The sequence below is a fragment of the Tenebrio molitor genome, chromosome 1 (assembly GCF_963966145.1).
Source record: "Tenebrio molitor chromosome 1, icTenMoli1.1, whole genome shotgun sequence".
Taxonomy (NCBI): Eukaryota; Metazoa; Arthropoda; class Insecta; order Coleoptera; family Tenebrionidae; genus Tenebrio; species Tenebrio molitor.
In genome coordinates, this window is record NC_091046.1 from 17,685,723 (window position 1) to 17,756,916 (window position 71,194).

General features: G+C 33.0%; 6 protein-coding genes and 2 long non-coding RNA genes across 14 annotated transcripts; 5 read left to right on the plus strand and 3 right to left on the minus strand.

Annotated features, from left to right (window-relative positions):
* The first annotated feature begins 2,783 nt into the window (after positions 1 to 2,783).
* Positions 2,784 to 3,924, plus strand: LOC138122430 (mitochondrial inner membrane protease ATP23 homolog). Its single transcript, XM_069036691.1, has one exon. The coding sequence runs from the start codon at positions 2,896 to 2,898 to the stop codon at positions 3,679 to 3,681; it is 786 nt and encodes a 261-aa protein (XP_068892792.1). The 5' UTR covers positions 2,784 to 2,895; the 3' UTR covers positions 3,682 to 3,924.
* On the minus strand, positions 3,730 to 11,093 carry iPLA2-VIA (calcium-independent phospholipase A2 VIA). 3 transcript variants are annotated; one of them, XM_069036688.1, is made up of 8 exons: positions 10,011 to 10,151; positions 9,821 to 9,958; positions 9,543 to 9,747; positions 9,403 to 9,493; positions 9,050 to 9,352; positions 5,068 to 6,344; positions 4,707 to 4,974; positions 3,730 to 4,654 (listed from the first exon to the last, which is right to left on the minus strand). In XM_069036688.1, the coding sequence occupies exons 2-8, from the start codon at positions 9,840 to 9,842 to the stop codon at positions 4,436 to 4,438; spliced, it is 2,385 nt and encodes a 794-aa protein (XP_068892789.1). In that variant the 5' UTR covers positions 9,843 to 9,958; positions 10,011 to 10,151; the 3' UTR covers positions 3,730 to 4,435. The 3 variants fall into 3 exon arrangements, with proteins under 3 accessions (XP_068892789.1, XP_068892787.1, XP_068892788.1); XM_069036686.1 differs by lacking the exons at positions 9,821 to 9,958; positions 10,011 to 10,151 and adding an exon at positions 10,792 to 11,093; XM_069036687.1 differs by lacking the exons at positions 9,821 to 9,958; positions 10,011 to 10,151 and adding an exon at positions 10,408 to 10,507.
* On the plus strand, positions 10,139 to 14,351 carry eIF3l (eukaryotic translation initiation factor 3 subunit l). The gene is made up of 4 exons (XM_069036689.1): positions 10,139 to 10,276; positions 10,507 to 10,770; positions 12,863 to 14,077; positions 14,163 to 14,351. Exons 1-4 carry the CDS (start codon positions 10,238 to 10,240, stop codon positions 14,295 to 14,297), a joined length of 1,653 nt encoding a protein of 550 aa, XP_068892790.1. The 5' UTR covers positions 10,139 to 10,237; the 3' UTR covers positions 14,298 to 14,351.
* A 3,630-nt stretch (positions 14,352 to 17,981) lies between these two features.
* LOC138122431 (uncharacterized) lies at positions 17,982 to 19,581 on the plus strand. Of its 2 annotated transcripts, XR_011156498.1 has the most exons (3): positions 18,097 to 18,708; positions 18,761 to 18,973; positions 19,030 to 19,581. It is a non-coding gene; the product is annotated as an uncharacterized lncRNA (long non-coding RNA). The 2 variants fall into 2 exon arrangements; XR_011156497.1 differs by having other exon boundaries at positions 17,982 to 18,973.
* Positions 19,582 to 19,657: 76 nt separating this feature from the next.
* LOC138137323 (matrix metalloproteinase-24-like) lies at positions 19,658 to 22,660 on the minus strand. The gene is made up of 4 exons (XM_069056665.1): positions 22,525 to 22,660; positions 21,939 to 22,160; positions 20,187 to 20,684; positions 19,658 to 20,139 (listed from the first exon to the last, which is right to left on the minus strand). The coding sequence occupies exons 1-4, from the start codon at positions 22,658 to 22,660 to the stop codon at positions 19,658 to 19,660; spliced, it is 1,338 nt and encodes a 445-aa protein (XP_068912766.1).
* Positions 22,661 to 47,219: 24,559 nt separating this feature from the next.
* On the plus strand, positions 47,220 to 62,235 carry LOC138123676 (gamma-glutamyl hydrolase-like). 4 transcript variants are annotated; one of them, XM_069038488.1, is made up of 6 exons: positions 54,591 to 54,655; positions 54,714 to 54,802; positions 60,349 to 60,499; positions 60,550 to 60,600; positions 60,649 to 60,875; positions 61,509 to 62,235. In XM_069038488.1, exons 2-6 carry the CDS (start codon positions 54,799 to 54,801, stop codon positions 61,991 to 61,993), a joined length of 918 nt encoding a protein of 305 aa, XP_068894589.1. In that variant the 5' UTR covers positions 54,591 to 54,655; positions 54,714 to 54,798; the 3' UTR covers positions 61,994 to 62,235. The 4 variants fall into 4 exon arrangements, with proteins under 4 accessions (XP_068894580.1, XP_068894589.1, XP_068894565.1 ...); XM_069038479.1 differs by lacking the exons at positions 54,591 to 54,655; positions 54,714 to 54,802 and adding an exon at positions 47,220 to 47,401; XM_069038464.1 differs by lacking the exons at positions 54,591 to 54,655; positions 54,714 to 54,802 and adding an exon at positions 56,094 to 56,185.
* Positions 47,838 to 53,946, minus strand: LOC138123669 (pentatricopeptide repeat-containing protein 1, mitochondrial). Its single transcript, XM_069038451.1, has 4 exons — positions 52,371 to 53,946; positions 52,191 to 52,321; positions 51,963 to 52,137; positions 47,838 to 48,152 (listed from the first exon to the last, which is right to left on the minus strand). Exons 1-4 carry the CDS (start codon positions 53,835 to 53,837, stop codon positions 47,919 to 47,921), a joined length of 2,007 nt encoding a protein of 668 aa, XP_068894552.1. The 5' UTR covers positions 53,838 to 53,946; the 3' UTR covers positions 47,838 to 47,918.
* On the plus strand, positions 48,152 to 49,694 carry LOC138123704 (uncharacterized). Its single transcript, XR_011156885.1, has 2 exons — positions 48,152 to 49,122; positions 49,175 to 49,694. It is a non-coding gene; the product is annotated as an uncharacterized lncRNA (long non-coding RNA).
* Positions 62,236 to 71,194: the final 8,959 nt, after the last annotated feature.

Below are 71,194 nucleotides of genomic sequence, written 5' to 3' on the forward strand. Positions count from 1 at the left end.
GCTGACGTGAAACCTCCGTCGCGGTTCTAGAAATCTTAGGTTTTTGTCGGTAAACGGTTGGTTGGGGAAGGTGGAGCAAGCTCTGCTCGAAGCGGCTTGGGAAGCTCATCGTACAACCCCGAGGCGCTCTGTCACTATTTCTTGGTCGGTGAAATAGCCCGACGTTCATTACTAACCTGAGTATCTAGAAACGTCGCTTGCTTTCAGGATGATTCAGATTATTCTTCTGAGTCCCCTCGCGGCCGAGAGTTTGTTACCTCCAGCTCTAAGCTCCCGTTGGCGTACCTTGACCGCGTAGTTTCAAATAACCATTGTTTTTGTCATTAATCTAATTGTGAAATATGAGTAATACCTGGGATACGGTTTTTGAAGAGGGTTTTTCATCCGTCCCTGTCTGTAATAACTGCCTTATAATTTGTTTACTTGGTTTGCAAGCTTTAAACTGTCATTTTGTCTGTCATGTGCTCGTTTTTCTGTTATTTTAAATATGGTTGCATTCATCTTGTCGTTTATCTTTGTGATGTACTCAACTAGTTAATTTCTTGTACTTCGTTAAACTTAATTTCTGTCCTTTGTATTCGTTCCAATTTCTTTTTCATCAAAGTTATTACAGACATTTTTAATAAAAGGTATTTTGCGTCCCTCACATGTGTGTTTTATTTGCGGCACTCTTCCAACTGGAACCCTCACCGTTTGCATTCCGAACCTTTCCGCCAAAAGAAAATCACAACGTAGGGCTCCTCCGATTCGATGACGATCACGACCACATTTGTTACCGTTTTGCGCAGGTTCAAATATTTGGCGGAAAAAGTAATGTATTCAAATCATTACAAATCAAAATTTAGATTCTCATGGTTACAAAAAATAGAATAGTTAGGCCCGTATTCACCAACGCCAGTTAAAGTTAACTGAAGGTTAAAATATACGAAAACATTGTTATAACAATAGGTAACTAAAGTAACGAAGTATTTTAACCTACAGTTAACGTTAACTGGCGTTGGTGAATACGGCCGTTAATCAGACAAAACGACTCGTTTGGTAAAAATTGTGGGGCAAAAAATCTTGGAATGCTTTTACGAATTTTACAAAATGTTATAGAGAAAAGTTTCATAAATTGGCGAGTTATTTCACTGGTTAAACACACGTATTTCAGAAACACCCTGTATTTGCTTGAATTTGAACTTTTTGTTAATTTAAAACGCTTTAAAACGTTCAACACAACTGTGTATGTGTTTTTAGTTTCTTTTAAAATACTTACTTCAACATTCGTTTAGAATTTAAAAAAGTAGGTATAATAAGTATTTTATGAAAGTAAAAATATGTTGTATGCCATGTTAAGAAGACACAAAAACCAATTCTTCCTAATTGATAAATCGCCTAATGTTTATTAAAGTTTTAGATGTTTCATTGTCATAATTTACTTATTTATTGTCATAATCGATTTCTTCATTGTCAGCAGCTACGTAAATGAAATTAGACAACCCAACATAACCTCATCTCATCAGTCAAACAGTGGTCATATCATATAATCTTCAACATTATAAGCGGGAAATTTAAATTTTAAAAATGACTGGTCAAATACGTCAAGTCATTGACAATTATTGACCGGTCAAATGGGTCATTGACTAAGTCAATTACCGGACCTCACAACACTAAACATGGTGTAAAACAGGGTTAAACGAAGTCATTCTCGGAACCCGAATCAGACTACATTTTTTATCGGAAATGATAAATAATAATTTGAATTTGTCAATTTGCCGCGTCAAGGTAAATTGTCAAATTAGGAAATTCAAAATTACTAAACTGAAACAGCAAGTGGTGCCAACACACTGTCATAAGTGTCATACTGACAGCACGGATGTCATTGAAAACGACTATACAGGCTGTTTGAAAATTGCTAGTACAAAAAAAAACTGGTAATTGGTGATGGTGAGTTGAAGTCATCGGCAAAAGAAAATTCTAATAAAAATCCTCTAGTTTTCGAGATAAAAATTACTAAAAATTTGGTTAAAATTGTTAGTGCACCACTGAGTTAAGGTATTTTAAAAAGACACTTCACGTTGTTAAGCAATAACGAAATAAAAAATTTGATGTTCTTAAACTGTCAATCTGTGGTTGCCAAGATCTTGCAAAAAAATATAAATTTTTCATATTGTTGTATAGTCCTTCATTATCACTACGATCATCACGCTTGGTTACCAAGGTTTAAAAAATATTGCCCCGCCTGAGGCGTAGAATATGCAGGAATAGGGTTACTTTATCCCTTTTGTTTTAAAAAATTAAAAATTGGTTTCTTGGATTTTTTAGGGCTTCCAGATGCCACAGTTTTTTTTTGTACTAGCAATTTTCAAACATCCTGTATATACCCTATAACCAAGGAGGTTAAAGTAAAAGGAGGGAAAGCGCCCTATATGCTACATAGTAATGCATTGAAAGTGATGCCAATCGTTCCTTCTCTAGCAACCTTTTATGACCGTGAACGTCCTTGAACGGCCCATCGAGTATCGCCTCGCATTGGCGCCAGTGGCGTGCCTTTAACCCCAGCAAGAAGGTGTTGGTGAGTTGGTGTTAAGCGTTTAACATATACTTATAGTTTTTTCTGGATTATAAATTTACTTCTTTTATTTTTGTTAAATTTTTTCATGTACTTTATGTTACAAATTACAATAAACGCATCTGTGCGCCCCGTTTTTTACAGTGGACGATACGCCACTGGTAACATCCCCACCAACCACCCTTGTTTAAGTAGCAACCTTTTATGCCTCTTCACGATTTGGCGGGTGGCATCACTTTTTCAAACTGGCTTTTCCTCCTCTTACTTTAACCTCCTTGCCTTGCCTATAACCTATAATTTTGACATAACCTAACAAATTTTTAAAGTTATTTTGAGTGAAAATGACTTTCATTGATATTAGTACTTCAGAAGAACCACTAAATAAAAAAGATGAAAAAAGTAAATCAACAACAAATTCAACCCCGCAAGGGAGTTCTCAGTGGGGCTATGATTTATATCCCGAACGTCGCAAAAAGAACGTGACTACCGGAATAACAGCGTTACTTGAGGGTAAGGGACGTGAGAACATTGATAAAGTGAAATGTGAACGCACTGTCTATCAATGCATCAAACAAAGCCCAATTGTAAAACTGATGATGGGGGCGTTGAAAAGTTCAGGATGTCTAGTTGATATTCGAAGGCATATATCTTGTGAAGAATGTGCTCCTACAGTAAGTGGTGGCTTTGATCCTATTCTTAACCAAGTGGTTGTCTGTCAAAATGCTGTGACAAAACCAGGACATGTACAGGCTGTACTTTTACATGAAATGATTCACATGTTTGATTATTGTCGACATGATTTAGATTTTAAAAACCTTGACCATTTAGCATGTACAGAGATAAGGGCGGCGAACCTAGCACACTGCAGTTTCATGTCAGCATGGATTCAGGGAGATGTTTCCATATTTAATATTAAAGAATCACATCAGGATTGTGTTAAAAGTAAAGCATTAAGTTCAATTTTAGCTGCACGAAATGTTACTACTGCAGAAGCAATTGAGGCAGTGCAAAGAGTTTTTCCAAAATGTTACAATGATTTGGAACCTGTTGGCCGACGAATTAGAAGAAATTCAGATGATATGTTTAAGGCTTATGCAGAAGGGTATTATTATGGTTATGATTTGTGACAATATTTCATTTTCTACATAAATAATTTTATAATGTAAATGTACTAGTAAGGACTAATAAATTTCAATATTTATTTAATGGACATAATGGATATAAGTGTATATAGTTTAGAATGTACAAAATTATAATAAATAGGTAGTAATACATAAACGTAATTATAAATGTAATATATACGTATTTCAAATGAGCGTAGAATAAACGTTTTACTTTTGTTGCCTAATGAAATAGATTAATTACACTAACTTTTTGCCTATTACTAATAAACAAAAATAATTAACAATTCAAGAGTAATTTTAATATACATCACAAATTCTAATGCAAGTGCTATTTATTTTTAACAAGCTTGAATCATCAACGTACCTACGTTAAACATTAATTATTATTAAATTAGGTACTTTTGGGATATACAGTAAATAAATCGAGAATGGTTACGAATGTTTGGTGCACACAGAAATTCATTTGTTGTCAAGTCCAATTTTGAAACGATTATTTTTAGTGATATATTTTACTGCTGTGTTTACACAAATGGACCAAGAAATGTGAAAAATATAGGTGATCAAAGAAAATTACCTGAGCCTAGTTGCCATATGGTTGCGATAGTAGACCGTAACCGCGAAGGTTTCGCTTATTAGATTTATATAAATATTGTACTTGTCTAAAATAAATAATTTAACATTTAATTACAATAATTTACTTTAAATTCTGACAATCATCACATGATTAAAATTTATACTAAAAACACCGTACAGATAGTTAGTTCCTGTTGAGTATATCGGCCATTTGTTTAATTGTTTGATGATTTTTATACATATACGCTTTAGTTTCCCAAAGCATTTTACACAATTTTTCGTCTGACGTTTCATTCATCGCAATTTCTTCTGACATTTGTGGGGAAAATCGAAAATATGGCACACCAATTGTAGAGCACCACGCTCTAGCTCTATCTACAACTCGACCATCACTCGCCGTTGCCTAAATGAAACTCGTTTTTTCAAAATGACACTTCACAAACAAATTGTCATACCTGATCAACTAGAAGGGTCCCCAATGTTGATATACCAGTGTAGAGTTTCACGCTATCTAAAATACTTCCCGGGAGGAACACATCTATTTCTCTCACTGGGGTTACAGGAATCACTCCAGTTCCTAAACTGACTACTACGGAAACCGGTGCTGCTTCGTCTTCTCTACCAACAGCTTTTAGGGCTAAGTGATGTTCGTGAATCTCAGACAAAGCATCCAGCGTAGGGTTATTTGCAATAAGACCTCCATCGAGGAAATGACCAAATGCCCTAAATCCGTAAAAGTAGGTAATTAATTTAAAAGTTGGAGGAAAAAGCCTTCGCATGTTTGTTTGCACTTAAAAAATGAAATTTACGCATTACCTGAAATATGTTGGTGCTGCGCCTGTAGCACGGCCAACTTGCCACACATGTTGTTCTTCAGGTGGGAGAGGTAGTTCATATGGAGAATTATGTTCCACTCCTAAAATATCGTTCGGACTTTGATAACTTCTAAATAAATGCAACTCCACTGGTTTCCTATCGGCAAGAACCCCTGTCACCATCACTTTGGGATGTGTAATGTCTGCCATTACAGTTTCTGCACCAAAAGTTTCCTTCAAAACATTTTCTAAAGGTTCACTAGCGTATGGTCTCATTCCCACGAACGTGTGTTCTTTTATGCGAAAGTACAAACAAAGACATTCTTTCATAGATTTCCCAGTTGCTATTCCTAGGGCCAGGATTCCTCCAGTGCTTGTTCCTGCCAACCAGTCAAAGCAGTGATTGATTGGCGTTTGTAATATGCTTTCTAATTCTAGAAGCATCTCTACGAGAACTAATCCTCTTATTCCGCCACCGTCCATGCACAGTAACCGTCCATTTTTTGGTAACGTCCCATCTTTACATTTCTGTGAAGCGATTTCCATTGCTGCAGAATCTAACATTTGGTCAAGTACTTCACGGTTAGTCGGTCCTATGACGGGCGGAGGAGGAATCCCGTCGAAAGTACCGCCATGTATACAACCGTCTGTACAATAGGGGGTACTAGGAGGGCATCGCTGTGCTCCCACTGCGTGAAGATAATATAAAATTTTTGGTTCTTGCTCTTTGGTAATTAAATGTCTCGCTGAATGTCCGGCATTGTTAAGAACATTTAAATCTACTCCAAAAATGATCAGACACTGTATTATGGACACGTTGCCTTGTTTTACAGCTAGATGGATGGGTCGGTTGCCATCCGCGTCTCCAATGTTTGCTTCTGCTTGTCGACTCAGAAGAGCTACAACGCATTCCAAGCGGTTGCGCATTACCATAATGTGCAAAGCTGTTTTCTTATCAAAATTTAACGAATCTATGTGGCAATTCATATCAACTAAAGCTTCGATTACTTGTCTTGAACAAGCCCAATGTAAGGGCGTCCCTCCCATTTTCATATCTTCTTTGAAGAGACTGTTCGGATGGCTCTGCAGATAATCGCCGACGTAACCTGGTTGCAGATTCTCGTCTACCAACCCTGAAGTTTTGTTGACGTCTGCACCAGCCAAAAGCAGGGCTCTGACACAGTCTGGTTTGTCGGCTTGACAAGCAAGATGTAACGGTGTATATCCGTTTTTATTGCGAGCGTTTAGGCAATTCGGAGGAGTTCCTTGTGTTAATGCCTGAACAATTAATTTAAAATAAAAAATACACCCACATTATATTCATATTAATACTAATTATTATGTTTCTTTGCGTTTAAGGGTTTTTACATTATATATAAGTTAGCTGAGTGAGAACATGTATTCATTATTATTATGTGAACTAATGTTAAAAATGTTAGTGTCAGTATAGGTATCGTTTCACAACTTTTACATCTATTATTATTAAACTACTTTCTGTCAACTATTTGATATATGTCAATTTTGTACGGTTCATACCACGTATTCCTAACTCGAACAGCTTCATCGTAACCTGATAGAAAAACTATTTAGTTTACTGACATTGTGAAAAATATAAAATAAGAATTTTTTATTAGGATAAAGAGATTAAATTTGTTCTGAAGTAAATAAATACATATGTATTTATATATCAGTAAATGGCAAATACCATTAGTATCATATAATTTAAAATACAATGTCATTAATAAAAAGAACTCAAGTTATTTAAAACTTTTTTCATAATATTCTATGGATTTATGTATTTTAATTTTTGGAATGTGTTCAACTAAATGAAAACAAACTTATGATTTTCAATTCGTAACCCTTCCTGATTTTTTCAAATAGCACTTGTTCATAAAATAGATTCCAAGTTGAAATCCTTTGAATAAAAATTAAATTCTGCAAGTTTGCCAACAAAACGCCATTTTGATAATTGAAATGTTTTGAATATAGTATTTATAAGAAATATAAAAATACCACAAATACGGAAAATTAGTAGGTATGTACAGTCTTAATCAATTTTGGTAATTCAGGCTTTTAAAATGAAAGTTTCTCTGGTAACCAGATACCCATACCTGTGGCACAACATAACAGTGGCGGATGATGTCAATTTGAAAAATAATTTTTTATGTTATCTCCTAGGACTAGGAGTTTAAACTCGGTACAGGTTGCAAAGACACACTTGTCATTTGCAACAGCGCTTTTATGGCATTAGTCATTTGAAATTACTTTAAAACTGTACTTATATGGAAAATATTCAACCCAAACTATGATTTTCTGGTCCCTTTGTGCTTTTATTTGGTCCAAAAATATGAAAAAAATGCTGTTGCAAAGACACACTTGTCATTTGCAACAGCGCTTTTATGGCATTAGTCATTTGAAATTACTTTAAAACTGTACATATATGGAAAATATTCAACCCAAACTATGATTTTCTGGTCCCTTTGTGCCTTTATTTGGTTCAGAAATATGAAAAAAAATGCTGTTGCAAATGACAAGTGTGTCTTTGCAACCTGTACCGAGTTTATCCGGTTGCAGTGTTGCAAATAACCGAATAAGAAAATGTTCTTAATTGTATTGCCAACTTAAACAGTCCTTCTTGATCACCCGGTACATATGTAATCATAAAGTCATCACTCATCAGTGTTGAAAAAAAATCACGATTTAAAAATCGATTACCTACATAAAATGCATTCCCGTTGTTTTGGCATATTGGAAATTGGCATGGAAATTTTGCATTTAATTTGGTATAGTTTGTCCAGCGAGAGATTGGTTGGCATATAAATCACGAAATTCTACATGGAGAAAGTAGTACCCAGCGCGCGTAAAATTTGAAATATATGTGTTGGGTTACAAGCCTACAATTTCCCAATTTCTCGCTGGAAGAAGTAAGTAAAGCTGTCTGTTGAATTAGGTTATATTTTTCTAAGTTTGAGGTTATAAATAGCGTCAATGTCTAGTGCATTGTTGTCAGTTTTACTAGTTTGCAATAGAAGAATACTCAGACATCGCCGAAAATTCAGCAACGTGTTGTTCATTTTGATAGGTCCGCATGTCAGGCACTTGAGTGACGGAAATCAGACAGTGTATCCAACGTTAAAAAAATAAATCCTGGTCTCCCATTATGCCAAAACAACGTGAACCTTGCCTACCTACCGGAATGTCAAAAATTATCTTGGTCAAAGGTGGTCATGGATTGGAAAACGTCCGTCTCAACTTATTTCGTGTGTTTTGCAGGGTCTTGTTGACGTTGACAAACGTCATTAACAACTTCTTCGGTACAAACGATTGGCCTACCAGCACCTTTTTTACGAGTCACAGAGCTAGTTTCCCGAAACATACTGACACAATTTGCATGCATAAAAATCCAGATTTTGACATTCAATTACATATTTGAAAATCCATGACCACCTTTGACCAACATAATTTTTGATATCCCGATATATTGTTTAAAACATGTTTTTTTTTATTAAAACAGCTTGATTTTATCCGATTTTTACTTATCTTTTAGCGGGTACCATATTCTAATAAAAAAATCTACTGTTTCTATTTTCTTTTCATATTTAAAGAAAAAAGAGGGTAAATTAAATTTTTATCTCCTGTAATAAATATAATATTAAGCTGAATTAATACTGAATTAATGTAGCAAGTATGGTTTATATTTTTTATTTTTAGAACAAAATTGACAACCAGTTTGTTAAAAAAATGTTCAACTTCATTTTATAGTGGGTATCATGATGTATACTTACTGCTATAAATTTTGATCAAATAAGTTAAAAAATGGCAACTGATCAAAATATTGTTAGAAATTTCAAATGTGATTGTTCAAATCCTATTGGAAAAATTTAAGTTGTCAATTCACTTTAAGAAAATCAGCATTTTCTATTTAAATCTACATTATTTACATTCTGTTTACATGTAAACCTATTTATGCACAGGATAATTACCGAAATGATGTCCTTCGTTGTACTGGCTGCATAATGGAAAACAGAATCTTGATTGTAATCAAGATGTTCCAATGAACAGTTAGCAGCAACTAAAACTTGAACAGTCTTCAAATTCTTTGTAGTAATGGCCACTTGAAGTGGAGAAATTCCTGTTTCATCATCTGTACTATTTAGATAATTATTAATTTTTGGGTCCTTAAAAGAATCATAAAGACTAAAATATGCTGCTAGATGAGCCAAATTCCACGAAGGATGATCTGCAAGAATATCACATATCTTTTGCAACCCGTGCACATTATGCATCTAAAAATAAAATAGTTAATTATAATTTGTTGTAATTATAACAGACTAACTTCTTTAGAAATTTCAATAAATACAGGTAATTTATCCTTCAAAACACAAAATTTCACTTCTGCTTCTTCAAGGTTTGGGGTGCGATATAAACTACAATTATTATCGTACAAGTTATATAAAAACAAAGTGAAAAAAAAACCTGTAAGTTTGATGTAATGATTCTGTATAAGGACGATGAAGAACAATTTCATACAATGCTCCTTTTCGGTTGCTCAGATTATTTGCAGGTAGATACAATACCAGTCCATCTTCACGTAGATGTATTGCACGATCAGTAAAAGTATCTGATCTTGCTTCAACAACTTTAGTTGGGGGTGGCTCTGAGCTAAGTAAGCTTCGCAATACTAAAAAAATACAAAAATAAGAAAACATGTAACTAGCTTGACCTATGGTCAAGAATTATTAAAAATTAATTACCACTAAATCCTTGAGCAAACATTATACCCTTATTTTAACATTAATTCTCACTTATTAATACATACAGTGATAACTGTTAATTACTAACGAAACAACTAAGAAAAATTGATTTCATAGTTCAAGGTTTGGGTCTGAAATCTAGAGTAAAAAGGTTAGATTCAAATGATATCATCAGAAAATAATTTCTCACATTAAGTTATATTATAATTTGTTTTAACTTTTTCACGTTAAATCAATATCCTTTTTATTTGTTATTTCATTCTGTTATTTAGTAAATTTAAAATTGTCTAAAAATCGAATTCTCATGTAGAATTCTGTAATTTAGTTGACATTTATTGGTGTTGTCAGCTAACAGCTATTAGGTTATGTTGAATGTTCATTTAATCCCTTAATCAGCTTTTCAAACGCAGGTTTATAATGAGTAAAGCAAAAATGTTTACCGATGATTACGATCAAGTAAGTTCTTGAGCCTTTAAAGTATATATTATTGTGAAAGTATTGTTGGGGTAAGGATAATCTGCATGATTGATTCGAGTTCAACCATGTGCTGTTAAGTGTAGTTAAACAGTATGGGTTTTTATACCGACCTACGTGTTTTGCATGCACCATTCCCATAATAGATAAAAATAAGTTTCATTAAAAATTGACAATAAATTGAGTAAACATTGATTTTCTTTTATTTTTAGAATTATGATTTCAACAGCTATGATGAATATGGGGCTCACACTGGAGATCCAAATTTGGATAATGAATACAATAAGCAGCACTTAAAGATGCCAGAAATAGTGAAAAACTTTTTGGTCTACTTTCGCAATTGTGTTAATGAAGGTTTAATTTTTGAATTGCAAACATTATATGAGACTTCATGGCCTAAGTTGACAGAAGATTATTTTGAAAAACGCCCTTGGCCTGAAGAATCAGAAGTAGCTGCTTTGGTGGACAGTGATCCTGTAAGTAAATGTGATTTTTACCTTCATTTCCAATATCTTGTACATCCTTAATTTTTTCCTTTACATGGTCACTCTTGTCTTTAAATTCTTCAGTTAGTTTTTCAGTAAGTTTTCCCTTAAGTTCTTCACCTTTACTGAAAAGTTGCCTCTTATAATGTTCCATTGCAAGTCTTCAAAGAATTGTGGATTAGGAAGTTATATTACTTCTTCAAAAGATACGACACGTCAGTATTGACCTAATTCCCTAGCTATAATCATTAAATATAAATATTTAATAACTTATGGATTTTGTAGTTGTGCTTAAAGTTTTTTTTCTTATTCTAATATGTACATCAATACTCAGATAAATAACTTTAAAAAATAGCAGTAATGTCTGTATGGAGTTATGTTAATTAAAAATATATTAATATTGGGGGCAAATGTAACCACAGGACAGTATCTTGTAACTAAACTCTATTTATTGTGGGTTGATTACAGGAAATCAACCAAAAACTTTAGAAATCGTTATAATTTAAGAAAAAAATTTGACACAAAGTGTTAAAGACAAATAAAGATTGTTGATTATGATGCAAAATTATAATTAGCAGCAAGATTTAAAAAAAGTACTTTCAGTGCATCTGCTGACCGTCTTGTGTTATTGAATTGCTTAGAAATTTTTTGATTCTTCCTAATGTAGAAAGGCTTCTTTTGAATTTTGCAGTGCCTATGGAAAGATTAATTGAAATATGCATACAGTTTTTTGTAACAAATTATAAATAAGTGTATTTAGTTGAAGTGAACACTGTTTTTAACAAGTGAAATTAATTAAAATGCGTGGTTCATTTCCAATCTAGGGCAAGAGTGCATGTTTTTCCCATTCTTTCTCTCTGTTGAGTGGAGTTTCTGTTCCTGACGCCATTCGCTCCGTGTCATACCTAGCCGTTCACCTTTTCAAGAAAACTAACGGTTGTTAAATCATTCTCTGGAAAGTCAATAGAGTAATCCGAATATTCTCCCGAAAAATAATGCGTGTACTATGTTTTGGAATTTCTCTTTTGTAACATTGATTATTACATCGCATATCTATTTCTAAACCAGTAGCGCGATTATTTTCATGTTCTGCTTCAGTTCTCCAACGCTTGAGAATTTAATTATTTACCATAAACTTTTCAGCTTCCATTTTAATTTCGATAAGATTTGTTTTTCGCTTTTACGTTTTATTGTCGAGTGGTAAATTACACGCATTACACAACTTTACCATTATCCAAAATGCGACGATCGGTGATACAATGATTTACGTTTATAATTTTTTTCTCTTCTTCGATTCACACGGACTGTTTTTGATTACTTTTTGTTTCCATAATAATTTTAACATCCAATTATGAGTTGTGCCGTAATGGAACCGAATAAAAATAAGTATTTTATTATAGGTACTGATAGATTTTATTTTTGTAACATACAAATTTAGACGCATTTTGATCACCACAGTGCTAAGAGAATTGTTTCTGTGTTGAAACACTGAAAAAACTGTGTCGACATTGGAACCCTAAGAAAATAGATTAATGTTTTTGTAAATCGAACCACATACACCAATAGTAATATATCGGTGGCTTGGAGCTAAAAGGGCCAATGTCAATGTTTTGCTGTTTTGAGTTAATCATTGCATTCGATTTCTTTTCCTGCTCTTCTTCATATGAACTACATCTACATCAGCTAAAGCTAAAAGAGCCAACGTCATTTTGGTCGATTTAGCGATTGCAATTTTCTCAAAAGGTGACAATTTTTCTATTGGCCCTTTTAGATTCAAGCCACAGATATTATTTAATAGTTTCGTATGATGTAGAAATCTTTATCTCAAACATACGCTGTCCATTTGGTGGAAATTATACGGAATTCTGACTGAATATGTAAAAATAAAAGTTGAAATAATTTTCATTATTAGTACAGTAAGTAAATATTATTATATGAAAGTACTTTTGCTCGAATTAAATTAATATATTTAATAGGTCGTGTATTTCTGTTTAAAAAAATAAATTAAAACAATTCAATGAAAGACAGCAATACATAATTGAACTACGTAGAAACATGTTTAGTAATTATATGATTTTTGTAGGTTTTTATGATACTGTACAAGGAGTTGTATTTCCGTCATATTTATGCCCGCATCCAAGGAGGACCGACTTTGGAACAACGTTTCAATTCATTTTATAACTACTGCGATTTATTTAATTACATCCTAAGTGCTGATGTCCCGGTACCGTTGGAACTTCCCGATTTATGGTTATGGGAACTGATTGACGAATTCGTATATCAATTCCAGTCTTTCGCACAGTATAGAGCACGACTTCAAAAGAAAACATCCCAAGAATTGGAGACCTTAAATTCCAACAATAAAGTGTGGAATGTGCTTTGCGTCTTAAATGTTTTACATTCCTTGGTGGACAAAAGCAACATTAAACAGCAACTAGAAGTCTGTGCTAGCGGTGGAGACCCCGATTCTGTTGCTGGAGAATTTGGCAGCCATTCTCTTTATAAGATGTTGGGATACTTTTCACTCATTGGACTTCTCAGACTTCATTCTTTGCTTGGAGATTATTATCAGTCAATTAAAGTTTTGGAGAATATCGAGATTCACAAAAAATCTCAGTATGCCCATATTCCAGCTTGTCTTATTTCCACATCTTATTACGTTGGTTTTGGATACATGATGATGAGACGATATTCAGATGCTATTCGCACTTTTTCATCGATTCTGCTGTATATCCAACGTACTAAGCAATTGTTTGCTTCAAAGAGTTATCAGCATGATCAGATCAACAAACAAACCGACCAAATGTACCATTTATTGGCAATATGTTTGGTTTTGCATCCACAGTGTATTGATGAATCCATTCAACAAACTTTGAGGGAGAAAAGTTATCACGAAAAAATGTATAAGATGCAATATGGAGACCTGCAAGAATTTGAGAATTGCTTCGTTTTTGCGTGCCCTAAATTCCTGTCTCCATGTCCTCCTCCAGTTGATTCTATACCGGATGATTATTCAAAAGAAGCCATTCGTCATCAAACCCAAGTATTTATGGATGAAGTTCAACAACAAAAAATGTTGCCGACCATAAGAAGCTATTTAAAGTTATACACAACTTTGCCCATCGCCAAATTGGCGACATTCATGGCTCAGAATAAAAATAACGATGGAAAATTTGATGTTGATAAGGAAACTCAAACCCTTTTGATACATCTGTTGTGTTTCAAGCACAAAATGAAAAATGTTGTATGGTCAAAAGGTTCTTCTGGTTTAGAGGGCAAGTTGGAAAGCGGTTCGGAGGTAAAAATGACTTTTTTATTATTTAATGACATTTAATTTCAACTTTTTAGTTAAGTAGTTTATATTAATATAGTGTTAATTACAGCTCGACTTCTATATCGACAACGATATGATTCACATTGCTGATACCAAGGTGGCTCATAGATACGGCGATTTCTTCATTAGAAAGATTTTGAAATTTGAAGATTTAAATCGTAAGCTTCATAATTTAAAATTGTAATTGTGTATTTTGTCTTTTTTATGTCGGCCTTGAATAAATCATCTTCAAAAATTCTTTTTGTCTATTGTTGAAATTTAAAAACAGGTACGTGAGTGTTCAAATTCAAAAGTGAATGCTATAAGGCATTCACGATCTTTTTGGGACCGAGTTGGCTCTGACCATCTAGTAATTTTGTTGGCAGTACCTCGGTGATAACTAAATTCCCTAAAGAAAATTTACACTTTTTGTGTTAGGTTAGGTTATTTTCAGTTTAGGGTTATATTTTCTGAATAGCTACATTGTTGCCGGATCTCTTAAATCTGGTTTGTCTTTTTTAAATTAAATTAAATCGTTTAATAGAAATTTTTTATCGTAATAAAATTATTTTGGCAATTTTGACTATTCCTTTGACGGAAATTTAAATTATTTTTACACACTTAATAAATCATTTAGTTTCTTACGAATATTAAAATAATAAATCTGGCAATGCGGTGGCAAGAAAATGTCGAACAGACACTGACAGGGAAAAAAATTGCATCCGTTGCATCACTGAGTCAGTTAGTCCAACATGAAAAGAAAAATTCATAGCCAACTCGGTCCCAAAAAGATCGTGAATGCCTAATATGTATTGAATAGTAATTTAATGTTTAGATAAAGTTTTATTATTGTAGAGATGTCTTGGTAGTACCGTTAATCTTAAGCTGCCGGGTTCACCGACAAGGTAGAATCTACCTTGCCATTAATAACAATTAATTTGCCATGGGATAAATGTTTTTGGGACGAAAATACACTGACCACCAAAATTAACGCATCACTTGTATTTTTACGATTTTTTTGAAAAGTTTTACTTTAAAGCAAAAAATTGTTATACACACTGAAAATAGAGGAAAAACATAGATCATTCTACAAGAGATATTAAAATTTCCAGCCACTGTGTACAAAAATGAGCAAAAATATCGTTTTTGCTCAATTTTTAAATTTACTCGAAAATAATTTTTTAGTAACAGTTGAATAATTGAATAAGTATTGACATCAATCTTCATTTACTTTTAACTGTTAACATGTTAGGAACAACTTCCCATTTAAAAAGTCCGTGCAAATGCTTTTGTTAGCTCAGAATTAAGAGAGTCGGAGGACCAGAGCATATCACTTTGGTATGAACCAATCTACCGTATCTAAAGTTCTAAGAAGACATCGGGAGACTGGACGGCACACAAGGAGGCGGGGACAAGGCCGAAAACGGATCACAACACCTCACCAGGACCAATACTTAAGGTTAATAAGCATTAGAGAAGGGTTTCTCACTGCTCTCCGACTTCAAGATCGCATGTTAGACAATATGCACTCCGCCTGGGTGAAAATACTGTTAGAAAATGACTAAAGGAGGATCAGATACATACGAGAAGACCAGCCACTGGATCCAAGTTAACTGCATCTCTTCGAAGGGCCCGTTTAAACTTTGCATTAGAACATGTCAATTGGGTCGAACAAGACTGGCGCAGAGTTTTGGTCTTCGATGAATCCAGGTTTTGTTTATACGAGTGTGACGGACAGGTAATAGTGTATAGACGACCTGGTGAGCAATATGCGCAATGTAATTTCATTACTAAAGAGAATTTTGGAGGAGGGTCAATAATGGTATGGATAGGAATATCTTTAGACGTAGCTACAGAGCTGGTGGTTTTAGATAGAGGCAATTTAAATGCACATCGATATAGCACGAACTGGAACCTGTTGTTGTACCTTATGCCCCATTCGTAGGGCAAGACTTCATTTATATGCACGATAATAGACGGCCACATATTGCAAAGGTAATTTCCGACTAATTTAGGACTATTGAAATATCAGTTATGAAGTGACCAGCACGTAACCCTGACCTCAACTCAATCGAATACTTATGGGATAATATGGAAAAACTGTTACAGGCAATGTAAGGACGTCCAAATCACTTCAGTCAGCTAACAAGAGCACTTCTGGATATTTGGGAAAATATAGGCTAAAATCATAACAGAAACCTCATTTTTAACATGTCACTACGTTATTGAGCTACAATTAACGCTAGAGGGGACAATACAAGATTTCAAGAAAATAATCTTTAAATTTCGATGGTTTTTTCGATTTCTCATTTTTACTCGTGATGTTACCTTTTCGAATTTTTGTATTTTTTTTACATTTATGTGCTTTTTTTTGTAAGAAAATGTGTTGAAAATATTTCCCATGGTTCAGCTGTTATTGTTGTTAACATATTTTTTTAAATATTTCAAAACTTGCTTTTTTAATTAAAAAACTCAAAGTGATGCGTTAATTTTGGAGTTCAGTGTAGTATATTAAAGAACGAGTTTTATGAGGGTTGATTTGGCGCACGAATCCCGAGTGTAGAAAACGACCTGTATGGGCCGAGTGCGCCAATGCCCTTATAAAACGAGTTTTTTTGTTATGTTTTAGAATTTGCACCATTGTTAAATAAAAAAATTAAATTTTCAAATTCTAGGGAATTTTGTATTAATTGGTAATTCAAGGTAACGGATGCGGCTACATCTGCAACAGATGTTAAAAAGTAGAGTTTGAACATTAATAGCTGCTTTCCAGTGAGGAGTTGGAGTAAGTACATACAGAGTTACTCCTACATGACTCGGATCACTTTTGGAACGTTCCCGTTAGACAAATTCACTTTGACCCAAAGGTCCAAGTGTTGCATTCCCCTTTCCTCCCGAGCACCACCTCGAGAGTTGGATCATTTCGACTCACGCATACGCTACCAATAACAAACAAAAAATAGCAAAACAAAAATAAAAATGCAAAGTTTTAAACTATTTCAAAGTCGCTCTTTCGCTAGTTGCACCTATATTTTGTATTAGGTGTGTTTGATTATGCTAAAAAATACATAACAAATAGAAGTAAGAATTATTTCATTCGTTAAAATCAATTCGTGATCCATTTTCTCACTGTAGATACCTAACTTTTTAATTATTTATTCGCGCCCACCGTCAAAATCATAATCTTAAAAATTATTTAGTTTACACCCCAAGTTTGATTGTTCCCGCAAGAGTAGCTTCACTTTGATTTCGATCATTTAAACATAGTTAATTTTAATCCCTAATTGGAAAACAGCTAATATTGGAAGTTTTTTAGTGTAAATGACAATAATACACTGAAATATCGATAAAAATTTTCTTAGCACTACGAGTACTTTAAAAGGTAGCCACAAACGTCTCCAAATTGAATACAATAATGGACCTATTAAAGACGCAGATTCTAAAAAATTATATTTGTCATTGAAAAATTAATACTTAAATAACTCCAGTTGAAACATATTTTATTTTCATACACACGTGTAGATAACGTTCCTGGAAAACATCATAGTAGTAAGTGGGCCCTTTCAGCACACAGCACTTTTTAAGGTAAAACACCCCGATTTTCAAGGGTTAACAGAAAAGCAGAAAAAATCGTGAAAACACCATAGTTAGAAGCCCCCTTCAGAATACTTTGTTTTTTTAAGCATTTTGCCCTGTTTTTAAGGTATGTTTAAAAATTAACATTTTCAAAGATTTTCCCCTACTTTTTATGACCCTTTTAAAAATGTGAGCCAGAAGTAACAACTGAATCTGTGGTTGTTGTTGAAAAAAAAATGCGTAGAACATAGGAAAATGACTAAGAAAACTAGACATAATAATCTGAGTTTGAACATTATACAAGAATTGGAAAATCTATTAAAACACTAAAGAAATTTATTTATTTGATTGGTAGGCAACCAATATTACAACCTATCTTTATTCTTCATGTTGGCAATTCTGTATAGAATCTGTCAAAATTTTATGTTCCTTGTCATGCTTATCATTCATGTATCGTGACTCGTGGTTGTGCAGTTTAAGGTCCTACTAGTACGCACCGCTACTGCGCACGGGGAATACGTGCACGATTTCTTCTCCCACTTTCCTCTGTATTTGCAGTATGAACTTACACCGTTGCCAGATTTATTAAAGAATTAACACCTTTTTCTCGATCATGTGCGTTTTGGAGCAATTTGTTAATTTGTTTAGTTCTATTGGTAGTTTTGTTTGTAATAGGGTGATTAGCCCAATTCTTTAAAGAATCGCGTCATTGTTTAAACCAACCTTAAAAACAATTGTTGCTACGATTTTAATAATTATAACCAAGGTTTTATGCTTTTCCTATTTTTAAGTTACGACGGTGCAAACGGCTATTATAATAGTCGAATTTATATAATTTAAACACCTTCACAATTTTTCATAAACAAAATTGTTTCCCTGTGGTAACAGAAGCAGAACAATCTGAACAATCCTGATTCCGCAAGTGATCGAGAAAAAGGTGTTAATTCTTTAATAAATCTGGCAACGGTGTAAGTTCATACTGCAAATACAGAGGAAAGTGGGAGAAGAAATCGTGCACGTATTCCCCGTGCGCAGTAGCGGTGCGTATTAGTAGGACCTTAAACTGCAACATTACCCATAAGGTATTTTCAGGATTCTTCTAACAAGCTGTTATCCATAAGACCTGCACTGTCAAAAGAGCAACAATTCACAATTAAATTATTATTAGCTAATAAGAACAAAGACCTCAAAAATAAAGAGCTACAGTTGGATAAGAAGGATCTAGAGTTGGATAAGAAGGATCTAGAGTTGCAAAACCTACAACTACAATTTGAAAGTCAAAAAAAAGAATGGGAAAAAAAATTGGTAAGTTGACGTGTTTCATCAAGTATTTAAAAAAATTATCTTTGTTTTTTTTTTAGTGGGCGGCGAACCATAAAGTATTGTCAAAAAAACTATTAACTCTCAGAAGTTTTATGATATATATTAGAGATGAGTTTCTTTGTGAACTGTCTGGAACTATCAAAGAGAAATTGGCAATATTAGCAGAGGATAATCCAGAATTGTGCAAAGAATGGCAAATTGAGGGTACAAATTTTCATAAAATTTACATCAGTTTAATGCAAAAACTAAATGAAAACGCCCATCCCTTCTTCGATATAAATAGCGCCTTTACTCTTGCCGAAGATGATTTGGGACCAGAAGAACTAAAATTTATCGGCTTTCTATGGTCGGTCATCCCGTTGAACCCAAACAACTTATTCGTAAGAAAAAATGACCGCGACGTTATACTTTTGAAGGAATTGTTTGAGAAGGAAGTAAAGGATATTTGAATAAAACTATGTGTATTATTTTCATTGTGTGCTGTTAAAAAAAGTGAGTAATTAATGTAATGTTATATCAAACTCAAATCAATGATGTGGATAAGAGTAACATTGAAAATAAAAAAATCATATGAAAATGATCACAGACGATTAATTAGTTTTATTATTTGATCGATAAGACCACATTTAAATCCAAAAACTGTCAAGTCAAATTTATCAGATTTAACTAATGTATTCGAAATATCATCAAATTATATATATCTTTTAAATTGACTAACCAAACATATTTCTTAAAAAAAATATACATATGATGATTTGCAATTAAAAATGTGTCAATTTCTTTATTAAAATCACATAAATTTACCATAGGCTCATGAGTCGAACCAACAGTATCTTTTACTTCGACTTCAGGGACGCTTTGCCAGACTTTGCTTACAGTAGGTTTAACTGTTGTTGTTGGTATTAATTCATATTTTAATCGTTTAGGTCGTCCATATAAATATTGAATCGCCCACATATCGTCTTGAGTTAATTTATCAATATCACCTTTATAATAGGCGTACATAATTGAATTATTATTTGCAGAATGTTCAATACCTAATGTGTGTCCTATTTCGTGTAATAAAACAGTATAAAAATTAGTTTGATCATCAGGTGTATTGCTTGATTCACCAAAATACCAGTTTTCTGATTTGTCAAAATGAATTCCTAAACATTCATTATTATTTGGAAAGAGCCATGTGCTAAAACATTACCTTTTCCGTCAAAACTGCTAGAACATATTCCTTTTTGACACCGTGAATTATGATTATGCTGAAACAACGTGTTAGAAAATGATATAAGTATATCTGGTTTAATACTATTGTACTCAAACTTTAAATTTGAAACAGATTCCCACTGATCAAAGGCTTTTTGTGCTAATTCTTTCATCTCGTTTGTCGCTAACGAAAAATACCATTTAAGATTTGTGTAATTCCATTTTTGATAATGAATTCTATAAGCTGTTGGATTATCTTTAACGCCACATCTTGGTTTACTGATAAAAGCAAGTGTTTCTTGATTTAATGTTCCATCAGTTGGTAAATTATAGAATTCTTGAAACCTTATTAATGCTTCATTGGTATGCGAAGCACTAGTCAAAGACGTTTCTGTTAATAATGATCCATTACTCTCTAAATACCCAAATTGTTCTAAATAACTCTGAATCTTCGATTCATCGTAAGGCTTCACTGAGCTTGTAATATTAATATCATCTGAACTTTTTACAGTAGTGAGAAATAAGAAAAGAATAATATATTTCATTTATTAGAGTAAATATCAAATTAAATAATTGGAATATCTTCAAAAATAATTATATTACAAAAATAATCTTCGCATAATCTTTAGACTTGAAGAGCATATTATCTCTTTGTTTTTATCAAGAAAATATGAAACAGCGTCATATAACTCATATAACTTATTAATTTTCGATGGATCTGAAAATAAGTAACATCGGATAAAATATAACATCATCTGATTTACTTATAGCAGTAATTTCATAGCACTTATCAACCTTTAAATCAACTAATTTAATTTCCGTTTAAGTGGACTTTTTCTAGGTATTTCTCTCTGGGAAAATAATTAAAATTACTGACAAATTCCTCTTCACGTAAATTTATTTCTTTTTCATTTATTTTATCAGCCTTATATAAATGCAATAACTGTCTATAAAATTTATAAATTAACTTATATTCTTCAATTCTTTCTGATATTTTTAACCTCTTATCTAAGATTTCTATTACCCCAGCGCCAAGAGATAAACAAACTAGTGGAGGTAGGGCTAACGAAGATAATCCCGACGCACTAAATAATAATTTACTAATAGATAATCCAATTCCAATTTTATAAAAATATATGTAACTTTTTCTGTATACATACAAGCGTTTTTGTAGATATTTTTCCATTTATAACATGTAGATAATATATAATTTTTTAATTACGTTCAAATATTGAAATAGTAGTTTTCTCATTTAAACGACACAGTATCTGTTTAAAAGAAGATAATATATCATAAAAATCTTTGCCTCTGCTGACATTAATTATCATATATATACAGTAATGACCACATAAAACAGAAGAACTCATTTGTAACTGCGTGCTATTCCACGCAATATTTTTTCCGTTACTTAATAAATATTTTTTAATTTTTTCTGATGGAGATATTCCAAAACTGTCAAAATATAAAATATTTCTTAAATATGGTTTGTTTATGTAACATACCCAGTGTGAGCCATAACAATTAGAGGGTTGAAAATTAATTATACCTGATTCATCTTTTCTAATTTTTTTTGGTAACATGTCAATTGCAAAAACACCTCGAAAATTTCGCGTAGCTTCATGAGGCAAACCCGAATTTTTCATAATATCAGATATTTCTGTATTACTTAAACCCGATTTCCTATCAATTTTATTCCTTGTCCATAAGTATGTCTTCGTCTTTTTTGTGTTTTTTTTATCCTTTTTTATACCATCTCCAAAGGCTTTTTGTGCTAATTTAGTACCAGCATAACCAGCAGCACCTAATCCCAATGCTTTGGCTACAGCTAATGCCGCAGGAATTAAAGCAGGTAAAAATCCACCTATCTGTGTTGGAGAAAATTTGATATCACAATATTTTTTCTTCTCTTTTTTACACTTTTTAATTTCATCAATCTGATTTTCTCTTAATTTAATAGTATTATTAGCTCTTTCTGTTAAATCGAATCTTATATTACAATCTATTCTTTTGTCTTTACAACTTTGGAGTTTCTTTATTTGATTGGGTGTTAAATATACTTTATAATCATTCATTTATTTAATTAAAAACTGGGTAAAACCTCGTCTACTTCATTTCCAAATAAATCTTTTCATCTATGATATTCATATTTGCAATTCTTTGGGATTCAACGACAGCATATATATAGTAATTAACATTTTGATAATCTTTTAATGTCCAATTAACTTCTAGTTCAGATGATTTTGTTTTACTAAATAAATTTTCATCATTTTCTTTTGTTACATCAAAAGCAACAACTAAATAGAGGTTACAAAAATCTTTATAGCTAACGCACGTACCTTCATCCAAATCTTTTTTATAATTACAAGAGAGGAATGCGGCATACAACCGTTGTAAATCCTCATTATTCACTTGATATTCATAAGTAGAATGTTGGGTACCATTGATTTTAATATTTATTCTTTCTAAATTCATATTATCAAAAATCATCATTGTCTTGGTAAAATTATCATTTCGTTCAGCTCTAGAAAAAACTATAAAAACTCTAGATATTTTATTTTGATTATTTACAACGCGCCAGTTTCCACTTCCAGAAGACCACAAATTACTACGGTAACAGTTAAGCGCATTCCATCCACAAAGAAAGTTAGATTTGCTAACTAATAATGAAGATAATATTTTTTCAGTTTCTAATGAGGGTTTTACTATTGGGATCCACAAACTAATATCAGATATTTCATAATCATAATTTCCATCAACTTTAGCGTGTAATATATTTTTTACCCTATTTTTACGTAATTCAATGCGAATTTTTCCATTCGAAACTGTTACAGTCTCGTACAAATCGAAAAATTTTAGATAAAGGAATAAATTTTGTAATAGTTTTTTCATCTTTTGTTAACAACCATCTCTCTAAATATCCTTTATTGAATGCAGAATTATTTGTGATTTTTGAAATAATAGTTTTTATATCAACGTCTAAATCTTTAATTTTTTCCGATTTATCTTGCGCGTCATATTTGTATTGAGACGTATCTGCTGAATCTGCTGTGTCTGGATACCAACACAATTGTGATGCTGAAGTATCAGAAACATCTCCTGAAAATTCAATCAGATTTGAAATTAACGTAGCAACACCCACATAATTTGTTTCTTCTATTAATACCTCTTCATAGAATAACCTCACATAGTCAAAATCATGTATCCCATTATTTGATATAGTTGCATAATTATTTGGATTGTTTTTAATTTTAGATTTGACAAAAATATAAGCGCCTGATAAATGTTTCCACCCACTTATGTTAGTTTCGAGCGTATATTGTTCAAGTTCTTTCACATTGATATTACTTTCTCTTATTTCATTGTAAGTATAACTTTTTGTTGATTCATCAATTACAGGCATTTCATCAATACGCCATAAATTGTCCACAACGCTTTCCATTTATTTAAATAAAAAGAAGTCTTTTAGGAAACTTAAGCATTCAGCAGATTTTTAATAATCTCCATTGATTTTTTAGTTAATTGATTCGTCCTACCAGTCTTAGCCTTTTTCAATCCGTCGCCTCGTAAATGTTCATTCATCAATTTTTCTTTCATTTTGTTTAGAATAGGATTTATAATTTCTTCTTTATAAGTAGAAAACGGCGGTGATTTTACGTATGTAGAAGCTATGAAGCTGAAGTCACACCTTGAATGATATCCTCTTTATTATTTTTCCAAAAAGGTTTTAATATATTAAGATATAAAAAACCTAATAATATTTCCACCTCTAATATCTCTGTGATATTTAAGGCCAAACCCATATTGTTTCGGAAATAATTGTTTTCTATGAACGACAAGTACCATTTATTCTACAAGAAAGACGAAGACTTACTGAATATCTAGAACAAAATTTAAGCACTCTCCATTAAAATGTATCAACTGATTTAGCTGATTTGTAACGGAAATGCGAATATTAAATATATAATCCGTACGATTAATTGGTAAATATTTCGGATGCGTCGGTTCAATATTAATTAAAGATCTAGGCGAAATATTTGGAATAAAAGCATATATAACATCACTTTTGAGATTATTTTGATAACTAGATGAAACTAGGGAACAGTGAATCAAGATTTGATCAATATCTTTGGTGATATTACCAATTTTTGTTGCATAGTTTATTCCTTCTTTATATATTTTTTTATCAAATTCTAAAAGCTCATATATCTTACCGTGGGAAAAGTCAATTTCATAATCTATGTCGCGTATAATTAGCATAAAACGATTAGTTGCATAATTTACATCAAAATAAAACGGGGGTGTTTCAAACGTTCCAAAATATTCTTGGATATAATTATTTAATTCATTTTCATCGTACAGACCGTTTGGTAATTTTAATATTTTCCACTCCCATTCATTTCTATCGTTTTCTTTCTTGATTTCGTTATTTTTGAGTTCGGCTGCGAAGTCGTTTTTACCAGACTTGTATTTTATTTCGTTATTTTTATACTCTTCGGTAATGTTATCCCAACTATACCAGAGACTTGCTGTCTTTAAAGCAATTTCACCTTTTAATCCAGATAAATTAATAGGATTTTCAGAATAACTTATTTCAAAATCATTTTTTTTAGATCTAATGTGTATTAGGCTCATTTATTCAGTTTAAAAAAGCAAGTTGCGTAGAGAATATCCTTTTGTGATCTGATTTTTTTATGAGTTTCAGGTTTAACAATTTATCAAGTATTTCTACGCATTCATTGTATACATCAGTTGAATCATTTCCAGCATTTTTTGACGCAATTAATAGATTAAGACGTTCTACCATTTCATTCGGATCTGAAAAAATACCGCTTCCTTTTTCATAGAAAGGAATTTTTCGAATATCTTCTAAAACACTTTTATATTTTTTCAACTGTGAATACACATATTGTAAATTATCATTTTTTTCTTGTTTTTGTGATTTCTTTGCGTTTGTAATGTGTGCATTTAATGATTTTAATTTAGTTGATATTTCAGGCATCGTTGTATCAATTTTTGCGTTTGATTTCTAATGTCTAACGATAATAAATATGAAGGTTTTTCAAATTTAAATTGTTTTTCAATAATATCAAAATGTAAATCTTTATTCGGATCTAAACTTATTGAGGTGGGCGCTGAAGGTGATTTTGGTAATCGTAATAAATGATCCGATTCGCTTACATCACCACCTTCCGCATTCTTTGAAACATTTTCGTCTTCTTCTTTGATTGCTAAAACATTTTTTGGATTCGCTTCGTTCATCATGAGCGAGGCGAATTCAGTAATATTATCAAGTTTGTCAGTTTTAAGTGGATCCTGTTTTTTATTATCTCACGATTTTTTAAAATAGCGTCAATTATTTCAGTTTTACTATCCGTGTTAGTCATTTATATACAGTGAAAAAAATATTCCGGGATAGAGATTCGAACCTTGCACTGATCAAAAAAGTTTTTTTTTTTTTTTAGGGTTCGCCCTTTTATCAATCCATACCAACTTTGAGTTTACGAAGAATTTAATCTTGCGCCAGGGACTCCTCGTTGGTTATTGAATTGTTTTGGACTTTAATACTTTCTAAATATTGTATGTCTTTGTGCATGTTGTCTACTTGCTGTTCAGCTAATCTTATTTTTTCAATAATAAAACATGGGAGACACTGACAACACTAGCGCTGCTCTAGCGTTAGGCCAAACTAAATTACCGAATTTACTCGTTGATCCGATCGGGAAGTTCCGTTTAAAAAGAAGGTTGATTTGAATATTAATTAATAATGTCATCAGTCATCACTCATCAGTAATTTTGAATTTTCTAATTTCTGTCAAGGTTTAGTCAATAAATTTTATAAATAATTTTTCGTTATCTTTTTATTTGGTAAGTTATCTTTTTCTTTTTGAAAAAGTACGAAATATGGTTTTTCAGATCGCAATTTTTATTTTATTTATTTGGATATGGGAAAAATGAAACATAAATGCTTTGTAAACAAGATCGGCGATAAAAAAATAAACATTTTAAATTTCAAAAGTTAGAAGAACAAAGGAAACCATGGATAGCTTTAGGTAAATGTTGCACCACCCTTCAAAACAGATAATGCTTTTATTTGCGAGAAATATTTTAGCAACAATTTCTTTACTCAAAAAGCAAAACTCCATAAATACGTTCTGCCGTCGATTTTTCTTCATGAAGACAAACAAACTTCCATAAACAATGTTAACTGAACAAATTGAAAAATCTACGATTACTTACTGAAAATCCCACCGTAGAGAATCTAATCCTTCTTGTTATGCCCAAGGCCCAAAATAGACACCCAACAAAATCTTCTAGTGTGTTGCAAGTACTTGAATGCAAGAAAGTTAGTAGTCTTACTTCAAAAGGTAGAAACATTTATTATATGGACCGATATCAGCGAAAAACAATTTTAAAATTAAAAAATCTTTTGCACGATTCTAAAATTTCAAATTTTAAAATTTTAAAAGTTAACGCAAAATCAAATTACATATTGAACTAATTCTACCCTTCAATTCAGTTTCACTCGCCTTTTAAACTAGCCCACTCATGCCCAAAAAATCCCAATTTACACACAAACTCGTTTAATGAACTACTAATTTGTTGTATATGTTAGAATTTGTATTAAAATGTTTAATGCTTAATTAATCGTTGTTATTTTTTTTAAATAAGTATCAATTTAAATCAAATTGAAAAAAAAAATAGGCAACTAGGTATACAGAAACTAATCAGATATGCAACTTGTTATACATTAGTTTGACCTAACGCTCGGGCAGCGCCACTTGAGCCCGTCTCCGAAAATGTAATCCCACTTGACAGTCTTACTATAGTTTAATTGTCTGTGCTCTGTGACTAAACGTAACGCCATTCAATTTTTTTGAATTTTTGGATTCGTTTTGAATTTTTATTTTACAACTTGATTTTTATTTTAGAAAATACTTCATGACTCGAAGACGAATTCGAACATAAAAAATTTTGCACGCTATCAGGATTCGAACACGCAACACGCTGCGAAAGCATGTGCACATGTTCCGAGCGCGACGTTTTAACTTTCTGCGCTAACGCGGTCTATCGATAATCGTACACAAAGCGGACTAGTGCTTCGCATGCGAATGCGGTTTGCATTATTGATGGTATTTGTGTTAAATAAATGGATACGTGCTTGCGTATTCATTTTATTAAAGCCGATGAAAAAGAACATTATAACATTAATAAATTAGCGCCAAAATGGCCTTTTATATTGTAATGATTTGAATACATTACTTTTTCCGCCAAATATTTGAACCTGCGCAAAACGGTAACAAATGTGGTCGTGATCGTCATCGAATCGGAGGAGCCCTTCGTTGTGATTTTCTTTTGGCGGAAAGGTTCGGAATGCAAACGGTGAGGGTTCCAGTTGAAAGAGTGCCGCAAATAAAACACACATGTGAGGGACGCAAAATACCTTTTATTAAAAATGCCTGTAATAACTTTGATGAAAAAGAAATTGAAACGAATACAAAAGACAGAAATTAAGGTTAACGAAGTACAAGAAATTAACTAGTTGAGTACATCACAAAGATAAACGACAAGATGAATGCAACAATATTTAAAATAACAGAAAAACGGGCACATGACAGACAAAATGACAGCTTGCAAACAAGTAAACAAATTATAAGGCAGTTATTACAGACAGGGACGGATGAAAAACCCTCTTCAAAAACCGTATCCCAGGTATTACTCATATTTTACAATTCGATTAATGACAAAACAATGTTTAACTCGGAACTACGCGGTCAAGGTACGCCAACGGGAGCTTAGAGCTGGAGGTAACAAACTTTCGGCCGCGAGGGGACTCAGAAGAATAATCTGAATCATCTTGAAATCAAGCGACGTTTATAGATATTCGGGGTATTAATGAACGTCGGACTATTTCACCGACCCAGCAAGAGTGACAGAGCGTTTCGGGGTCGTACGAGTGGCATTCTTAGACCGCAGCCGCAAAGACCTAGGTCCGCCGTCCCCAACCAACCGTTTCCGGACAAAACCCCAAAGTCCCTATAACCGTCGACGGAAGCTTCACGAAAACATCCCGACGCCGCTCCCGCAAAGACTAAGGTCCGTCCCCGCTAACGGCTCTAAATAACCGTAGCTTCCACAGAAATTTACTAAACAACCCCACGACTTCCTGATTGTCACCTAGCTCCCACAGGGCGCACTTACAACATTTTATTTTAACTTTTCCGAAATCTAGCAACAACACGAAGGAATAACCCGAGTTTAATTCTATCGAACAAAGCGTAACATTAAACGATGAGAAAATCCAGCAAAACAAAGCGCAACATTAAACAATGATAAAATACACAAAACAAAAACGCAACATTAAACAATGAGGAAATAAAAGAGTACAAAACGCGAGGTTAAATAACGATAAAATAAAACGCTTTAAATGGCACAAATACAATAATCGCTGGCTGGTCGAGTACCGTTAGAAAATGTTAGTGGAAAAAAAACCAAAATGGACGCACGCGGTTCGGACGACGGCTCCGAATTTCCGAAATTACCAGATTTCAAAAAAAATGAACCTCCCGGGAGAAAGATAACGCTTAAAATTAACAAATGGGCGCTTCTTAAAGAAACAGCATGCAACAAAATGAAATCTACAACATACCCTTACCACGTGGTCCTGGTCCCAAAACAAAACACAAAAAAAGGCAACGAAAGTGGGATAAATTACCCAGGTGAATAAAAAAAACGTTGAATTCTTCACGGGGACACAAAATATCTACTCGGAACGGTAGTGTAATCGGTTCAGATGTAACTTACAGATTTTTGGAATATTGGATCGCTCTTCGAAAGGTCTGTTCGTTTCGAAAAACCAAACAAAAGTGAACTACCCCCTTCAACCACCCGCGCGAGCCCGTTTCCTCCCCGCTATATTTCCGCTAGTAGTTCCCAGTCTAGCCGCTAGTACCTTCACATTTGGCGCGCTGTTGTGGCGGTACCGGAAACTTAAATTTAAATTTTAAACTGGGTCACTACAATATTAATAATTATAGGACGAAGCGGTTCTGGTAAAACAAATACTGTTGTCAATCTTTTAAAATATTTATTTTTTGATACTTTTTATTTGTATGCGAAAGATTTAGAAGAACCTTATTATCAGTTATTACAAAATGTGTTTGATGACGAAAAAATTCGGTCTAAAGAACCTCATGAGGATCCACAAAGCCGAAGACCGATAATTGAATCGTACTTTTCATCAGATATAGAAGACATAGTCGATGTAGACGAACTGGATCGATATAAACAAAACTTGATTGTTGTTGATGATTTCGTAACGGAAAAAGATCAAAAGAAACTGATAGATTTAGCTATACGCGGAAGAAAAATGAATGCTTCAATGATTTATATAACGCAGGATTGGTATAGAGTGCCAAAATCAATTCGTTTACAATGTAATTATCTTTCAATATTTCCATCATGTGATGGTAATGATATAAGCTTAATATTTAGAGAAAAGGGGTTGGATAAGAAACTCAGGAAATATTATGAAAATAACATTAAAAATTTTGATTGCTTAACTATTGATTTCAAAACTCCTGAAATGAAATATAGAAAGAATTTTACGCCCATAAATGATTGGCAGGGCGTCCCTGAAAGGGACTACGGCTCCGCAGGCCAGCTCAGAAGCAAAGCCGAAGACGATGACATCTGAATACGTTCTTAGAAAAAATAGAAAAAAAGGTGGAAAACCAACAAGAGGACCGCCTGGTATAGGATTTAATCTAACAGAAAATGGCGATTATGATATCGCAGGACACAAATTAGTTAATGTAAAACAACCAGAAAACCCCGGTGATGCTGTTAATTTACAATATTTAGCGTCAGCGTCCACAAAATGGACAAGTGCTTTGCATGCTGCTATGGATAAAGTCAACGATAATATGATCAAAAAAGATGATTCAGAAAGCGTTTTAAAAATCGTTAAGCAATCGTTAGATTCGGTGAATATAACCGCTACAAAAAGATATATCGATATTGGTAATAGAAGATTAGTTAAAACTGCTGATGCAATTGATAAATATGATGTTGTCAATAAAGGACAACTAGATATTTACGGAGAAAGGTTAATTAACTTGGAAATTGAATTCATGAAAAAAACTCATTATTCATTTTTACAATTTGTAGGAAAAATTAATTTTGAAAAGGGAACTCATGATAAAAAGATTATAACTATGCTTAAGTTTACTTTTGATGGAGAATATTATCTTAGTATACCGATAAATATGGAAGTTATAAAATTCCGATCAACAGCTGATCTGGAAGATTTAGAAATTACTTATAACGAAATGAAAAAAATTGATCTTTCGAAGCCCTTTTCTATTAAAGAGACTGATTTATTACTTTTTAGGATAAAAAAAGACAAAGTAAACACAAATGAAAATCTCGGTGTTTACAATCATAATAAACCATATAAATTAAGAACTCCAATCAGATTTTATATGTTAGTCAAGTTTTCTTTATAATTATTTACAAAAATTAGCATATATAAATGGAAAGCAATATAGTAATCAATTTAAATGAAAATGGTATCTCCACTGTTTGTTGTACAGTAAACGGTGAAAAAATTGAATTTACTCTGACAGGAGATGAAGAAGTTGAATTGTTACGAAAGGTTACTGTTATTTTACTTACAAAATTACCGCCAGAAGAAGCGCATAAACATCTGAATAAATTCTTAAAATTCGTCTAATTAATTAAAAATAACAATCGTGTTCGACAAGTTGTACAATTCGTGCGAATTACTCCATAATACACCGCAGCCGAAGGGAATTCAGTTTATTGCTAACTAAATGGATTATTGTAAAATATGCAAAACAAAAACTAAATCCACTGGAGAACCAGAATTTATTGTAAAATATAAACGCTGGAAAAGAATATCAACTTGCAGAATTTGTCAATCAGTAAAAAATAATATTTCTAAATCACCTAAAGATATTTTAATTTTTGAATTATTTAAACCCGCTAGGAAAAAATATCCAACACGTCGCTTTCAACACAGAGGTATTGATGATACTTGGCAAATAGATATTTATGTTTTTTATAGACCAAAAGGAAAATCAGAAGATCCAAACTATACTTTAAGAACAAAAACCTTAAAGTCAAAGGAGTCGAAGACGAAGCCGAATGATTTTAATAAATTTAAAAAGATCAATAAGGGATTTATCTATATTCTAGTTGCTGAAGACACCTTTTCTAAATTTGTATGGGTAGAACCTTTAAAAACTAAATCAGGATTAGAAGTAGCTAATGCGTTTTTAAAAATCATACAACAAGCGATTAAAGATAAACACAATCCACCGAAAAATTTACATGCTGATAGAGGTATAGAGTTTTATAATAAAGATATGAGGATCGTCTTAAATAAATACAATATCAATCTTTATAGTACTGGAACAAAAAATAAAGCTTTCTTTATTGAGAGGTTCAACTATACTTTAGGAAATAAATTCAAGCCAATATTATATGACAGTTTTGACTGGCTTTCGTTACTTCCAAAAATTATAAAATCTTATAACAATTCTTATCATACTACGATTAAAATGAAACCAAAAGATGTTAATAAAGAAAATGAAAGGCAGTTATTAGAAACCGTATATATGATTACATTAACAAATAAAAAACCAATTAGATTGTCTAATATAGTTGATATTTTTCGTAACAAATTAAAAACGAACTGGACTGAAGAAATATTCACAGTTGTAGAAAAACGCGTATATAATGTTTGGATTTATTTTGTTTCTGATCTTAACGGCGAAAAAATTAAACAGGGTATTGTTACGTTATAAATTACGCTTCCGAAACTGGGCAACCCTGTTACCGGTTACAAATCCGGAATGTTCAGGGGTATAACGAACAAGTCGTGGCTTCGACTCGGTTTACAATGCGAACCACGAGAAACGCCGACCGAAGCTGAAAAATTGGTGAGAACAGCCCGGAGTACGGGAAATGATACACAATCTTCCAACTAATCGTTTATTCAGATGTCAAACAATCAAATTACTGATATAAATGAAAAAGAAAACAACGAAGCCTGACTAGCCTAATGGCGTGTACAAATTTCAATAACCTAACTCCTCGGAGGGTCCTCCGGGTCCCAGACGTTCAACAAACGAGTACCGGCAAAACAATAAAAAAAAATCCTTTCTTTAGCGAAGGAGGAAGGCCGACGGATCCTACGTAACGTCGCTATTCGGCTACGCCGCCCGCATAAGCGGAGAGGTCCTCTAAGTCTTTCTTCGCTCAAAAAAAATTTTTTGAAGTCAAGATGTTTTTCTTCGTGTAGAACCACGTGCAAAAAAATGTTCGGTGAGCGCGATACACAATTCCTGGCGAGGTCGCTCACGGATTGATAATCGTTCGTGAATATAAAAACCCGACGGACTTGATAAGGAAATTTTTTCTTAAGTTAGTACAATTATTGAAATCACGCGCCTTATGACAAAACTGGAACTTTAACAGTCGAACAAATTATAAATCCTAAACGCGATATACAAATTAAATGAGTTTGATAGAACTATTCACCCGTCGAAATAATGAGTGACAATGGAAATTTGACTATAGTTAAATACAAACGCTCAATTAGTTCGACGGAGTGACAAAATACAACCGAAACTTTGGGAAGCCACGGCCTGTGGAAAATGGGGTGTCACCACTGCTCCTGACTTGCTGGAGGGTAGATCCGGCACCTTCCGGTGAGTCCGGGGACGACCTGGACTGACAGGACCCGACGAGATCCTGATCCGCAAAAGCGTTCGGTCTGGAACCTTCCGTAGTGAAGTCCGTGATCCGCTTGGCGATGTGGGCGGTGGTACTTAGACGAATCGTCTCCAACGGCCCTCGTGAACTTCACTACGTCGTCTCGTCGGCCCTGCAAATTCACTCGATCACTGTCCCCTTGACTCTCCCCAGGCACTGACAACACTCCCGGCAAAAGGTCGTGAAAAATCCTCGTTCCGTCTCTGGTTCCACCGATTTATAGCTTCCACCCCCTCTGTGCGCAGATTTTTCGGCGGAAGTCCGAGTACGTTTCCGTCGCGATGGATTCTAGAACATTCTGGAAAAATCGCGAAGATTTACAATCGCGCGGCGATTTAAATCGTAAATACGAAGCAGAAATGCAACTAACATTATTATAAAAATTATTGAAATAATAAAAATAAAAATAAATATAATTTTTTTCTTTTCTTTTTTTAATTCCACAATCTTTAAGTTTGCCTTGATTAATAAATTCGCTGTGTTCATGAGGACTTTGTCTGTATGCGAAGCACTAGTCAAGGACGTATTCATTTATTAACTAGAGAAAGAGTATTTGCTAAACGTCTTTTTGCTCGTTCTTTATTGTTATATCTAATAACAGGATTTTTGTTCAGTAACGCGTTTATTTTTTCTTCATCATAAATATTTACCTCTTTTAATTCTTCTTCCAATACATTAATTTTATTATCTTTATACTCAATTTCTTCGTCCATTTTTTCTATTGTTTCAACCGCAGCATTTCCTAATTCTTTTAAAATTCTGTTTTCCATATACAGTTGATTAGATGCTTTAACTTTATTACCAACAGATAAACTATTAAACTCAATGCAGTCTTTTTTTATTCTATTTTGAATAATTTTTATCTGATTTTTGTCTGCAACATCAATTAGTGCCATTATTTATTAGATAAGGAATTCGCCTACGGCTCATGAGCATGCGAAGCACTAGTCAAAGACGTTGACCGAGTCAAGGAATTCATAGTCTATCAAAAATTTTATCAAATTCTTCTTCGGCCTGCGGAGCCGCCCGCCACTCTTCATCTTTTATACTCCCAGCGGTATGCTGAGCACTAGTCCCTTTCAGGGACGCTTTATAATCTGATTGAGATGTGTTTGCTTTGTGTTTAGATTTAATTTGTTTTTGTTTTTTGTTATATTGTTCTATGTTGTTTGATTTTTTGTTATGTTTAATTAATGTTTCACCAGTGAGAAATTTTATTTGATTCCTAATTGTGTTTTCACCAATTTTATTCTGTTTAGCAAACTCTTTTAAGGTAATATTTTTAGAAGTAGGATCTCCTTTTTGTGCTAAAAAATTTAATGCTAATTGTCTTGATCGCATATTATTTAAATTCTTAACTGATGGAATACTAGACTCTGTTAACGTATAATCTTTTTTAATTATTATATTTATCTTTTGTTTAGCTGACTGTTCCCTTTTGGTATTATGAGCCATTTATTATGAAATAATATCTTTCTAATAAATGGAGAGTGGAGAGACCGAAGATTGTCAGATTGATCGTGATCAAACATCTCCGAATAATGAGTCGTTATTAAGAAAATGTTGCATTTGTAAAGCCATAAAATCTCATTCAAATTTTGTTAAAAGTAAAAATCAGAAATGTGGAATAGGATACGTGTGTTATGATTGTAAAAAAAGACAAAATGATAAATTTACTTGTGATATATGTTTTATGGATGTTCCGATACGATATAAAAAAAGACATTTCAAAAAAATATGGCATGAAAAATTAGAAAAATATATTAACGACTTAAAAGGATAATCTCATCCATAAATGTTTTTGAATAATTTTTTCTCTAATAAATGGAGCTCTCGAAAGATGAGCTTCGTAAAATAACCCTTAAGAAAATTATAAAACTTACTAAAGGCGTCTTCGAATTCAGCTTCGAGTTCGTCTTCGAGTTCAGCTTCGAGTTCGTCTTCGAGTTCAGCTAAGAGTTCGTCTTTGGCACATGAGTCGTCCTCGATGAATAAATATTTTTTTTGTACTCATAGCCTTGAAAGCAACGCTTCCAACATCCAACGCTCGCTCCGAAACGAGTGCTTCCGGGTCGACTCGAATGTAAAAATTGCAAAAAACACTGGCCCTTTGAGGCATTCAAAAAAAAATCTGTCTTGATAATAATAAAATTTAGTTCATAAAATACAACTTCCCTAGGTTTTCCTCCATTAAAAAATTACGGAAAGATTTATAATCGTTGAAAATTGTTCCTACAAAATTCACAAATTATTGCAAAAATTGAAATATCAAGTGAAGAAATTGTTTCCAATAACGAAAGATCACTGCCTACTTGGTTTTGTTCGTTTATGTTTAATGTATTAAAACAAAAAATTTTAATTTAATTTTCGTACAAAAAATATTGTACGAACCACTTGCGTCTTCCGTTCATTCGCGCATTAATTAAAGGCACTCGCTCCTTCGTCGCTCGTGCTTTAAAAAATGCGCTCATGCGGGAACATCGTCTTCCCGCACTTGGTTCGTAAATAACTATTAACACCACAGTCAAATAATGAGATTGTCCTAAATAAACTAAATTTAAAAAAATTAAAAACCATTGCAAAAAGACGGGTTAAGAAACTATTCACAATACAACTCGAAGACTAAATCAGACCTCATAAAATTAATTCTAAAAGAAGAGCTCGATGCTGGCGACTGGTTTAATAAATTAAACAGACTCAATATTAAAAAATTAAAATCGATTGCTGAAAAACTAGGTATAAAAATAAAGCAAAATAGTGAAAAAACAGATCTAGTAAATCAAATTTCAGATAATGTAAACAATGAAAATTCGGGCGATGCCCTCATGAGAGAAGCGAATTTAAATACTGTTCTCAACGAAATCGGATCGCCAAGATTAGAGGAATTATTAGAGGAATCCATGTCAAAAAACGAGTCGACTCAGAATACAACGATAAAAGAATTAAGAAAAATTGCTAAAGAAAAGAATATCAAAGGTTACTCTAAAATGAAGAAGGCAGAATTATTACAAAAAATTAACGACCAACCGTTCGCTTTCGAAGATAGTTATTTTACAGAGTTTTCAAAAAAATCTAAAATTAAAATAATAGAAACAAAAGCTGAATACAGTAAAAAATGGGGGAGACACAAAGTTTACTATAAGGTTATATTAGTGGAAGACGAAGAAACATCCGAGTCCGATCTTTCAGACATAATTATGAAAAAAATTACTGTCATTAGAGAGGGATTAAATGAAATGATTAAAATAGTAAAACAGAAAACAAATTTCAAAGAAGGAGATTTAATGAATATAGTGATTAATCATCCTGATCTTTGGAATCCTATTTCCACAGGGTTATCAAGAACTTCTGATATTGACAATTTATTAAACAAAATTGAAAGTATCTTAACTTCAAATCAAGATTTAGATATATACGACTGCACATTTCACGCCGAAGTTGTTAATATGCCTAGAGGTGCTACTAAAGCGAAAAGATTATTAAATATAGCAGAAGACTCACGAACAAAGAGATGCATAACACAGATAAAAAACAAAGATAATTTATGTTGTCCAAGAGCTGTTATTGTTGGATTAACTTATCATACAAATATTATACTTGGAAAAGAATATGATCATAATGATATAAGATATATAAGAATGGGAAGAAATTTACAAACGACTTTAGCTCAAGAGCTGTGTAATCAACTTGGAGAATATAATAAAAATTATTTTACTTTAGACGATATTAAAAATATAGAAAAAGTATTAAATATTCAAATAAAAGTCGTAGCAGCAGAATGCTTTAATTCCATAATATATTCGGGGGTAGAGAAAGACGTAAAAGTTTATTTATATAAAAATGGAAATCATTTTGATACAATCAGTAGTATGACAGCTTTCTACGTTGAGTCTTATTATTGTGAAAAATGTGATAAACCATATCAAAACAAAGATGGTCATAAATGCAAAAAAAAAGTTAAAATATGCCTAATATGTTTTAACCCCAAACACGAAGAAGACTCAGCAAAACGAATATTTTGTGAAAAATGCAATAGATACTGTTTTAATCAAGAATGTTTACAAAATCATTCTGAAGTTTGTGAAAAATTTTACAAATGCTTAAAGTGTAATAAAATACTCAAAAGGTATGATAAAATGGTTGAGGAAGGTAACAAAATGATTGAAGAAGGAAATAAAATAATTGAAGAAGGGAATAACAAGATGGGTAATCAAATCATTAAAAAAGGTAACAAAATGATAGGAGAGGGTAGTAAAGAACATAGATGTGGATGGGAAAAATGTCGAAATTGTTATAAAGAAGTTGAAATATTAAAACATAAATGTTATATGCAATGGAAACGACAAAAAGGTGGAATCTGTCAAACAACAATAAAAGACGGTGATAAAATATATAAAGTAAAAGGTTGTAAAAATTGTGATAGAAAAGGTTGTACAACAATGTTTCCTGATAAAACAAACATGAGAGTAAAATATCACATATATCAATGTAAAGATTGTAAAAATTGTGTTAAAAAACCGTTGGATGATGAAGAACCTTTTGTGTGTGTTGACTGTGATTCTAGAAAGCATACAAATAATTGTACCTATACAGAAAAATATTTATTCTTTGATTATGAAGCGATGCAAGAAACAGGCAAACACATCGCTAATTTAGTTATATCTCACGATTTTAGCGGAAATGTCAATTCTTTTAAGACTAACGAAGATTTCTGTAAATGGTTAATTTCTAGAGATCATCGAGGACACACAGCTATTGCACATTATTCTAAAGGTTATGATTCCTACTTTATTCTAAAATATTGCGTTGAAAACGGTATTAAACCTTTCTGCGCATATAATGGATCTAAAATAATGTTAATGGAAATAAAATCAATTAATTTAAGAATTATTGATAGCAGTAATTTTGTTCAAGGACCTTTAAAAAACTTCCCTAAAACATTCGGTCTAAAAGAACTTAAAAAAGGATATTTTCCACATTTCTTCAATACAATGGAAAATCAGAACTATATTGGAAAAATACCTGATACAAAATACTATGGTGTTAATTCTATGACAGAATGTAAAAAATGTTATGGTAACAGTAAGCCAAAGGCGAACTCTAAGGCATGCAGAGATGATGGTTGCCGCAGTCACTTTTTAGAATGGCATAAACAAAAAAGAAAAGAAAATTATTTGTTTGATTTTAAAAAAGAACTTTATGATTATTGTAATTCTGATGTTGATATATTAAGAAGAGGATGTCTTGAATTAAGAAATCAGTTTCTAGAAATTGCTAATATAGACCCTTTTAGATATATTACTATTGCAGGTGTTTGCTTGGCTATATATAGATCAAAATATATTAAGAAAGATACAATAGCTGTTGTTGATAATCTGAAAAAAGATCAATATTCTCAACAATCAATTTCATGGTTAAATAGTTTTCATAATCCAAATATAAAACAGGCATTGAACAATGGTGAAGTGAAAATATGTGGATCAAAAGTTGACGGGTTTGATGAAAAATCCAATACTCTTTACCAATATCACGGTTGTTTTAGGCACGGTTGTACAAAATGTTATAGTTCACATTTTATTAATAATAAGAATAAAACAACTATGAAAGATCTTAATGAGAAAACAATGGAAAGAAGCGAGCAAATAAAAAAAGCTGGTTATAACTTAATAGAAATGTGGGAATGCGAGTGGACGAAGTCAAAAGAATATAAGAAAGAAATGAAACAAATTGAAGATGAAATTAAGGAATTGGAAAAACTTAATCCTAGAAACGCATTCTTTGGAGGTAGAACGAATGCAACAAAATTGCGCGTGAAGGGAAAGAAATTGAAATATATATATATATATATATATATACATAAAACCTACACCTCAGCGCCTCCGTTTTATATAAACACTAAACGTTGTGACCTCATATATGACGCTACCACCTCCGTTTTCGGAGGTCATAACGTATCCTATGAAATAAAATAGTGCAGCACTATAGTGGGTTGCAGCTATCTCCCTCTGAACTTTTCGATGGAGGTCTTATGGTTAGTACTTTGTCAAAACATATTCGTCTCTAGTTCAGCCGTTCGCTACGAGCGCCACCGTCGTTTGCGTATATTTGAACTTCGGACGTTGTTACTTCCGCCATATATTCACAATAATTGTAGATAAACATTGCACTTCATCGCCTCCTACATTTGGCAACATCGAAGTAGACATAATAGGACGTACCTAATACGTTTTCATGCCGGCTCTATTGTTAGCGACGTCATAACTAATACTGTTAAAAATATTATTATTGATGAACAACATGGATTTTTGAAGGGTAAATCAACTACAAAAATTTATTTGTTCTTACGGAATATGTGATCAATTGTTTTGAAAAAAATATGGAAGTAGATTGTATTTACGCTGATTTAAAAAAGCGTTTGATCGAGTTGATAGGTAGATCTAAATTGTGTCTCAAACTCCACTGTTGTCTTGGATCAACTCTTATCTAAGAAATCATAAACAGAAAGTGCGCATTATTTCACATAGATCTAGGGAAATTAGAGTGACTTCTGGAGTTCCTCAGGGATCTCATTTGGGCCCTGTGTTGTTTTCGATATTCATTAATGATATAAAGAATGTTATTAGAGATAGCTTGTTTCTGCTGTACGCTGATGATTTAAAACTTTTTTACAACATTAGATCTGATTGTGTACGAATTCAGGATGATTTGTGGTCGAGTGGTTTCATGGTGTGAGTTCAATGGTCTAGAACTTAATATCCCCATGTGCAAAGTAATTCGTTACCCTAGAAAGAAAATTATTACCCTTCCATCTTATTATATTCATAATTGTGCTTTAGAATGTTTGTTTCAAATTAGTGACCTAGGAAAAATACTCGATAGTAAACTTACTTTTTGCTCGCATATTGAAAAAAATGTCAAGAACTCAAACAAAATGTTAGGCTTCATGGTTCATCAGTGTAGTAGTGCAGTGTGTTGCTATATAATGCACTTGTACGGTCTAATTTGGAATACAACATATATAATATGGTGTCCGCTGTATCAAAATGCTATTCACAGAATTGAAAAAATTCAGAGAAAATTTATAAAATGTGCCTGCTATAAATTCATTTTGATAGAAATAACTATGATTATTTTATTTATCATCGTTTTCGACCAATCGTAAGGCTTTATTTTTTGGATTATAGTGACAATTCCACTCGGAAAATTTCAACCAATCATAATTTTTCGATAATTTTAGGACCATGCTAAATTATCGGTGTAATTCGTTCCTAATTGGTCCAATGATTCAAAATACTACAAGCTGATAGGTTTAAATTTTCCGAGTGGAATTGTCGCTGTAATTTTCTCCTCCCTCGAATTTTACCAAACTCATTTGATCCACAGTAAAAATTTTGTTGTTTTCAACTAAGCTAACTAACGCTTGAGAGTCATAAGACTACGTATAAATTTAAAAAATTGTGTAAAAGTTGGAAATGAAATTTTCTTTCGTGGAATTGTCATGCCGAATACAACTCGATGGTACGAAATTGCGGGAAATGTTTCTCCTCATTTTACTCGTATTTGTTTCTTAGACAATTTCCACTCGTTCGCTACGCTCACTCGTGGTAAATTGTCGTCAAAACAAATACTCGTATAATGAGATCGAAAATTTCCGGCAATTTCGTACCCTCTCGTTGTATTACTAATGACAATTCGATAATTCGTCAAGTAGTTTTCTCAGATGTTTTCAATCCTATTGCTAAAGTAATAAAATAAATACTGTTGTCAAATGGTACTATTTAATTCATGAAATAATCAACCGAATTACACTCTAGCTCTTGAAATGATCTGTTTTAACACTCAAGCTTTCAAAAGCTATAGTGGAGTAAAATCACATATCTAGCTCGCTTATTTCTGCGGGTAGGTGATTCCAAGGTATAACTAAATGAAACCTATACTATCTTGTAGAGAACATTTTGGGGCATAAGGAATGGTCATCTACAACTTTTTTTAATAGGACCGAACTTTGAAAACGGCCTTGATACGTAGTTGAGGTGTAGTCTGAAAAACTACGTTTCTCGTAACATTTAACGCTGTGTTAATTTAACTATTGAAGCTATAATTATGATTTTCTGTATATTTGTAGTAAACAGTACAGCGCTTGCAATAGTGAATCGAAAATTTCGCAAATATCGATAGTTTTGAAAAAAATAATTAATAAATTTAGATTAATCAAAAATGCGCATCGTAAACTTCACTCTGCTGGGACCTATGTGAAATGTTGAAAATTTCGATACACATGCAGCGAGTCAAATGTAACTAGGAAATTGTAAAACTTTTAAAAAAAAGAATTAAGTCAGTAGCCCGTATACTTTTTGAGAAAATAATTTTTTTATTCGACGAGCGAACGCGCCGGGCGGCTCCTGGCAGGCAAATACAGGTGTCCCCAAAAAAGAAGACGAGTCCATAACTCCGTTATTTATCGGAAGATTTTAATTATCTGTACACCAAATTAAATAGTTGTTAATAGACTACAAAATGGCCTAATAAATTCAATTATAGCCCCATGGGCTTCAAGGGTAAACTGTCAAAATATTTTTTTTCAATGGGATTACATATTTTTTTTAGTAATTATGATAGAGATTTTTATTCTGAAAACAACAATGTATCACAAGTATACACTTAAATACCAAAAATTTCACCAAAAAAATGTAAAAAAAACGCTACTATCGTCTATGTTCCATTTTGTGCTAAACATTGGCATATCTGCGCAATCCCACATGTTATTATTTGTCATTTGTTTTTCCAGCTACCTTAATTTGGTTATTACATTCTAACGCAACGCATTTTGATAGCTTTTCACCTGGTGCTCGTCACTTGTTTCAAAAGTTAGTGTGATTTTTTTTTATGTGAAGTTATACTTGTGATACATTGTTGTTTTCAAAATTAAAATCTCTATCAAAATTACTAAAAAAAAGTATGTAATCCCATTTGAAAAAAAATATTTTGACACTTTAGTCTTAAAGCCCTTGGAGCTATATGTGAATTTATTAAGCCGTTTTGTAGCCTATTAACAACCATTTAATTTGGTGTATAGATAATTAAAATCCTCCGATAAATAAGGAAGCTATGGACTCGTCTTTTTTTTGTGGGGGACAGCCTGTATAACCCGGCACGCGTATTTAGTCGTCGTCTATCGATGTAGGGATTGTAGCAGTCCAAAAACAGTAATTGTAAAATTTTGAGTAGGTAAATTTTTTGTATTTTTGTTAAAATTTACCTATTTTAAATGCTTTCTTCGTCATCTTCATTCTCATATACCTAAACAAGAAACATTGTTGTGACATTTTTTGCAAGAACAATCTGCAGCATTTTAAGCCTTCCTTCATGCACATACATTTATTATTTTGGCATCATTGGTCTGTCCAAAAAATGTTCATCAGTTTTCTAATGTCATTAGGTATGGGATCCATTGTAGCTAAAACAGGTTCTAAAATGCCCTTATTTAGATTGGGAGATTTTAAATTGTATTAAATTAACCCAACACTACAAAACGCACTAGAATACATAAGTTCATGACAAAAATGTTATAAACTGCTTGAAGGATATATTTCAAATTTTACGTGCGTTAGCTACTTCTTGCTCTACGTAGAATTTAATGAATTTTATGTCAACCAATCTCTCGCTGGACAAACTATACATGACTACACAACGATATACGTAATTGATCAATGCATCTAAAATTTGGGTGAAGTATGTAGGTACATAATAATTATTATTTTTTAATGTTAATACCTTAGCACATGTTGACCAAAAGCATCATCTGTTGGTGGCAATTTTTTAGCAGACTTATTGGAGGTTGTAGTCAGTTTATACCTCAGTTGGTTTAATATGTTAATGGTCTCAGTTTTATTTTTTTAAAAAGCCAGTGCGAATTTAGTAGAAATTTTAACAGCCTCGGTCATAGTCATCGAGTTTAACTTCCCTAACTCTTTAAATGTTTTCAGAAGGACATTGTATGCTGATTTTTTTTTGCCGATTTTAAAACGTTAAAAAATGCATGGCTGGTAACACTTCATTTTCAAGTAGGTACATATGTGCACTAAAAAACCCATAGGTCAATCTTTTGACATACTTAAAATGAGCATATTTTGCAAAAGAACAGGAAGTAAAAAAAGAGAGAAATGAACTGCAATTCAAACTAGTATAAAAATAATACTTTTTGATATTGATTTACTTTGAAGATATTTTTTTAACATTTTTTATAGGAACAGGAGAATCGACGAGAAATAATATTTTGCTTTTTTTTAATGGTATTGCTTATCTATTCTTCTTAAATTAAAAAAAAAACAATTAAACAATAAATGTATGTGCATGAAGGAAGGCTTAAGATCCTGGAGTGATTGTTCTTGCAAAAAATGTCAGAACAATGTTTCTTGTTTGTATGAGGATGAATATGACGAAGAAGAAAGCATTTAAAGTAGGTAAATTTTAGCAAAAATACAAAAAAATTACCTACTCAAAATTTTACAATTATTGTTTTTAGACTGCTACAATCCGTACATCGATAGACGACTAAATACGCGTGCAGGGTTATATCTGCCTGCCAGGAGCCGCCCGGCGCGTTCGCTCGTCGAATAAAAAAAATATTTTCTCAAAAAGTATACGGGCTACTGACTTAATTCTTTTTTTAAAAACTTTTACAATATCCTAGTTACATTTGACTCGCTGCATGTGTATCGAAATTTTCAACATTTCACATAGGTCCCAGCAGAATGAAGTTTACGATGCGCATTTTTGATTAATCTAAATTTATTAATTATTTTTTTCAAAACTATCGATATTTGCGAAATTTCCGATTCACTATTGCAAGCGCTGTACTGTTTACTACAAATATACAGAAAATCATAATTATAGCTTCAATAGTTGAATTAACACAGCCTTAAATGTTACGAGAAACGTAGTTTTTCGGACTACACCTCAACTACGTATAAAGGCCGTTTTCAAAGTTCGGTCCTATTAAAAAAAGTTGTAGGTGACCATTCCTTATGCCCCAAAATGTTCTCCACAAGATAGTATAGGTTTCATTTAGTTATACCTTGGAATCACTAAAAGTCATAATTTCAGTCCGATTTTACTCCACTAGTAACCACTCGTGTCACTGACATAATTTCCCTCCACCAATTAATACTGTCAAAGTAACAGTCGTTACCTAGGGCAGCTTTCGTGTTAAAAATCGATCATTTCAGAGCTCTCGTGGAATTACAACCGATAATATATTGGCTTATTTTGGTTTAAGTACTTTAAGATCCAGACGCATTCAATTGCTTCTTTTTTAAAGTAATTAATTATATGATTACATGTTCGTCAATCTTAGGCTTATTTTTACTTTATGTGCCTCAATGTAATTTCAGAAGTGTAATCTGTTAGTTGTTCCTTATCATAGAACCAACTATGGGTTAAGGTCGCCTTTATCTAGAATCTGCAGGAATGTTAATTCACATTCTCATAATGTTGAATTTTATAGTATTAAATATAATAGTTTTAAAATTAGTTTAAGAAACGCTGTTTAGGGAGTTGTCACTCGTATCTATTGTTTTTGTTATGTTATTGAAGTTATTGTACCGAGCGATCATTTAAAAAATAAATCGAGTTTGCTTTGGAGCCTATGCTATAGCATGGGTTGCCATAGGTAACACGCCGACTCGATTTATTTTTTAATTGATCGCACCGTATTTGGTTTTTTCTTTATTTGTTCTCCACTGTTAAATGGTATTGTTTGCCGTTAATAAACCTATTTCATCATATACAAAACATCTTAAATCTATTTTTAGCGTGAAAGGAGTGGCAACAGCGCCGGAAGTCACAGCATCGAAATAATGTAATATATTGTAGGAGGTGAGAGCGATCGAATCATACAATCTATAATATTAGAGGAAATTGTTACCCCTCTTTAGAAACCTTTGTTACCGACTCTCCCCTTATGTGAAATTATGCTTTTAGTTCTTTATATGTGCATCAGGTGTAGTGGAGGCTTGAGCGCCCGCGAGTATAACGGAGGTCTTAGCGATGAAAATGTACCTATATATATATATATTTGCAGTTTATATCCAACAGTACAATGTTACGATGATTATCCAGTTGGACATCCAACTAAAATATTCAAACCTCGTACGTATAATTCAGATTGGTATGGTTTAATAAAATGTTCGATTTTACCACCAAAAGGTTTGTATCACCCTGTTTTACCTGTTAAGAATAAAACCAAATCTGGTGATGAAAAACTAACATTTCCATTATGTCAATTGTGCGCAAAATTAAGTACTTAATCAAAAAGATAAATGTTCTCATACGGAATCTCAAAGAATTATCAGAGGAACCTGGTGTACCAATGAAGTAAAAAAAGCAATTGAAAAGGGTTACAAAATAATAACTATTGATGAGGTTTGGCATTTTTACGAAAAATCATCAAATTTATTTAAAGGATATGTGAAAGCGTTTATGAAAATTAAATTAGAAACAAGTCCTTGGCAGGATGATTTTGAATCAGAAGAAGAATATAGAAAAGCTGTAAAAGAAAATCTAGGTATTGAATTGGGTAAAATAGAAAATAATCCTGGAAAGAGGGCTGTTGCGAAAATATGCTTAAATTCCTTAGGGGTAAATTTGGGCAAAGACAAAATATGGGCGCAACAGAATATGTTACAGATGTTAAAAGGTTTTATGAAATTTTATTAGACGAGAAACTTGATAATATACGCATAAACGATATAAATGAAAATATGTTACAAATTGATTATAAGTTAAAAGATTGCTATATAGAAAATGATTTCAATACCAATATATTTATAGCTGCTTTTACAACTGCAAACGCAAGACTAAGATTATACGAAATGTTAGATAAATTAGGAAAAAGCGTAGCATATTATGATACAGATAGTATTGTATGTATATATAGATAATGGAAAAAACACTGTTAAAACAGGCTGTCTATTGGGAGATTGGACAGACGAATTAGGTAAAGGCGTATGGATAATAGACTGGATATCAACAGGTCCAAAAAGTTATTGTTATAAGACTAATACAGGTAAAGTTGTTTGTAAAATAAAAGGATTTACGTTAAATTATGAAACGTCCAAAGAAATTAATTCCGACAGTATAAATAATATTTTAGAGAAAGACAAAAAAATCAGTACACAATATAATCGAATTACCAGAGATTCTAAAACTAAAGAACTTTTAAATAAAATAGAAACAAAGGAATTTGGTTTTGTTTATGACAAGAGAGTTATTCTAGAAAACGTTGATACAGTACCGTTTGGATTTTAATCCTTTTTTATTGTTCCTAGCTGATGAATAATTTAAGCTCAATTTATAAATCGATCGTAATCGTTATCGGAACCGGAATCGTAAGCAATTTGAAACACTGAATATCCGTTTGATGATTTATAACTCGATCGTAAGCGGAAGGCTCGTAAGGATCGTACGAAGTTGGTCAAGTTTCAATTTTTCCGATTACGATCTTACGAACTTACGATCCTCCAATGAGAACGTGTCTGTGAGCGAAACCGCACGAACATTTCCGAATGTGAGGGACACCGCATGCGTATAATCAGCCATCTGTCAGCTGTTTTTGCTACTGCACGCCGATAGTACGCCACGAGTCACGAGACATGAATGATAAGCATGACAAGGAACATAAAATTTTGACAGATTCTATACAGAATTGCCAACATGAAGAATAAAGATAGGTTGTAATATTGGTTGCCTACCAATCAAATAAATAAATTTCTTTAGTGTTTTAACAGATTTTCCAATTCTTGTATAATGTTCAAACTCAGATTATTATGTCTAGTTTTCTTAGTCATTTTCCTATGTTCTACGCATTTTTTTTTTCAACAACAACCACAGATTCAGTTGTTACTTCTGGCTCACATTTTTAAAAGGGTCATAAAAAGTAGGGGAAAATCTTTGAAAATGTTAATTTTTAAACATACCTTAAAAACAGGGCAAAATGCTTAAAAAAAAACCAAAGTATTCTGAAGGGGGCTTCTAACTATGGTGTTTTCACGATTTTTTCTGCTTTTCTGTTAACCCTTGAAAATCGGGGTGTTTTACCTTAAAAAGTGCTGTGTGCTGAAGGGGCCCACTTACTACTCATCATAATTATGTGGGATAGATATTTTCATTTAATTAACGCGCCACTTTCAAGGAACGTATATGTTAATGGCGATATTTATACATGGAGCCACAGTTTTGAACGGTTCCCAAATAAATTACTTCACATCAAGTATCACAATATTATACTAGTTTCACCGATACCACAGAACATTTATTAATTTCTAGAAAGAATTTTTATACAGTTCGATCTTGTAGCTACTCTTTTGAATACCTATTCGACGTCTTTTTGTAACTCTAGTTGCATGGAAGAGAAAAGTTAGTAAGTTTCGTCATTTTTATTAGTTGTTTATTTTTCGTTCGTGTTTTAAATTTAAATAACTAGAGGTACCTACTAATGAATTAATCTTGAGTTTGAGTCTGTTACATCAGAAGTATTGTATGAAACACACATAAACGTACTTATGTAAATCAAATGCCTGCCAAAATTTAAATATTAATACTTGTCACTTTCACTGCATTATGTAATGGTGTCGTAGTTTAATGTAGGTACAATGTTTAAAAACACGTGATTTGGTTTTTGAAATTTTACACATTGGACTAGATTTACAATAATTAAAAAAAAAAACAACGTTCACAATTTTATATTCTAAATATGGATTTAATACGTAAGGATAAGAGGGCTTTGGTGAAGTATATACAGTTCTAATCCAAAATCTTCGTAAAACATGTACTAAGGCATGGACAAATAATGTTTTCAACAATAGTGATATATGTATTAAAATATAAAGAAACCACATATTGTACAATACTGAATACTGTAATTAAATAATTATTATTTATGTTTCATCGATGTTTTAACTTTAAATTTTGATAAGTGTCTAGCTTTGAACTTCTGTGATTTATCCTTGTAGTGTTTAACATCAGTGTCTATTGTTTGCCTATATTGAGTCCAAGGGTGAATATTATCTGAATCATCAATTTCTACTTGTTCTAGCCACGTTTTATACCTCATTTGAAATATTCTAAATCCTTTTTGAAATGATTTATTGTGGTATAATGTGTTATCCTGAAAATGAAACATAAACTTACATACATAGTATATTTAAAACAAAATGTATAAAAAATTGTCCCTATATATGTGTCCCAGAACTCGCTCCCCAGAGAAGAGCAGAAATCTTCATAAAAAGACAAATAAAAAATCCCAAAGAAATGTTTTTCTAACTTGAACGGTATTCGAGAAAAGAACATTTTAATTCGACCAATCAAAGCGTTTTAAGCCATCCAGGTGTATTTCCCGTAATTGTTGCTAGGTTGCATATTTTATTACGTTTTCAATAAACTATGAAACTTTTGAGAAATGTCAGTGTCAAAATTTCATTCAAATCCCTTCGAATCGCTTTAGCACCGCCACAGCCATCTCTACTTAAGTAAGTAGAGATGGCTGTGGTACCGCCGTCGTGCTCAACCGTGCTCTTTCATGATGTATTCTGCAACGGATTATGTGGAAATGTTGATAATTTACGGAAAATGTGGACGGAGTGCTAGAGAGGCAGCAAGGGTTTATGCTCAACGTTTTCCTAACAGGAATAATTCCGATCACAAAACGATTCTCAGTGTTATCGCACAATTTTACCAAACAGCAAGGAGATTGGTGATGCTACCAGGACGCCTGTACGCACCGTTGAGAACGAGGAGTCTATTTTAGATGCCTTTGAAGACGGTATCGAAAGCATTAGAGAAGTTGCTTGGGAACTGAATATTTCGAAAACTTCTATATATCGAGTGATGAAGACTGAACGACGACATCCACACCATTTATACGCGTGTGTAGCATTTGAAGCCAGAAGATTACCCTGTCAGGCGAGGACGTGCCTTTTAAAACTAGAAGAAAACAAACGTAATTTTGCATAAAAGGATGCTACAACGCGCATAACTGGGACATCTGGGTGGAAGAAAATCCACATGCTCTATTTTCAAGAGCATTTCAAGAACGATTTTCTATAAATTTGTGAGCTGGTCTATTAGGGAATCGTGTGGTATGTCTTCAATAGAAATTAATTTACATGTCATCTAACTTTCCCTCTTTAGGTTTGAATTTCCTGCGCGATGAACGGGAGACATTTACGCAGAATTTTTGAACGCAGAACTACTTTCCAATTTGCTTCAAGACATTCCACTTTTTTTTCTGGTTTCAATACACTGCCGCACCGCCACACTTCAGTCGACAAGTTCGAGTTCAAGTTTGGATCAACAGTATCCTCATCGATGGATAGGTCGTGGCGGTCCACGTGGTCCCCCGAATTAAATCATCTGGGTTTCTTTCTTTGGAGCCATGTTAAAAATATTGTATACAGGAGCCCTATTGCTACAGAACAACTCAGGGGTAGCGTTCAGGAAACTTTTGCTACAATTACTCAATTACAATGGTTACGAATTCTAAACTGAATCTTTTGCGACGGGCACGGTTATGCTTGCAAATGAATGGGGACCACTTTGACCACTTGCTCTGATTGTATTTATTTTTCGTTTCATGAACCCCTTTGGCTTATGTTATACCTTTTCTCCTGTTCACGTGCATTAGAATAAACAAGGTTCTTTTCAAAACCGCCATTTTTGTTTTATTTAAAAAAATTAAAATAGATTCATATGATTGATGGCGAGTGTGACCTAACATGTTGATATTGACACTTTGGCAGGAATGTCATCCTGACAGTGTGATTACATACGCTTAGCAACCCATTCTATTCACATTAACACCTGGAGATCCCTTTCTGGAATTGGTGGATCTTAAACGTCTCATAACTCTGTTATGCAAGCCATTAATTTGTCTTCGTTTGCATTCTTGAGATCTAAATTGTCGTCGGCATTGGTCAGTTTTCTCTAGGGAGCGAGTTCTGGGACCCTGTATACTCGTTAAACAGATTTTTTTTATATACAGTGAGTTTTTTTTTAAACTGGCATAGGTTTTTACATGTTAATTTTTCAACCCCGTTAACGTTTATTTTTGTCAAAATTACAAAGCCTAGCGCTGTTTTTAGATTAAACAATAATATTATCTAGTCATTTACTTCATTTTGTGATACCTACATGGTTGTAATACACAATTAACAAACAAAATGTTATTTACAAAAAATAGTCTGAACATTCCTTTAATAACGATAGATTCATTATTTATGTTGTAACAAGGTTTTTTACTTCAATAAAAATTAAATGAAATGTTGAAAATGTCCTCCATAGGTAGCTAAGTAGATACACAATCAATTAAAGTAACGCTTAAGGTATAAGATTATATGGCCCTTTAAAAGTATTTGAACGGAGATAAACGTCCCTTTTGTCGCAATTGCAGTAGGCGGTCAGCCCAACCATAAATCATGCTTCAAGCAATTCTCTGTTGTGAATTCCAGAGCCGGCCTCAAAACAAATGCGTACCGATGAAATTATATTTATTTATTAAATATACAATACTATTACAAATCATCTTTACTGTTTTCAAGACACAAAGTACTAAAGGGAATTTCGTTACAATCACAAAATTTACAATAAACATGAAAAACATGTTCTATCGCAAATTTTTAATCCCTGCCCTGAACCAAGGAAAAGGGATGCAGCTGCACGAGCCGAGACAACCATCTCAACCCCAATATTGGTTTCCATTATTGGGATAATTTTAGTGCTGCCATATAATCTTATACCTTAAGCATTACTTTACATCAAAATTACAAATTCAGGTGAAATTTAAAGCAAACGAAATTCAAAAAACGTCTTTTTGCTAGCTTATTCTTTGCTTCTTGTTATTAAATTGAAATTGTTTCAATATAATGTATTGAAATGTGGGATATGATAATTCATATCCCAAAACTTTACTACAAAACTGGGTTGAATATTTTCATGAGTACAAAACTTAACAAGGGGTTGAAAAATTAGCATGTAAAACCCTATGGCCAGTCTTAGAAAAAAATTCACTGTATAACTAAAGCCCGGTTTATTCACCTTCAAGTAAATTTATCTGGCCAGTAGTTGCTATGATTTAGAATCTGCTCATGGTAATTACCGTTCAAATAAAGTTACTTGAACGTGAATAAACCGGGCCTAAATGTGTCACATTTAAATGAACTCTCCAAGGTCCGATCTACACAGGGTTATTTATCGTAGTTTTCGCGAAAATTTAATCTTATACAACACAAAATACCAAAAGCTTAAATTGCTAAAACCATGTTTAACGTTTTACAAATGGGGAATCAAAGTAGTATGTAAGGTTATATGTAGAAATATTGGAAGAAATCAATGTTAGACAAAAACTTTAGAAATAGGCCTATTTCGGCATCTTTGAGAGTAAACATGTGCAGCTTGAACGGCACTCACCAAAGATTAGAATCATGTCTGTTTTTTTTTTTCATCGTTTGAATAAATGATAAGATCTCGTAAAAACTGACGTATGAGAATTTTTTAATTATTATATGTCTGACTCTAAAATGATTGACAATCTGTGCGATTCAATTTACATATTGTTATGATTTAGCGATCGTTATTTTAACGATCGATTTTTTAAAATGATTTTTAAAGAGCTTGCTGATTTCTTAAAGCAAGTTGATGATCTCTACAAGTATATATTTGCTAAATTAACTTGATTTTTTTAAATTTTGATTCGGAAGTGATTTTCTAATTTTGAATTTTTTTTTAAAACTACCAATTTTCAATGTAACGATCGATCTTATAACTATTTGGAAACAGAATCGCACTGAATGATGCCCTCATGAATTATAAATTATTTAAAATTAAATTAAGGCGCTGTTTTAAACTGTAATTTGTGTTGCATAACACTAAATTTTCGCGGGACTCAAGGCTGAATAATCTTGTAATATAATATTGTGTTTACCTTATCATTTGATATGTCTTTACACTTTTTCTTAAAATCCTCTAAACGTTTCATGAATATTTTATTTGGTTTGACATCTTCTCGTAGGCTAATTTCCATTATTTCTAATACATATGAGAAATTTTTGTGAGAACATGCTTGATGTAACATAGCTCCTAAAATTTCTGTATTTAATCTGAAAATAAAACGTTACATTGTAATTATTAAATAAATTAAACAGCAACCTACCTATATGAATGTTCTTTCATCTCAGTAAGTAGTGCTAAGGCTTCTTCTTTAGTTTTACATCCTAATGATAATACCCCATATGTTAGTAAGTTTGGCCTATAGTTCCATTCTTTCATTTCTTTTAAAACTGCCTAAAATAAAACATGTAAAAATCACTACAAAAATTGAATAATATATTACTTTTGCATTTTCATAGTCAAACCTCATACTTCTCTTTTTAATTAACATATTAAAAAAATCAATATCTGGTCTTACATTCCATTTTTTCATTGTTTTAATTAATTCTTTCTCTGATGTTAAACTGCCAGGTAAACAATCTAGAAGTTGTGTAAATGTTTTAATGTCTGGAGTGCACTGATTTTCCATCATATTATTCAAAAAACCTTTAAAACCTCCAACAAGCAATAATCTATCTTCAGCTTTTTGAACTTCTGTTAATGAAATAATATTTCCTAAATGTGGTATTTTTGCCATAAGATTAGGTCGATTAGAATCCTCTACCATTAATTTAACATTGGTTATTCCATAATCAGATTCTTTGCCTTGTGAAGTTACATGTTGCAAATTATTATTATTATTATTAGTTTCATCTGTTGTCAACAGTTTTTGGCTTGACTGTTTTTCACAAAGTAATTGATTATTTACTGTATTCAACCTGAAGTTGTCTTGATTCAAAATTGTTTGTAATACATCATTCATTACTTCTATATTGCCAATTCCACAATCTCTAATACATCGTAACATTAAATTGTACGTGTAAAAACTTGGTGTAATGTTTTTATTTATAAGTTTACGCCATACTAATAAGGCGTGCCTAAATCCTGCATCTTTATCTTGAATACAAGCTTGTAATAAAAAATTCATGGTATCATCTTTAATGTTAAAATTTTTTGAAGCCATTTCATCAACTAAATTAAATGCTGTTGAAAGATCCCCACAACGACCAAATGCTTTAATCATTGCATTATAATTAGTATCGTTTGGTTCATATGCCTTTTCTATCATTATATTTCGTAAATGTTGTGCTCTAGACAATCCATCATCTGGCCAAGGACTATTAGCACATGCATTAAATAAGGCTGTGTAAGTACCACCAGTTACCTTTAAACCACGTTTTTTCATCTGATTATATAAAGAAAAAGCCTTTTTTGTATATCCAACTCTTCCACAAGCACCTAATAAGAGGTTAAATATGTAGTTCTCTGGTTTACACCGATCTTCTTTAAGCATCTTTACCTCTAATACATTTAAGGCTTCTTTAATTTGTCGTTTTTGTATATATGCTTTGATTATGTTTGCATATTGTTTAGTACTTAACTTTTGTGAAGGCAACGGCTGCTCTTCTAAATATTTTTCTTCTTTTAAATCTAATTCATCAAACATTTCCTTCTCTTCCGTATCGCCAAAAGAATCTGGATCATTTTTTAAACGTACTAAGAATTCTTGTTCTGTTTGATGCTTTTCAATACCGTTTACATGTGACATTGTTTTTGTATTAGAGGTTATGATGGTTGTACTACTTGTAAATTTCATTGCAGTGGCAAAATGTTGGTGACAATTGTCTTTAAATATACTTGTGCACTCTTGTGTTTTACCATTATGTAGCGTTCTTCGACTTATAAATCTCATTAGACTTAAGCGAAACATTTCCGCAATTTAAATCAAACACGTTTAAACCTAAACTCTAACCTACGTCTAACCTCACAAAATTATTTGGAATTTTGAATACTTGGATTGGATTGGATTGGAGTGACATTTATCGAGCACCAATGCCAACCCATCAGTTCAAACCACAGATTAATTTAATCATAAAAATTAAAAATGTTATTCAGGTACATAAAAAATTTAATAGATCGAAGAAACAATTTATGCTATTTATTAAACTAAGTGCTTTAATCAATTTGATATATTGTGATGTAAGATGTACCTAATTACCGTTTTTTTTCAACTCAAGACATTACCTATTTGTTAAATTTCATTAAAAAATATTTTCACAAATAATAATAGTGCTTAAGTGCTTATATAGCGAACTGATTACGTAATCAGAAGGAATTTACTAAATTGAGGACACTTATGGTTATTTGCGTTATTTTTAATAATTCAATTATGCAGTTATGCACAACATTATTCAAATAACTATTTTTTAACATACTTTGTCGTCGTTTCTCTTATAGTGATTTATTAAGCGTAGAAGGTGGCAAAACTGCGACGCCAAACGTCGTTTTTTCTTTACACACATTACCACCTACGTCGTTCCCATGGTCGTACTTATCGAACGGTTGCCATAATGCAGAATCACTTTCGTACGTTGTAATTTGTTGTAATTGTAAAATTTATTTGAATGAAAGTAAAGAAAAATTCATATTTTTCATTTCTGGTAATGTATTAACTATTTTATAGATTAATTTTTATGCTAAACATTAAAAATATCAACGATGAAATATCTATTTATTCTAGATGTAAAGGTAAATATAAATACATTTAAATTAGTCGACATTTTTCTTATGGCTACTTAATTTCTAGGTACAATAAACGTACATATTTAATGATTTGAGTTATGACAATTTTTAAAGGGATTGTTTAAAATTATTTGATTCCTTGACAAATTATGGGTAAGATGATTAAAGACATTTTTTAAATGTATAAACAAAAAAAATGCAGCTATTAAACCGCAAACAGTCACTATAATTTTTTAATCTTCTTAATCTGTATTAAAATAGAGTAGGTAATAGTAGAAAATAATAAAATTTTAAAAGCAAGCAAAGCGTTTGCGTTTCGACAATATTTCGAAGAATTGTTTTTAAACAGATCGGCAACTCTTCATTACCACCATGTTCCAAATTCCAAACAGGATAGAAACGTTAAACAAATACTGACATCATTACAGAAAAACATTCAAAATTTTAAGAAAGTAAATTGAACACAGTGAAGGAAAATGTGACGTACCTATATATTTTATAATTTGTTAATAGTTATTTACACAATTAGTGGGATAAAAGCAATATTACAGGATTCGAGTGTGAAGATTGCAGATGACGAGGGCGTTAGCCCGAGTTCATCTATAATCACACGAGTTTCCTGTAATATGCTGTAGCCCACGTGTTATGTACAAAATTTTATCTAAGACCGCCCCGAATTAAAAAAAAAGGTAAATCTTATTTATTTCCGCCAGTTTCATTACACCACTCAGTGGAATAATGACTTACTTATCCCACTGAGTGGAGTAATGAAATGCGTCCGGTCATGAAGTTCCTTATTCCACTCAAATGAGTGGGATAAGTGTCATTTATCCCACGGGATTAGATAAATTAAATTATTTCATTATTTGGTGGTTATCGTGTATACTTTCATACTACATACTAAGTGTTAAATTGTAAATTTATCTGAAAAATATCTTGGCATAAAGGTCACTTTTCTTTAAAATAGGCAGTGAGAAAATGTAAAACCCGCGGTTTTTAGATGCTCCACTCGTTTAGTCACAACTCGCGGTGCTGGTCAAATTCAAGTTTAGCTATACTACAATAGCCTATACAGGTGTCCTCGAAATGCATGGCAAAAAAAAAAATTGGGTAGTTGGTGACGATGAATAGAAGTTAAATACAAAAAAAAATCTAGTAGAAGTCTTTTTCTTTTTGAGATAAGTATAAAGCATTGAAAATTTGCTCGAAATTTCTAGTATCTTTTTTTTTGAGTAAATTTTCAATGTTTTATATCTCAAAAACAAAAAGACTTTTACTAGAAAATTGTTTTGTGTTTAAATTCTATTTATCGTCACCAACGACCCATAATTTTTTTGGCATGCATTTGGAGGACACCTGTAGCTTTATTATTGATTCTAGTTTTCCCAGTCATCTGAAAACTGAAAGTACCGGGTGAGATAAGTTTTATCGTCAGTGCGAAAACATCCACTTCTAATCAATTCTCAAAAAATTCAGTAATGATTGTGTATCACTCTAGAATAGTCTGTAAAAATTTCAAAATGTTTAATAAAACAGGTAAAGATTTTGTTTTAATTCAATAACTGCTACATTAATTTACATAATTTTTCACCGACAGTCCTTTCAAACATTCAGGAAAAATTTGGTGTCATTGAAATCATGAAAACATCATCGGTTTTTGAAATAAATGGAATTTGATATTAAAGCGTAAAATTTAGCTATGATTTATTATTAAATTGGGCGGTCAGTTTCACAAAAGAAGTTGACGTAAGTTATTTATGATACCCTTTAGGGACTTAAGAATTACTAGAAAAGTGGTCAACAGATGTTTCCCAACAATGAGATATTTATTTATGACACTGCAGTTGTAAATCTTGGTCATTTTTCGCTTTTAATGTTAAAATTAGAATAATTCAAAAACGAATAATTTTTTTTTCTATAATTGATTCAAAAAATTGAAATTCACGCATAGTTATCCGTGCATGAAGTGGGTCATTTTTTTACGTGTATTTTTTTTTTGCATTGTTAGTAAGATCGAAACCATAGAAACCATACAAAACAGTGTGTGAAATGCGATTTCACGCACACGACTACTTCTGTGTTTCACTTCACGCACTGTTTTTTATTAGTTACCTAGCAACATGGTCACTGCATTGAAACTTCAGAGTTCCTTCAAAAATTTGAATTTTTAATTTCAATTTTTTGAATCAATTATAGAAAAAATATTGTTTATATTTCGTGCGTGAAGATGTTTTTGTGCATTCAAAGGCTTACACTGCCTCGACCTTCGTCTCGGCGTAAAAGACCTTTTCATGCACAAAAAACACTCTCTTCACGCACTTAATATAAAAATAACTATTTTGATGCGAATTATGAACGTGTACGAAAAAAAATTTTTTTTTGCTCAAAATCGATTTTTTAAATTTTATGGCTCTGAATTAAGTGATAAGTGAAAATTGATTACACACATTTCAAGTCTTATATCAAGGGAATGTAACCCTAAAGTTTCTTAATTTTTACTAATTTTTTAATAGGGTTAATCGTGCTGACGATAAAACTTATACCCGGTACAGTGAAATAAGCAGAAATATAAATACCAATTTAAAAAAATATTGGCATTTACATTATTTTGAAAAATAAAATATGTATATCGGTGGTGACAAGGATAATATATCAAATATAGATATGGTTCAAGTATTGATGAAATAGATATATTTTTATATACACCTGCATCGATAATAATTATATATTGTCTAACAAACCCACTTAACATTTAATCAATCACTACTTAAGCTTGTTTGACACGATGCTAAATTTTGTAGAAAATTTGTTAGAAAATGAGAGAGACCCTCGATCAGGACCAATGAACGATCAGGATCATAGTCTGTCTTTGTCAGATCCTGATCGTTCATTGGCCCTCTCTCATTTTCTAACAAATTTTCTACAAAATTTAGTCATACAGCCTTTAACCACTGCCGCTCAAAAAATTCCGGACACTTCATTTTTTTAAATTTAAAGTACTTACTTAATTTATTTTTTGTGAAAATTTAAGTCAAGTAATCAATTAATTAATGACAGCAGGGTTTTAAAAGAAAATGCTAATTATTATATTGTACTCTTTAGGGCAACACCTGCATTAAGTGATTTTCGCACTTTATGCGTATCTAAAACTATTCATTTACAAAGTTGCTTTATGTTTAGATTGTGTTTTCTTTTCAAAGCTACATTTCAGATGACAGATTTGACTCATTTATGTAGGTACCATGCTACCTGAAATTGCTGCCCAAATTGTAGTTTTAAACAACGATGGCCGAAGTGTGCGGTATATTTCACAACACTTAATATACCGCGAAGTACTGTGCAAGACGCACTTTCGCGGTTCCGTGAAACACATGGATTCACGAGAAGGTCGGATCTGATCATAGCAGGTCCACAACTGATCGAGATGACCGTTTTCTGTGTCTTTCTGTATTGCGAGATAGGGGATTGCCATCAACTATCCTTGCTGGACGATGAGCTGATGTTCGTGGAGTTATGATTTCAGCCCCAACAGTCCGAAGGAGACTGAAGGAAAGAGGTTTTTTCTGCGAAAACACCAGCTACAGGCCCTAGATCGTTAATCGTAGGACATCGAAGAGTTCGACTTGAGTTTGCACACCAGTATGTGAATCGGGGCGACAACGAATGGAAGAACGTGCTCTTCACAGATGAATCCAGATTTAGTCCTAGATCACCAGACGGTCGTAAGAAGGTGTGGCGAAGACCAGGGGAGCGATACAGTCAATGCTGCATATCTCCCAGAACTGAATATAATGGAGGCAATATAATGATCTGGGCTGGTATATCTTTAGAGGCCCACACCGATTTGATGTTTGTTGAAAACGGCGCAATGACGGCACATAGGTACATCCTGGAATGTGTAGAATCTCATGTGGTTCGCCATTTATTGGCGAGAATTTTCTTTTTATGGATGACAACGTTCGCCCGCACCTAGCGAAAATTGTCGTTCGATATTTGTAACAAGTTGGTATACGACTTCTTCCGTGGCCAGTCAATAGTCCCGACTTGAATCCAATAGAGCACGACTGGGATTTTCTTGCCAAAAGAGTGAGACGTCGCCAACCCCGACCGGAGACGTTGAATGGCTTAAGAGTGCCTCTGCAGGAAGAATGGGCTCAAATACCTCAAGATTACATTGCCAATCTCATTCAAAGCATGCCAAATCGTTTAAGAGACGTTATAAGAGCTCGCGGTGGTAACGCCCGTTATTAATGTTGAATTAGTAGTGTTATTGTAGGTCTTAATTGCATGTTAATTGATATTCCATTATTTTTGTTAATTTAACTTTTCTTCATTTCGTTTTTTCATTGTAAAGATGGTGTTCCTTATTTAAACACAATTTAAGAGATTTCATGATTTTTCATGTAGGTACCACAATAACAGTTTGTAGGTGTCCGGAATTTTTTGAGCGGCAGTGTATATGAAAAATTCAAACGATAATTGAATATAAAACTATTCTATTAAGTGTTGGGAAATTTTGTAATTATGTGACGAAAACCGGTCCAACACTGGTTTAAATAAATTCTTTGTTCCAAAGACAGACAACATTTTGAAACAGCAATATGTTGTTTATCAAAAAACAAGGCCAATTGTAATAAAATTTATAAAATACTAGTTATTTATGTATTAAGGTCATAATCGACAATTATGCCCGTGGTACATACATACAACGTTTTATTCTATTTTATAATTTCTAAAAGATTCAAACAAATATTTAGTATTCCCTAAAGGAAATCAACTAAAAGTTGTGTAACAACTAATATGTAACAGATTGAGAGTGAAATATTTATTATTAACGTTTATAAATAAGATAAATTTGAAAAATATTTCATTTATTATCATTATACTATAGTTGAAGTCAAGGATGAATACCTATTTTTCACAAATTGGAAACTATTTTGACAATTTTTATTAATATTTTATTTAATTTATCTGTGTTCCCAAAATTAGACCAGTTACTATATTTAAATATAAAATAGAAAAATTACACATAATTTTCTAAATTTTAAACTACATAATTTGTTCTTTAATCGGAAAATTGAGAAATATGGGGTGATCAAGATGGACTGTTTGAATTCGTAATACTGAATTTTATATGGTACAACTGGAGTAGCCTGCGGTTGTTGACCCCTTGACACTGATAGCCGCATCATTGACAAATAACATTTAACATTTTAACTTAAATTAAACATGCTGGTGAATCTGTTCGACAGCCTAAAAAGAAGTTTTAATGTATGTTTAGAGCAAAATGGGGAGCACATCGATCATTTCCTTTAGCTAATTTTTAGATAATTGTTTTGTATTTCAGGTTTAATTTTTTTTACCATTAATTTTTACTCTCATAACCTACCATTTTGTCGCTGTTATGTTACGTCAAATAAACCAACAAAACACATCCGGTTGCAGTGTTGCAAATAGCTGAATACAAAAATGTTCTTAAATGTATTGTCTAAAATTGTATTGTCAACTCAAACAGTCCTTCTTGATCACCCTGTATAAGAAAATAGACTTTTTTTTTATAAATTCATTACTTCACTCGCTCACTAGATAACATTATTTGATAACTTGCTTAACTACATACTTGTTTATTTCAAAGTGATATGTCAGTTGTCGATAAGTAGTCATCATGATTCTATATTTATTAGTTTTGTTAATTACAGCTTATATAAATGCTACCGAAACTCCCATTATTGGGGTTTTATCCCAAGAGGCATATTTGATAAAAAAGGCATATCCAGATGCAAACAGTTTCATCGCGGCATCTTATATAAAAATTCTCGAAAGCAGTGGTGCTCGTGTTTTACCAATCTGGTAATAAATGACTTGTACATTAAGTTATTGTTTAATTTTTATTATCATAGGATTGGACAAGACGAGGCTTATTATGAAAGGGTAGTGAATTTTACTAACGGGTGAGTCTATCTCTTTAAGTAGTATATATAAAATGCATAATTAACCAGTATTCTATTTCCCGGAGGAGGAACTTATTTTAATGAAACTGGTGGTTACGGAGAAGCGGCAAAACAGCTTTACGGATTAGCCGTTAAAGCTAACGAAAAAGGGGATCATTATCCTTTGTGGGGCATATGTCTTGGTATGCAGGTTTTGATGTATGGAGTACTGGGTAAAGATATCAGAGGAGATTGTCAATCTAAAGACGTTTCTTTGCCCCTGGAATTTGTTGCAGGTATTTATCAAATCTAATCAAAATTTTAATATTCATAGATTTTTGTAATGAAAGTATTTTGCTGTTGATAATAATTTAATTGCCATATGGCGTGTTTGTTTATATTTTTAATCAGTGGAAGAATTAAGTTAATTAGGTAGGGCACACCAAGTATTGACGTGTTTACTTCAATTACACTCCATTCATCACCTTACAGATGGATTCTAAAATAATAGTCATTTATTATAATTAAGTACTTTCAATGGCTGTCACCTATTTGTAACCAGAAACCATAGAATTAAATGTGTTTCTGGTGCTATAAACAGACCTTCCACATATAGCGGAAAGACCTAGTTAGCGATAAAAACTGAAAAATATGTGTTTCCTTCATGTGATCAAATGATCTTTTATAGAAAACATGTTTCCAGAATTTTCTGAAAAGTCTTTTAAAATTGGCTTATTGATCAGTTTTATCAATAAGTCACGAATGTTGGTAAAAAATAATAAAATGTAATTGATATAAAAATACTGTTAGGAGTTGTTTTTGTTGTTTCGACTCAATGTTTAGTGCATTTTTCATTGTACATATTTAAACATGTCTTTTCTAAACGCTTCACATTTTACTTTATAGTAATATTTTTAATTTATTTGTAGATTACCAAGAAAGCAAGCTCTTTTCTGATGCACCAGCTCCACTGTTAGAAAATCTAAAAACTAAGAACATTACTTATAACTATCACAGATACTGTCTCTTTGAAAGTGACTTAAAAAAACATAATATTCTGAACGATTGGAGAATTATATCAACAAATAAAGATGTTAACGGTATCGAGTTTGTGTCGACGATGGAACATTTGAAATATCCGTTTTTTGGAACACAGTATCATCCTGAAAAAAATACGTTCGAGTTTAAAAAACCATCAGGAATTCCACATTGTACCGAAGCTATAGAACTTGCACAGTACTTGGGAAACTTTTTTGTCAAAGAAGCCAGAAAAAATAATCACACATTTTCAAATTCAAAAACCGAAGATGATTCATTAATTTATAATTATAATCCGGTCTACAGTGCTAGCAACACTTCTTACGAACAGCTTTATTTATTTAAAAATGGCGATTACACTAGAAATTTGTTGTAAAAAATAATGCAATAATACAGTGTTTTTCTTTTGGTTTTCCTCTTTTGTCAATTGTATTTCACTATTTCTCAAAACTATTTCATATTTACGTTACTTTGACATTTAATAGAGATACGAAATAGTTTTGAGAAATAGTGAAATACAATTGACAAAAGACGAAAACCAAAAGAAAAACAGTGTAATACCAATTATATATTTTAAAATGATATGTTAAAAATATACAAAAAAATCCTTAGTGACAATGGTGTTTCTATTTTTTTTATCAATTTTTGTTAAATGCAAGGTTATCGGTAATGATTTTTATTTGATGAATTTGTCTGGAGCGATGCACGCGGCTCGGTGGATAAGCGTGTTTCGGATCGTGCTTGAAGCTGTTATTACTCCGAGGAGTTTGTGGGTAGGTGTTTCTCTTTATGTGGCATGGCCATGTGATTGTCTTGTGGGCAAATCTTTAGCACATAATTAAACTTCATTGCTAAATGTTTCTTGTTCATTTAATAGGTATACCTAAAATTCTGAGTGCGCTAAAAAGAAAAAGTGGACTAAGTGCTCTGATTAAATTAAACAAATACTAGTTTCGTGACAATTGCCACCGTTACTGGGTTCAATGATAATAAAATAATTGATAAGTATTTTTAAGTTATAAAAATTGCTTCTCCCTTTTCAGTGAATATTTAGAAATCATTTTTTTTATTATGTATCTGCTATTAATTGTTCGTTAAGTCTCATCATTTATTACTTCAGCGTGATAGACAATATACAGGTGTCCCAAAATGACGCACTAACGGTGCATTACGGTGTAGAAGAGATTACCGTAAACGTGAGGAGAAAAATGTTAAAAAAATTCTATTGGACTTATTTGCTGATTTGGAGGGTCTTTGAAAGTGGCACTTAACAGGTCAATTATTTCGAAATATATACAGGTGTCCCAGAACTCGCGGATCAAACTTACAGTGCGTTTTCCTTGGTGATAACTGAAAGCAATAGCGTTTAAAAAAAAGGACAGGGTATAATCGATTTCTTGTAATGAATAATTAAAGTTGACCAACCAGAAGGACGCTGTTAATTTGAATTTCACGTAAATTTAACCAAAGGTTTGAATTGCCTAGCAACATAATTCTAGTAAGAATGGTATGGAATTTCAAGTAAATGTTTGGGCAACTGTGAAGATTTTGACAACGTCAAGTTATAATTTGATTCGAAATTGTATAACTTTTTTTGAAATCATGTATACAGCTGCAGAGTATGCCCAAATGCTCATAATTTATGGCGAGTGCCGGCGCAATGCATGTGAGGATGCAAGGGAATATGCAATACGTTTTCCACGACGTTTGCCACATCCAAATTATAACGTATTTATTTCTACGGTTGGTGTACCGTGCTCGAAACACTGGATCCTTGGTGCCTACCTGACAAGAAATTGGTGGTCCCCCGCGAGAAGTTAGAACGCCAGAGACTGAAGATACTGTTCTTCAGTCCTTTGATGACGACGGTAGAAGAAGTATATTTTAAGAACTATATTTACCGCGAACTTATCAATATTTTAGAAGAACTAAATGACCAAATTCACGAAACACTGGCTACTGTTATTCCTAATATGCTTAGACTGGCAAGGGAAAATTTTAAAAAACGAGCTCGCCTATTCCTTCAGATGAAAGGTGGTCATTTTCAACACTTGTTATAAATTATTCTTTTTATTTTGCATGTTTCTCATTTCATTTGTTACATTCTACATCGTTTAGTTATAAAATTTGATATTAAATTTTTACTAATAATGATGCTAAAATAAATAGGTTAGTTCAATCCAGTTTTGTCTTCTTTCTTTCACAACTGCCACTATGCTTGATCTGTTGTTCAAAACCTACGTGTAACTCCAGCTTTTTTTGCAATGTCAAGAATGTTCCTAATAGTATATTATACGCCAAGGTAGAGAAGACATTTTTTTAAGCCGAGGTAGTTTATAAAGAAGCGAGGCTTAAAATTGTCTTCTCTAGCGTGGTTTATATACTATTTTTTTCACTACTAGATCCGTTGAAACCCTTTCTAATAATAATTATTAATTAAATTTGTTTGTCCGATGCGACTATCCGAGTTCTCATTTTTCAACGGTTGCTATGAAAATTGAAAATCGTCTGTCTACGTTAACCAATAAAATCAAAGAAAATCTTTCGTTGCTAGGTGACGGCTGTTCATTATTGACCTTGGTTAATAATGAAAATTATTATTAACCTTGGGAGAGAAATTCTACTTCTGGGGTTGGTTCGAGAGTCAATAATGACGCCTTCTGAGACTAGTAGTGAAAAAAAGTCTTTTCTTTCATTTCGACGATGAGGAGTCCCCCTCGTGTAGCTACATTAATACGTTGCAGATGCAGAGTGTATGCACAGGAGTCAGGATAAATTTCTTGTGATTCCGATTCACTTCACAGGCTCTGCATATTTCACTTTTTACTAAGATTTTTAAGGTAGTAATATGTATTACTCACTTGACGCTACGTCGCCATTTTATCTTCCATCAGCAAAGGTTCAATTCTTCATATCCCTCCCGTCAATTTCCCATACCCCTCAAGGTTACAATTGCTCTGGAAATTTTCACTCATAACAAACCATATTTCATTCATTGCCGGAAGAAGAAACTTCTTGCGTTCCCTGATTTAGATTTTATACATTTGTTCACCTGCCTTTGGCGAAATTACCCCATTTTTGGTTATTTCAAAAGTAGCTGTCACTTTTGACGTCTGTTTCGACAAGTTGACCAGATAAATATTGAAAATAATTTTATTATTCATCGAATTATACGTTGCTTGACAATTGAGGGAAGGTACTCAATTTTCTCATAAAAGGAAAATTAGGTCGAGCTCTATTGATCAGTTTGATTAATTCATAACTAAAAAGCTGTTGCACCTTCATTACCATCAAGGAATATACAGTTTCAATTTGATCCCCGAATTCTGGGACACCTGTATATATACAGGCTGTCTCAGCTAAGACTTGCGAGCCTAATAACTCAGTTATTTTCCAGCGGATTTTTGTGAAATTTAAAATGCAGATATTTTAGACGGTGAAGAATAAAATCCCATTAATGCAATCACCCAAGTCTTAAAAATGTTGAATCAATTAAGATTTACATATAAAATTGATCGTCAATAAAAAGACGTCTGGTTTGCAAGAAAGAAGCAAAAAACTGTGTTAAACGTGGCTGCAAATGCAAAAACGTAAACAGAAGGGGAAGGGGTACTGTGGACAATGTGTACATCCTGGGCCATTTAGCAAGGAACGAATTGAGGAAGAAAGGGGGGAGGATGTGCGCATTGTTCATAGACTTCAAGGCGGCGTTCGACAAGGTTGACAGAGTGAAAATGTTTGAATGTATGAGAGAGAGAGGAATAAGTGAATGGCTGGTGCGGAAGGTCGAGGAGATATATGCGAGAACGAGAAACAAGGTGAAGGTGGGAGAGAAAGAGAGCGAATGGTTTGAGACTAATGTTGAGGAAAGCGCAGGCGGGGGGGGGGGGGGGGGTTCGTAGTGGGTAGGGAGAAAATTTGGAGCCTGGCGTTTGCGGACGACATGGTGATTGTGGCAAAGAGTGAGAGAGAGATGAAAGAAATGATGAGGAACCTGGAAAAGTATGTGAGGAAGAAAAAGCTGGAAGTGAATGTAGAGAAGACGAAAATGATGGTGTTCAACAAGAGAACGAGGAAGAATGAGGAGAGCGAGTGGAAGTGGGAAGAAAGCAAGATAGAAAGAGTGAGCGAGTTTAAGTACTTGGGCTACACCTTCAACGAGAGAGCCACAGACAAGGCGCAAGTGAGAGAGGTAGTGAGGAAGGCGAACAAGGTAGTTGGATGTGTGTGGGGAATAGGAGAGAGAATGTGGGGAGGCGAGTTCGGGAGGAGAATGATGATGTTCGAGAGCATGGTGGAGAGCGTGCTGATGTACGGAGCAGAGATATGGGGATGGAAGGAACGGGAGGAGGTGGAGAGAGTGCAAGAGAAATATTTGAGATGGGTGCTAGGAGTGGACAGAGAAACACCAGGGTACATAGTGAGGGAAGAGTGCAAGAGGAGCAAGCTGAGAGTGAAAGCGGGAAAGAGCGGCAAAGTTCGAGGACAGAATGGGTGGAAGGGTAGAGTGCAGGACACTGACTGAGTGCTATAGAGAAAAGAAAAAGAACGCGGATGAGAAGGAGAGAGAGAAGTACTGCAGGAGGAACGGGTATGCCAGTGAGGAAGTGGAAAGAGTGAGAGCGGAAGGAAGATGGATGTGTGCGGAGCTGAGCGAGAGGGACAGAGATACGGACAAGCAAGAGAGAAGGGAGAGAATCAGAGAATCGAGGTACAACAGGGAGTATGAGAGGTGCGTGACAGAGGATGTTCCGGTGTATCTGGGGAGAGAGAGCGCGAAAGAAAGGAAAATGATGGCGAGATTTAGATGTGGGAACGAGGAGAGAGAGAACAGGTACTGGATGGAGGAGGAGGAAAGAATGTGCAGGATGTGCCGTGACGAGAGAGAGACGATCGAGCACATGTGGAGAGGATGCGGTGAAATGAGAGAGAGGGAGGAAAAGGAACGGGGAGAAATACTGAACGAAGACGGAAGAGAGATAGGATGGATGAAAGAGGTATGGAAGAGGAGGGAAAGAATAGAGAAGGAGAGGGGCGGGGAATAGAAAGAAAAATGTATGTTATGTTAATTTAGATTTTTTTTTGGAATTGTAAGTTTTATGTAGAAATTGTGTAAGGTATAGGAATCCTGTAAAGCCCGTAGGGCAAAATAAAGTAAAGTAAGTATGTAACGGGTGACTATTAAAATTTTCACTTAGGGTTGACTATGGATCATTATTTGTTTTCCGTTGCACCTTAGACACTGGAAAGTTTGACATTTCAAAACTATGTTTCAATTGTAAGTACTGACTGACGTTTGTCGTTCGTTTCTGCGTGTGTCTAAAGTAACAGTAAAAATAAAAACTCGTTCAAAGCCAACTCCAAGTGAAAATTTTAATAGTCACCCGTTATATACAGGCTGTCTCAGCTAAGACTTTCGAGCCTAATAACTCAGTTATTTTCCGGCGGATTTTTGTGAAATTTAAAATGCAGATATTTTAGACGGTGAAGAATAAAATCCCATTAATGCAATCACCCAAGTCTTAAAAATGTGCCTTTTTAAAATGTTGAATCAATTAAGATTTACATATAAAATTGATCGTCAATAAAAAATGCTGTAGGGAAAAACTCGTCTCTCAAGACGTCTGGTTTGCAAGAAAGAAGCAAAAAACTGTGTTAAACGTGGCTGCAAATGCAAAAACGTAAACATGTATGAAACAAACGCGCAATTTTGCAGAATTTTGGTCATCCCTTTTTGCAGAAGCGCAGGTGACATATTTGACGTTTATCTCGCTAACCTTACAAACCCTTACAAAGTTAAAGACAACATTTGGACGTAATTTATTATAGTGGATGCTTTAATTCTTCCATAAAGGACTAAAACACGATCGGGATATTTAGTTCACGTACCCGTAGTCAGTAGGGGTTAAATCAGGAGAATAGGAAGGCTATTGGAAAATTTCAAAACCTCTGTTGTGAATAACAGCTATCAAAACACAGCTTTTGTGTGCAGGAACGTTGTCTTGTTGGAACAGAACGCCGGGTCTCAATTTTCCTCGTCTTTTTTCTTTTATGCCTTGCGAACCTTTGGTATTAATTTTGCATAATATTCACCAAGCATGGTGTGCCCACGTGGTAAATAATTAACAGGAAATACTCCTTCAAAATCACAAAAAACTGTTTCCATGATCTTGCTGGCAGAGGTGGTGACGCGAAATGTTCGAGGGGGCAGTGAGCCTTCGTGCCTCCATTCCATACTTTGGCGTTTTCACACTGGATAATAGTGATGGACCCAAATTTCATTTACCGAGAAAACATTTTTCAAACATTCATTTGGGTCCTTATTAATTACCGCCAAATTGGTCTCAGCGAGGACATGTTGACGCGCCGTTAACGTTTTTGGTACCCAACCTGCCGAGATTTTTTTGAGTCCCAAGTCATCGTGCAAAATTTTTTCCACCGTACCCAAGGAAAGGCCACATTTTCCACTATAAATTTGACAGTAACTCTTCGATCAGTAAGAACCACAGCATGGACTAAATCAATATTTTCTTTCGTAACGGATGTTTTCGGCGCACCAGCACCTGGTGGCTGTTCTCAAGATTCTCTTCCCAATTTGAAATCTCGGGACCAGGGGGGCTTTATTTGAAGTCATTCGCAAAGTTGCGTGTGCGCAAGCCAGTAATATGCGAATGGTATTGCGCATATCGCTAAGCGACCGTTCACAACACCATTCGCATGTTGCTGATTTGCGCACACGCAACTTTGCGAATGACTTCAAATAAAGCCCCCCAGTTCTTAACAACTTGATACGAAGGTATCAAGGTATCCTTATAAATATTTTGGAACGAAAAGTCCTTTTTACAGAAGTGCTTTATCACAGCTTTTGTTTCAATTTAACAGTTTTTAAACAGAAATACACAGATAAACGTACGTTAATGTTATTAAATGACAGTTCCGAGGAACACAACTTTTCATCTGTCAGACAACGGCTTCTATGTTAGGGACAATAATTGATGAACTACCCTCGTATAAAATAGTATATTACACTATAAGTGATGAAAATGCCAGATTTTTCAACGAGCAATACATAATACATGATATACTCTCGAGCGCCAGCCAGTGAGGATAGTATTGCGAGTTGAAAAATCGCACTTTGATCACGAATTGTTTTCCAATCGCTTATGAAAATGAGTCTCAATTTTAAATTTCTTTATAATTATTTTACTCCTCTATTTTTTGAATCTTCCGGATCTGGAGTTTCAGTTAATGGAAATAACAGTATTTTGAATTTTTATATTAATAAGTAGGTAGTAGATTGTTAAATAAATTTTCCTCACTAGTGAGTTTACTTTCTCCATTTTCCTCACTAAATTGAGTAATGAAAGTATCATTTTCATCAGCGATGTTGGAAAAATATATTATATTTCAGAAAATCTGAACCCTCCACCACCCGGCGGCACGGCAATTTTGCCGGAGTAGGTACATACACTATTACGGATATTACTATCAAGTAATAGTGCAGTGCTTATTAACATAATTACCGGCGTCTCGCCTCCGCATTTTGGCTTTGTTGTGTATTATGTTCTGTGTCAATGTTAAGGAATTTCCTCACGATATGACATGAGTATAATAATATACCTTTTTGAATTTCAACTACCAATGTGTTTCCTAAATCCAGAATTTTTAAATTTCTAAAAAGATATTGCGGTACTATGCCGGCCACAAAATTTTGGCCGTCATTCAGGCCTATTCTGTAAGACACTTGGTTAAAAGTTAAACGTTAAAACAACGGTTAAAATATTTTAACCCATTGCGCTATTCTCTAAGCCAAAATTTTAACCAGAAGTTGTTAAAATTTAACTCAAATTGCTAATTTTTAGCGGGTGGTCATACCCAGCCGTTAAAAATTAACTTACGTCAAAACGGTTCCAAATTATAATGGCATTCGAAATGAATATTCTTTTGGTGCATGAACTGGAATGAAGGCGACAAATGTACTCGTAAGTAAATTTTTCGACAAATCAAATCTGTCAATTCCATACATTTTTCTCAATTCTTAAGGGTAATTTTGCCACCGGCGGTAAAAGATGAATCACCCTATACAGCTTTCTCATTGTAGCTTGAGCTGTAAGAACCGGATGCGCAGTGGTCTTACAGCCCCTTCACTAATTTTGTCGCATTTCTTTGCCGCTTCCAGGACCTCTTTATCTGACCTTTTTATTCAACTTTGCGCATCCCTCACAGCTCAAGCTACAATGGGCAAGCTGTAACATCTTTGAGTTGATACCTAAAGTGCATCTATCGATATTTAAAACGACCTTTTGCTTCCTTGAATGGTTTATTGCCGCTTAACGAGGGTTGTCGTAAAAGTGGTACCAATTACCAATTACTTTCATTTATACAGTGAGGGTCAAAAGTAATGCAACAATTCGATAAATCATAAACTGTTGAGTTTTGAAAAAAGAACAAAACGGGTCGATTTTTAATTTCAATTTCACGTTTTTGAGTAGTCTGTGCCCATACCAATGTAGTCTGCAACTATTAGTTGAGGTTAGGTATAAGTTTGCAAATAATTATAACTGTTGTTCCTCCAGCTGACAGTGATTTGCGACGTTGCCATATGTATTTGTACGCTTCCGTGCCTGACTTCATTCTTCAAAATAACCTAGCCGCTAAAATAATGCTTTTTAACCTACCCGTTAATAATTTGTCTTACAGAATAGAATTTTGGTTATTTGTAGATAACCGGTTGTTAAAAATTAATTTATTAGCGGATGGTTAAAATTAACGGACGAGTTACAGAATAGGCCCGATTGTCTGTCAATTAAAAAAAAAAATGTAATCCGTACTTTATTGTCATCAATCATCATGATTACCCGTCTTGATTATGAACGTTATTTTTTGGGTGGTAAATTTCAAAACTCAAAATTATTTTGTCATTTCTACTGCACAGATCGTTTACCTCAGGTTATCTATGTACGATTGCTCTAATTGTGTTCATTCATGTCGGATTTTTGGAATATCTGAGCCTCAAACAGTTTAAATTGATTGTCAATCTGACAAGAATCGAAAGTGGGGTTACGATTCCTAATGGTTTATTTACACTTTACTTGAATGTCAAAAAAGTGACGGCCAAAATTTTTTGGCCGCCATAGTACTATTCCCGTTGCTGAAATTATTAGTGGTAAAATAGAAATTTTTTCTAAACTCCAAAAATTTCTCATAGCAACGGAGAGCTCTAAATATTTATTAATTTTTGTGTTATATGTCTTTGTTATATTATGGGAATTTGGAACAGCTATATCTAAAAGATATGCTTGCTTTTGTTGTTTATTTAAAATAATAATGTCTGGTCTGTTATGCTTAATATGAATGTCAGTTGAAACTGTTCGATCAAAATATAATTTATAATTATCATTTTCCAAACAACTTTCTGGTGTATAAGTAATGTGATTGTGTATTCTTCAATAAATTTAATTTAACAGCTAAGTTCATGTGTATAATTTTAGCGAATATATCAATGACCTTTCTTATATTCGCTTCGAGCCAAAACGGTGCAAGAAGAAAGAAATTTGTTACACAGTCTAGGACTGGT

What these genes read in the sequence shown, in the direction of transcription:
- LOC138122430 (XM_069036691.1), top strand. Translation starts at nt 2,896, where the DNA reads ATGACTTTCATTGATATTAGTACTTCAGAAGAACCACTAAATAAAAAA.
- eIF3l (XM_069036689.1), top strand. Translation starts at nt 10,238, where the DNA reads ATGAGTAAAGCAAAAATGTTTACCGATGATTACGATCAA. An exon ending in TTACCGATGATTACGATCAA is followed by an intron (nt 10,277 to 10,506) that starts GTAAGTTCTTGA and finishes TTTTATTTTTAG; the next exon opens with AATTATGATTTCAACAGCTA. An exon ending in AGTTGGAAAGCGGTTCGGAG is followed by an intron (nt 14,078 to 14,162) that starts GTAAAAATGACT and finishes TGTTAATTACAG; the next exon opens with CTCGACTTCTATATCGACAA.
- iPLA2-VIA (XM_069036686.1), bottom strand. Translation starts at nt 10,933, where the DNA reads ATGGAACATTATAAGAGGCAACTTTTCAGTAAAGGTGAAGAACTTAAG. An exon ending in TCATTACATCAAACTTACAG is followed by an intron (nt 9,494 to 9,542) that starts GTTTTTTTTTCA and finishes TAATAATTGTAG; the next exon opens with TTTATATCGCACCCCAAACC. An exon ending in TTATTGAAATTTCTAAAGAA is followed by an intron (nt 9,353 to 9,402) that starts GTTAGTCTGTTA and finishes TTTTATTTTTAG; the next exon opens with ATGCATAATGTGCACGGGTT.
- LOC138137323 (XM_069056665.1), bottom strand. Translation starts at nt 22,660, where the DNA reads ATGAATTTAGAAAGAATAAATATTAAAATCAATGGTACCCAACATTCT. An exon ending in TAAAAAAGATTTGGATGAAG is followed by an intron (nt 22,161 to 22,524) that starts GTACGTGCGTTA and finishes TCGATTTAACAG; the next exon opens with AAAGAGCTAATAATACTATT. An exon ending in TAGCAGTTTTGACGGAAAAG is followed by an intron (nt 20,140 to 20,186) that starts GTAATGTTTTAG and finishes ATGAATGTTTAG; the next exon opens with GAATTCATTTTGACAAATCA.
- LOC138123669 (XM_069038451.1), bottom strand. Translation starts at nt 53,837, where the DNA reads ATGTTTCGCTTAAGTCTAATGAGATTTATAAGTCGAAGAACGCTACAT. An exon ending in TTGACTATGAAAATGCAAAA is followed by an intron (nt 52,322 to 52,370) that starts GTAATATATTAT and finishes GTTTTATTTTAG; the next exon opens with GCAGTTTTAAAAGAAATGAA. An exon ending in ATGAAAGAACATTCATATAG is followed by an intron (nt 52,138 to 52,190) that starts GTAGGTTGCTGT and finishes TTTTATTTTCAG; the next exon opens with ATTAAATACAGAAATTTTAG.
- LOC138123676 (XM_069038464.1), top strand. Translation starts at nt 56,128, where the DNA reads ATGATTGTGTATCACTCTAGAATAGTCTGTAAAAATTTCAAAATGTTT. An exon ending in CAAAATGTTTAATAAAACAG is followed by an intron (nt 56,186 to 60,348) that starts GTAAAGATTTTG and finishes TGTTAATTACAG; the next exon opens with CTTATATAAATGCTACCGAA. An exon ending in GTAGTGAATTTTACTAACGG is followed by an intron (nt 60,601 to 60,648) that starts GTGAGTCTATCT and finishes ATAATTAACCAG; the next exon opens with TATTCTATTTCCCGGAGGAG.